General features: G+C 53.3%; 1 protein-coding gene across 1 annotated transcript; it reads right to left on the reverse strand.

The window, feature by feature from the left end:
- Positions 1-5930: 5930 nt before the first annotated feature.
- Positions 5931-52040, reverse strand: EXTL1 (exostosin like glycosyltransferase 1). Its single transcript, XM_054012072.1, has 11 exons — positions 49484-52040; positions 17960-18053; positions 17256-17363; positions 14815-14934; positions 11913-12045; positions 11707-11825; positions 10619-10714; positions 10210-10296; positions 8791-8951; positions 7667-7838; positions 5931-6442 (listed from the first exon to the last, which is right to left on the reverse strand). Exons 1-11 carry the CDS (start codon positions 50416-50418, stop codon positions 6254-6256), a joined length of 2214 nt encoding a protein of 737 aa, XP_053868047.1. The 5' UTR covers positions 50419-52040; the 3' UTR covers positions 5931-6253.
- Positions 52041-56572: the final 4532 nt, after the last annotated feature.

Consider the following 56572-nt stretch of genomic DNA (forward strand, 5'->3'; position numbering starts at 1 on the left):
TGCTGAGAGCAAAAGCCTTCCAGCCCCAGCCCTGCTGCTTCGCCCCAGCTGACAGATGTGCACGCAACCCCCTGCTCCACGTGAGCCGAGCGCATGTGACGCTGCTGCGGGCAGCTGTTGGCTTTCTGACCTTGCCGGGATCTCGAGCAGCCCCATTCCCCCGGAATGAGGAAGACCCCCTTGATTCACGAGCCTCTGCACCCTTCCCCGTTTTTTTGCACCCATCAGCCATTTGCACACGCTACTGGAGAGAGACTCCTAGGGGGCCTTATGCGGGATTGGCAGACTGCCGTGTTTCCTGCAAGAGTCGCTGCCCGGATAAGCAATGGCATCGGTATCCGAACGCTAAGGAAGTGAAACCTGCTGGATGGATGGGAAGTGATTATTATTCAAATGCTGGACACTCACAGACAGAAAAGTAAATTCCCGTTCTTAATAAAAGAAGGGGGAAAAACGTAATCGCATATGGGCTTGGGCTGGAACTCCAGCCCGAATGGCCACACTGCGATTTCTAGCCCCACAGTCCAAGTCAGTTGCCCTGGGCTCCAGGACTCCATGCCGTGGGGTTTTTATTGCCCTGAGTAGTGGGTGCTGCATTACCCCAATGGGCCCTGCAGGGGGCGCTAGACACACCCAGGGCTCTTCCATGGCACAGCTCCATCAGTCTCTTACCCAGAGTGCAGGGGTGAGGATGCTGGTGGTAACGGGCTGCTTTGGGATCAGATTTCATACGTACAACATGGCACTGTGGCATGGATTTGAAGGCCAGAAGGGAGCATTAGGTCATCTCATCTGGCCTCCTGTATATTGCTGGCTGTAGAATTCCACCCAGCTAGCCCCGTACTTAGCCCAGTAACTCCCGTGCCCAGCTGCAGTCGGGCTGGTGCGTTTGGGTCTCCACGCGGGTGAGGGGGCAGTTTCAGCACTGCCAACCGCAACGGTGCAAACCTCACGAGTCAGGCCCCATTCTGCCTTCCCTGGTGCTTATGCCAATTCCCTCCCCAGACAGTTTTTAACAGCGCACGCTTGTGGATGAAAATTGCCCGTGACCATGCAGAGCAGAAAGGAGGAGCGGGGGGACTGACTTTGGGATGATGGACGCTTTCAGCACCTCATCTCTACTACGCTGTTTTTGTTAGGCTGAAAACCGAACGTGACTCTGCTGCGAGCTTCCTCAGAGCAGTGCCGCATGAACGCCAGCAACAGCCAGTGAGGTGCATTGCAGCCAGTGGGAGGAAGGGCATGAACAGCACAGTGGGTTGGATGTCTCCGGTCAGGCGCTTGCAACAAGATCCATCAGGTCAGTTCCTTGCTGCCCAAGTGACAGATTGTTTTAGTGCAAGCAGGGCATTGACATTGTTGGAGTTATGGGTCCTCAGCACCTCCTAGAGGGAGCTAAGCCCCCATAGGGAGAGGGAGCCTGTGCCCATAGGCGTGTTTTATGGGCGCCGAGGCCTGCTCCCTGGCACGAATGATTGTCCCAAGATTATTTACTGTGCTGCTCGTTCGGGGTTATTTATGCAGCCACGGTGAAGGGATATTTATGACACAGAGGGTATGAGCCGCTCGGTTTATGAAATAATCGCTCCCAACGGGCTTGGCTTCCCGTTGTTTATAGACTCCTCGGAGCGTTTTTACGGCTCTCTCGGGCGACTGGTGGAGCTGTCATTTTTCAAAGCAGCGATGGCAAGGAGAGCCCTGGCCTTAATGACTCTGCTAGAGAAACCGCTTTCACCTCGTAGGGCCTGATCCTCAGCTGCAGGAAATCAGCAGAGGGCCTAGCTGGCGTAAATCACCCTAGCAGCCCTGCAGTCCGTGGCGCTCGATCTGTTTACACCTGCTGAAACTCTGGTCCTCTGGCTTTAGGAATCTCCATTCATGGCTTACGCTCAGGCTGACCTCAGAGGGTTTTAATATGTGGGTGAGTCAAATGGGTCAGTGTCAGATGTGGATTTTGAGCAGCCCTCCCCAGCTAAGAAGATTGGGCTTGGTTAGGAGATTTAAAAACAAGTGCACTTATACAGCAAATGACTAGATATGAACTAATTAATTGTCCCATACCAGTTATAATTATAGGAGATATCCTATCTCCTAGAACTGGAAGGGACCTTGAAAGGTCATTGAGTCTACCGCTGACCAAGTACTGATTTTGCCCCAGATCCCTAAATGGCCCCCTCAAGGATTGAACTCACAACTCTGGGTTTAGTAGGCCAATGCTCCAACCACTGAGCTATCCCTCCCACCTCTTATGGGTGAGCTATTACTATCCCCATTTTACAGCTGGAGAAACTGAGGCACAGCAAGGTAACATGACTTCCCAAGATCACCCAGTAGCTGTCCTGGGACTAGAACCTAGGTATCATTGGTCCTAGACCTGTGCTATATCCACTAGGCAACACTGTCTTTGTAGGTAGCCAGCCTCCCTGACCATTCATAGCTATTTACACAGTCCTGGACCGGGACCCTCTTCTACAAGAGTTACAGGATGTTAACTTCCATGCCCTGGCTAAATTCCACTTTGGGCATCTGCCTCCCTAAAAGCTTGCCAACAATTTCAGCCAGAAGTGGTAGTCTTCAGTTCCCTCTGCAAAAGTGTGTGTGTGTGTGTGTGTGCTTGTCAGTCAATTACTGCTGCATGCCACCCCAGAGGAGGCTGCATTTCAGTGGTGGGTGAGGCAATTCCTGTTTGTGGAACCTGGCAGAGGAGAGGGATAAAGGCGAGATATTTGTATCATGGGGAAGCAATTAAAGGCTCAATGATCAGAAATAAGCCGTGGGAGCCCTGTAGCTTTCTCCGCATGATCAGCTCTTTCCTTCAGATCACCCCAGCTGAAATTCCTGTGGGAAATCCACCGCCGGGATTTATTTATGACTTCGTTGTCTCCTTCCAGCCTTGCTCCAGCTTTATTTATAAGCATCATTTTTCTGAGCCCATAAACACGAGAACCTTAAACCAAATCACTTCTGGAGACCCCGGCAGCAACCTAACTGCCTGCTCGGCAGATTGCGTCAAAAGCAGCTGCCATGTCTCATTTATCTTCTTGTTTGAGGCTGGTCCAAATCCATGTTTATAGCTGTTTAATTAGGAGCTAATGACTTCCGTTTGGCCTTCTTGCTTTCTCTGCCATTGACAGGTTCTGCTCAGCAAGCGCTCAGGTTCTCGGGCTCATCGCTAATAATGCTGCCCTCGTTCAGCTCAGAAACTGAACAATAGGACTCTGCTGCGAGCTTCCCCGCAGCAGTGCCACAAGAATTCTGGCAACCGCTGCTGCGGTGCTTTAACAGCGTGAATTTCTGCACAACGGTGCCCTGTCTTGTTGAGTCCACGGTCCCGCATGGGTTCTTTATATGCCAACGTGTAGCAGGGCAGAAACCCTGCTCCTGCCCTGAAGGGCTTAAAACAGCCCTGGGAGAGGGCCGTGGTAGGGGAAAACCTGGGCTGATGGGGAAGTAGCCACAGCTGGGCCATGTCCCAATCAGGCTGCAGCTGGCCCTTATAAGAGGGCAGTGGACTGGGGAGCAGACAGTCTCTCTCTGCTTTCAGAGAGAGAGGGGCCTGGCTGCTGGGAAGCTCAGGGTACCTAGAGTAAGGCAAGGCTGGGGAAAGGCCAGAGGGGCTGGGGAGCTCCAGGCTGGTAACTCCCCAGGCTGCAGGGCCTTGTCTAAGACCCCATAGAGGTACTGGATTGCAGGGAAAGGCAACAGGTCCAAAACCCCCTTGCCTGTGATGAGTGGCTTATACTGCAGTCTGCCCCAGGGAGTGGGAGCTAGTTGGTGACGGACAGTAGCCTATGACTGAGGCAAGGTGGGGTTAGGGGGTGGTGGTTCCCTGGGGAGGGGAGACCCTAAGAGTGAGGGGTTACTGCCAGAGGCAGCACCCCAGATAACGGAGCACCGGACTCCAGGGAGGGACGTGGGGGCCCAGCGGCAGCGGGACACCAGCCTGCAGAGGGCACTCCAAGGCTGGAAAATAAGCTAATTCCCAGGACACTAGCAGGAGGCGCCACAGGGGTGAGTCCTTGTGTTTGTGTAACACCGACAGACCCTGTTTGTCGGCAGGCGGGATCGAACCGGGGACCTCTGGAACTTAGTGCATAAGCCTCTACTGCATGAGCTAAAAGCCAACTGGCTGTAGAGCAAACTCATTTAACTCTGTCTCTCTAAGTGGTCTCGGTGCCACTAGATGGGCCAGAACACCACACCAGAAGGTGTGTGGGTTACACTTGCTCCTTTGAGCCAAGGATTTCAAAGTGCTTTACAAACTTCAGGCCCCACAACACCGCTCTGAGGTAAGGAAGTCTAGCTAGGGCAGAGTAGCTGTTTTACTAATGGGAAACTGAGGCACGGGGCAGCCCAGGCCTACGTTCTCAAAAGCAACTGCTAACTGCGTGTCCATTTGCCAAGCACCCAACGTGTAACACGAGAGCAGCGGGCGCTGCAGCTCAGGCCCTACTTCAGTTCGACAGGATTTGGGGTGCTCGCCACAAGGTGAGAATCCGGCCCGAGGAGTCTCAAGCGGAGCCCCCATAATTAGTGAGCCCTCTTAATCACCGAGGCCAAAGCCGCAAAGGTATGTGGGGTACCTGAATGCTGCGAGGAGCTGGGCCAAAGTGAATCCGAGAACCCAGGCGTTCTGCTGCTCCGTTCCCTGCTCTGGCTACGCAACAGCTTTCCCTGCTCCATCTGGAAGTAGAACCCAGGTGTCCTGGTTCCCAGTGCACTGCTTGCAGTACTTCCATCCTTTGCTTAATACAGAACAATGCTATTAGGGTGACCAGCTGTCCCAATTTTATAGGGACAGTCCCGATTTTTGGGTCTATTTCTTATATAGGCTCCTATTACCCCTGCCCTGATTTTTCACACTTGCTGCCTGGTCACCCTAGATGCTATGAGACGTTTTAGGGGAACACGTAGAAACGATACAGGCTTGGAGGTAATTGCTTTGCCCCGCCAAGAGCCTGAGCTAGGTTTCCATCGGGAAGAACAATAACGTCCCTCTTGAGTGCACGATTGCTGTGCAGGGTGAGTTAACCCCACGAGCCTAACGCTAGTGACACTGTGTTGAGTAGAACATGCCTGGTAGCCATTCTTGCCAACCCTGGCGAGTTTAATCAGAAATCACATGATGTTTGTCTTAAAGCCCCAGCTCCTGGAGTCAGGTGATTATGTGAGACTCTTGGCTTTCACTGGGAATAAAACAGTAAGTTTTTAGCTCTCCTGGTTGCAGCGAAAAGCTGGAAAAATGTGACCCCGAAATGTTCCATCATCCCAAGGCAAAGAAAAAAAAATGCACCATTTACTACTTTTTACATCTCGTGATTTTTAAGCCTATCTTGTAATTTTGGGGGCCTGACTCATGATTTTTGACCTCGTGGGTTGGCAAGAACAGGTAGACAAGACTAGTCGCAGACACAGGGATTTTCTAGACATCTCCCTGGCCCTTTGGTGGCACATTCTGAGTTGTTCTGAGGCACAGCAGACTCGACCCGCCGTTATTTTTATCTGAGGACAATAAACAGTTCTATCTGCTGATGGGAGGATGACTGGGTTTCATTCTCGTCTGAGCCGTTCAATGCATGGGTGTAAAACAGACCCTTGATGCCTTTTCCAGATTAAATGAGTTTGGATTCACGGAAGATCAAACTCCTACCAGGGGAGCAAACATTACAGTAACTCCCCAGTGTGAAACTCCCCAGTGTGAGTATCCCAGACAGGTGCTGACCCCTAGTGGCAGCAGAGGGAGGGACGATCCCTGGATTGTGTTCCCGCACCTCCACAAGAACCTATTTCTGCTCCTGCATCTCTGGTGGGTTGAAGTTGGGATTGTGGCTGCGACCAGGACAATCCGTGGAATATACATTCAAAACCAGCCTCTTTTGCTTAAGGCAGACAGGCTGAGACTCCAAAGGCAGAAATGGAAGAGCCCATCATTCCTTCAAACCTTTATTTGTACTGGTAAAACCCAATAAAGACCAAAATTCCTTCCAGTATCTCGCCAGCTACTGTGAACGTGAGTGTATCCCGCTCAGAGCCCAGCATTAGGGAGCTCTAAGCAAGGAATGTTGCCCCAGGCCGCACCGGGATTCCAGTTCGCGTGGCTGTAACGAAGGCTAGATCAGTAACGTTAAAGTCTGTAGCACTGGAATTCCAGCTCAGTCCGGTATCCTAGGAGCATGGGAATAAAACGTCCCACACAGCGGCTGCCTCCTCTCCAGCTCTGCTTCTCAAGGGCTCCGCGGTGGTCTCCCCGGCGCTAGGGTTTCTCTAAGTGCCGGTACTTCTTGCGCAGCACGGACACCTGGTCCTTGAACAGCACGGGGTCCAGGCGGAGCTGCGAATGCACCAGCGGCATGTATCCAAACCAGGCTGCGAACTGGTTGAGGCAGTCCTGGCGCTGGGAGAAGTGCAGGTTCCCGCTGGAGACGGCCGCGCTCTTGGACATCTACGGAGTGCAAGGGGAGAAGAGAGCGCTCAGGGCGATTGCACAGGCTTAGGGACTTGTCCCGCTCCCAAGAAAACGGTGGTTTTACCATTGATTTCCACAGGATCAGGAGCAGACCCTAAATTAGAGGCATTTGACCTAACAGCTCATTTGTAAGCCCCAAAGGAGGGAGAGGAGAAGCCAACAAAACTACAGACGGAGGTAGCACAGGAGAAGTGGGGGTACAGGAGCTAAGGGACTGATAGATCAGAGGGAGAGCTGAGAGGTGGGGGTTTGCACAGCTCTCCCTTCTCCACCGAAATCATAGGTTGGCCTTGAACAAACCGGAGAACCAGGCACTCCCCAGCTCTCTGAGAGATCCCACCCCGAGCAATGAACCCCCTGTGGGAGCCGTGTTGCAACAGCTACTGTTGTTCGTTGTAGGGGATGTGGCCTAAGACCAGGCCCCGGAGGAAAGTAGAAGCAGTGGCCTGTGGGGTCGCCCACTGATAGGAGCCTTTCCCAGAATGCCTTTCCTGAAGCTGGCCCTTTAAATCAGGGAGAGACAAGTTGCTGCCGCTCTAGGGAGAACATTTTGCACCTAACAGTTACAATCTGCGCCTCCCGCCCATCTGGTAAGTATCTGTCTTTTATTTTGCTGTCTTGTCCTGAGGGGACTGCCCGTCTCCGGTTCCTTCCCCCTCCCTCTGCCCTACACGGCACAGCAGTCTCTGAGCTGAGCTGGGATACACACAGCCTGCCTGCCGCCAGCCCTGTGCTCTGCCCCCACGTGGCTGCAGCCCGGGGGGCCGGAGCGATGCTGCCCAGAATAGGGGTCTGAAGGGAGTTGGCTAGGAGGCAGGGTGGGAAGCAGACGGAGCTCTCTGCGGGTGCTGGGACGGGGTAAGCCCTGAGGATGTAAAGGAAATATTTAGGGTGGCCCCTGGGCATATAGCTCTGAGCAGCAAGAGGTTAATAGGTAAGGCCTGGGTGTTTTAGGCTATTGGGGAAACATTGCCTCGTGGTGAGATCTACCAGGGTGCGGGACGGCTTCCCTCGGGGACAGGGCAGCTCCGTTGCTTAAGTCATGAAGGACTGAATAGGGCAGGGCACCGGGGCCCAGGCAGCAGGACCCATCCGCATTGTCCAAGGGGGCCCAAGAGGACCCTAACTTCGAGGAGTCTATACTCCTCCCCCCGCCCCCTGTGCCTGGTATGCTCGTGTCTCAGTCTCTCAACTCCCTACCTGCTGGGGGGCCGCCTCCTGGTGCTGCTTCTTCTGGGTCACTTTGATGGGAGGTAGCTTGGTGACGGCAGACACGAGGAAGTTCATCAGGATGTCTTCACAGTTGGAGAGGTGATCAATCAGGCTCCTCAGGCCGGCAGGCAGGGAATTGGTGAAGAGACTGTGATAATACCTGGGGGGGTGGGGGAAGCAAGGCAGAGACTGTGATAATATCTGCGGCAGGGGGGTCTCAAAGAGCATGAGCCACTGAGGGACCATCCCGTTCCCCAGGGCTGGGGGTGGCCAGAGCATATCCCATGGGCCAAAGGCTTCCTACAGCCCCAATGCAACTCACAACGGCCCTCTCCTTCCACGGGGCGGCACAGGCGGGGGAGGAGACAGGCCCTGTCCTCGCTCTGTGTCCCTCACCTCTCCTCTATTCCAGAGGCCTGCCACGGCCAGGATTTTCCCTAGCCACAGATGCTCAGGCTAATGTACCAGCCGCCTGGCTCAGCAGCTCCATCCGTGGCACAGATGAAGCTGGTCTTTGTGAGCCGAAGGCAGGAGACCTGCGATCTCCTCCCGCCCTCAACACTCAGGCCGCGACTTTCTAAAATGGGCGCCAGTCGTAGCGCTGCTGGATGCACGGCGCTGGGTGCTCGGCATTCCTTGCACCCCAGCCACTTATGTAGGTCCCTGCATATGGATTTAGGGAGCTACCTTTAGCCTCCTCTTTTTCAAAAGCTTGGCCGAGGTCTCCCTGAGCTTCACTGTCCTTGTCTTCAAAAGGAGGTTAGCTCTAGTGAGCTCCTTCCCAGGGCATGGGGTTCGATTACATTGCAGGACCACGTCCAGCACATGGCCAGGCTGGGTCCCATTGTCCTGGACACTGCACAGATACAGCAAATGGCAGCCACCATCCCAGTCCGGGGTAAGTGCTTTGAGATCCTCGGCTGAAAGGTGCTATCTAACTCCAGGCCTGTTATGACCGAAGCCTCCATGTCTGGGCTATCGACTGTTCCTATCACTGGGTGGCTTCGAGTTAATTCATCTTCCAGTGGAGCTTTTGGGTGGAAGAACAGAGCCCTCCAGCGTTCACTCTGCCTGGGACCCTCAGGACGGAAGTTCTGGAGAAGGTGCTTTACCTGTGATAGAACGCAGCTGCGGTGAGAACCATGGAGAACTCGTTGGTCCACTTGGAGGTGTAGCCCCACTGGCTCTGGCTGGAATCCCAGAAGTGACTCCGCATGGGGAACCCAACAATGCGGTCGGGGAAACTCCTCCACACCACAAAGGCAAAGTCAACCTGGGGAGCCAGACAGGGAGAGTTCACCACCAGGGCAGGGCCAATAAGTAGCAGATCCAGAATCAAATGCCTCCATCATTTGGAGGAGAACACTGCGGAGAGCAGAGCTACCTGGGTCTGGATTTGACCCACTAGGTCTTTACCATCACTGCTATTCTCTGCGAAGATCAGACACCTCTTCAAAATGCCCTCTGTACCTCTCCAAGTCTCGACGCCTTGCGCCAAGCAACCTGCACCTCCCCACTCCTTTTGAGAACATGGCTCCTCTACCTCAAGCCACACCCCAACCAGCTAAGAGCAGAAACGCAATGCCTCAGTCCTTGGCGTGCAGGCCAGGCTTCCTGCTGCCACGTGAGCCTGCCGCATCGCACGCGGTAAGCGCCCTTGGGCTGGGCGCGTACTTGGGCGAAGGGCCTGCCGGGCCCAGCCAGGTGTCTCAACGAGAGGCGTGGGCGATTCAGGAGGTGGCATGCTGCCATCTGGGTTTTTCCTGGAGGTCTCTTATTCAAGTACTCTCCCAGCCCAGCCCTGGTTAGCCCGAGAGATCTGGTGCCCTAGTGTGGGAAGTGCCAATGACCTGGCATGGGGTGCTATGCTGGGGAGATGCTGGCTGCTCAGGGCCGGGGGCACTTTTTGTAAGAGGTGAGTATTAACCCCAACGTCCTGGCCAAATTCTAGCTTGATTATTATTACAGGGTCTATCTCAATTCCCACCATAGTTTATTTGCCCCTCCTGCCCTCAACTGGGGCCTGATCCTGCGATGGTGAGCCTGCTTTAGAAGGCCCTGGGAGTTGAGGGCACTCGGCACATCACATGATCTGTAGAGTTGCTGCGCCCTGTTAAACAGCTGCCACGTTCCACCCGAGAGGTGGCTGCACATTCCATGGTGCTCTGTGTGCAGAGGCGGATTATAGTTTTGGGGGGCCCTGGGCCAGGACAAGTGGGGGCCCCTTTCCCCCATTCCACCTGCAGTCCCCCCACCCCTGTCCTGCGCTCCTGCCGGAGAGTGAGGTCGGAGCACTGGGTGGGCTGGCAGAGTTGGGCAGGGCAGGAACACCGGGGGGGCAGAGTGGGTCAGGGCACGGGGGTGCCCATTTTTCCAGGGCCCCCCAATTGGCCGGAGCCCCTAGGGATCGGCCCTGTTGGCCCAGTGGCTAATCCGTGGACAGCTTGTGAAGCCCCTTGATCTCCTGCTCTCCCATGTGGCGTCTTTATCTAGTTCGCTGCGTCCCACCAGCCCCCCGCCCATCCCCTCACCTCGCTGGTCGACAGGCTGGTGTGTTCATCCAGGCTCAGCACTGCATCTGTCCCGATGGCCGAGTACGGGAAGAAACGGTCGCTTACCTTGAGCGAGAGGGAACAACAGGGTCAGGGAGAGGGCCAGAGCCCCTCCGTCCCTTCCCCATACCCTGGAGACCGCAGGCTAGTGCAGAGCAGCGGGCACCTGCCGCTGAGTCCTGGCTGGGCCACCGCTGAGCCACTCCCTGACGCACAAATCCGCGCTGCGGTTCTTCGGCCGCACTTTCCCCTGGCCCTGGGGAGGGCCAGGCTGCCCCAGAGCGGCCAGCGGCAGCCCCACCGTGCACTGGGGGTGCACAGCCCGTTCACAGCCCTCCCTGTCCCGCCAACGGAGGCCCACAAACAAACCGACCCGGTGCCCGCTTACTTTCCGCCGGCCGTGAATGACTGTCAAAGGCACTGCTGTCTGGGGCCATCTCCCCCTCGGCGGGGGCGGCTTCTCGCAGCTCCACAGGACTAGGATCTAAAACCAAACCCGAGGGCGCCTCGGTCAGCGCACGGAGGTGGCTCTGTGTGTCTGGGAGGGTAGAGGGTGTGCCCCAAACCCACAGTCTTCCAGTCCTCTCACCCAGCTGGAAAGTTCGAGCCTGGCACCGAGCCCCCATCCGCGCTTTAATCAAACAAACCTGGGCGTCGCTAGGGGCCCAACCGCTCACCTGTGGCTGCTTTTAACTTCTATTTGCTATGTAAATAGCTTCTAATTGGGGCCTGGAAGCGCTCTCCCAGCTCGAAATTAAAAATCATCCTGCCAAGGCTGACGCGCCTGCCCGGGGCTGCGGGCGTGGGACGAGGTCTAGTTAAAGAGGGTGGCTGATTGAGGTACATAAAACTCTCCCCTCTCCCATCCCTTTGCCCCAAATAAACCCTCTGGATCTGATTTTCAGAGGTGCTGAACATCTGCAAATCCCACTGGGCCAGCTCCACGGCTGGTGTCACTCCATCGGAGTCAATGGGCCCAAAGCCCCCAGCTGGCATAAATCAGGGTCACGCCATAGGTGTGAGTGGGTCAGATCCCCACATGGGGTGATTCAGCATCGCTCCATTCAAATCAGTGGGGCCAGATCCTCAGTGGGTGTAAATTAGCATTGCTCCATCAGGGCGAATGGAGCGGCTGTGGGCTGACTTTCTGGTGGAAGTTTTCGGGGGCGGGGCTCAGCACCTCCACTGACCAACCAGGGCCTTTCCAGGTCTCTATCTGCCAGTGTCAGAGGTGGGGCTAAAGCACCAAGGCCCCAGACCCAATGCCTGCTGGAGTCAGTGGGGACCTTTCCAGTCATTTCAATGGGAGACGGGTTCAGATCCCACCCAAATGTTCCCAAAGCCCAGGGGTATCTGGTTCGGGCCTGTCTCTAGGTCTAACAGGAAGAACAAAACAGTAGGGGCCCTCGCCTTCTCTTCCTCAGCGCTAGAACCTGGGAGCCCGGGGTGGGGGGGGAGTTAACCTTTGTCCCTGACCTGGGCGCAGTGCTGGGATCTGGAGACGGCCTGGATGAGTTTGAGGATGGGCTGGGAGAGGGAGACCACGGGGGAGACGGCCCGGATGAAAGCTGTGAACTTGCCGGAGGGGCTGGACCCTGCAAAGGGAGAGAGCGGATCAGTCAGGGGTTCCTGAGGGACGCGCCAGGGCACGCCCAGGGGTGGGTGGGGGGAGCGGTTCCTACCGTGCTGCAGGTGGTAGAAAGGGAAGTCGCCGAGGTGGGTGGAATACTCCGGCAGAGCCAGCAGCCCCCCAGGCAGCGTGTTCCACACGAACTTGGGGCGGGATTCTCGATGAAACAGCCGATCCTTTATTATCTGCGGGGAGATAGAGATGGCTTTCGTCACCCTAGCAAGCAGGCTCATCAATCCAGCAGTGCTGCGCAGAGGAGACGACATCCAATTGCAAACGTGGGGCTGGGACAATGCAAGCCAGGCCCCCCCGCCTCCCCCAAACAAAGAGTGTGCTGCGCTCTGCTGAGCCCCGCACGGCACGGCAGGACCTGGCAGTGGTGCAGAGTTGGGGGGCCGGGAGGCTGATTTGGAGAGGGAGGGATCATCCCCCTGAGTTTTTGCTCTGAGGTTCAAATCAGCATGAAACCGATTCAAATCCACCACGTTTTGCCCCACTTGGTCACTGAATTTTGCATGGCTTCCATCCGAAACCATCCCTCAGCCCTGAAAGTTGGGGGGAGGTGTGGGGGGGTGGCTCCTGCTTCTACTGTACGGCGGTCAATGCATAACTTCCTGATTCCCTTGCCACACCAGCTTTACCCCAGGGTAACCGCACTGACTTCAGTGGCGTTCCTCCTGATTTACACCAGTGAGTGGAAGCAGAATCCAGGCCCAAACACGTAACCAGGAGAGGGGCTGAAACCAAGTCCCCAGCTCTAGAACTGGCCAGCTATCCTGAGATGAACCAGCCCCCCAGAAGCTCAGGGCACTTTGGATCCAGACACCGAGCACTTTGCTCATGCTGGCACCTCCCCACGGGTACAAAATCTGGCCCGGGAGCTCGCTCCCTATTTATACCACTGAGCAAACCTCAGAAGGTCGAGGCATTTGGTTTGGATGAGCGGCCAACCGTGCTGCTTTGAACGATCGCAGCCTTGCTGATCTGCAACAACAGGGCTGGAAACGGCACAAACCAGACTTCCTGGCACGTCCTTCTTCCGACCCAACTGGAATAACAGGGAGAAGCGGCCTCCCTGCGGCCCAGGCTGGCAGGTCGTCCAGAAATGACGTTGGCGGATAGATATCAAACTCTGTTCTGTTTATCGGCGGGGGGTGAGCCCTGGATCGTGACACGATCCCGCAGCTCTCCTTTCCAATGGGAGGCTTTGTGTTAAAGATATCGATGAGTCCCAGATCTTGCTCCCAAAGGGGAAATGCCATTCGAAAGACTCGCAGCCTGACAGCTTTGCTGTGTGTGAAGTTAACACTTGGCAGAGGGGCGGCATAGATGGCCCTGGGGCTTGAAGGCCTCTGTTAGTTATTATTGTTACTATGATTATGATATTTATGTATTGTGCTGTGGTCGCACCCAGGAGCCCCAGGACCCTGGTGTGCTAGGCGCTGTACAAACAGAACGAAAAATATCCCCTGCCCCAAAGAGCTCACAGTAAGATCAGAGACAACAGGTGGAGAAAGACGGAGATGAGGGAGCTCAGCACAGTTCAAGGAAACAATAAGATGATGTTGGCCAGTGGTCTCAGCCCACCAGTTGCCTCACCACAGGGCAGAGGCAGGCCAAGCTTCCCCCGCCCTGCCCTGCCCTGCCAGTGTGTCAGAGGCTTGTTGTGATAGATAAGTGAGCACCAGGATTCCAAATTCATCCATGGTGCAACATCGTGGATTGCAGTGGAGTTACACGGAGGATGACTTTGGTCCTGGGTCTGCTCGAGCTCCTGGCCTTGCTGAGGTCATCAGTTTTGGGGATGGTCTCTCTGGTGTGGAAACCTGTCCACTGGGAGCTGTGCTGAGAACCCCCCCCCCCCATGCTCACGTCACTTGTGCCACTGAAGAGCCATCCGATGGTAAATGTTGGTCATAACGGAGCGGGGTGGGATTTGAACCTGTGGTCTCCAGGGGAGGAGAACAGGGTAAAGGCAGAGAGGTAGCTTGGTACAGAATGAGCTAGAGAACCTATTTCTTTACTGGCTTATCCACTGCCACCCAGTGATGCCTTAAAGGAGGAGAGTGGTGTATAAAACACAAATGCTCATGTTCTACTCCAGGGAGAAACTGGGTTAGAAGCCAAACACGGGGCAGAGTTGGGAAGCCCCCGCTAGATGCTATGCGGCAGCTGGCTTCCTGTAGTCAAGGCATCCTGCTTATCGCTTCCAGTTAAAGTCTTTTCTTTCCATTGAGCTACTCAGGAACATGTGAGTTCGAGTGCCCAGAGTGGCGACAGTAGGGATTTGAATTGCCCTGAAGCCAGAAAGCAACAGGTCCGTGGGCAACATCTGTTATTGTCCCCTTCCACTTAGCTGAACAAATTCATCTTCCTCTCCGATCCCAGCTGCTAACACACGGACCAGAGCTCTGAGCCTTTCCCAGCCCTGTGCAGAAAAGTCCACAAAAATATTGCCCAGTGAGGCTGACACAGGCACCTTGCATACGCTCCTCTTGCATAGCTAGGCAAGCCCATCAGCCAGCACCCCATTCCCTACAGCGCCCCCTGCTGGGAGACGCTGGGACTGGAGTAGCTGTGAGTTCCCGCACAGCCACTGCTCCTGCCCCATTCCCTACAGCGCCCCCTGCTGGGAGACGCTGGGACTGGAGTAGCTAGGCAGCCCCCCACAACCAGCACTCCTGCCCCATCCCCTACAGTGCCCCCTAGTGGCTGGCACTGCAGTAGCTATCCATTTCCCATCAGTCTACTCACTGAGCCGGTACCAGTCCCTCTCCCTTGATCAGCCTTCACCCCCTACAGGATGGCGACAGGGTGGGATTTTCCACCACCCGGCTCTTGTGGGTCCCAGCTGTTGTTGCTGCTGCAAGCAGCCTGTTTCAAAACAACCAAACTACGTGGAAAGGTCACTGAGGGAGCTGCTGTGGGAGAGATACCAGAAGTTTGTGGCTCACCTCAAGGGTGGTTTGCACTATTTTCTCCACGGAGGAGAAATATGCTTCCCACAGGAACTGGGTTTGCTGCTGGAACGCCAGGATCTTGTCACTGTGGATACAGCGAACGGTGGAAGGAATCTGAGCAGGACAAAAACCACGGAAAGGGGGAGACAGAGAGAGGGGACAGGGTTAGTAAGGTTTATGCGGCCAGGCAGTGTCTACTCCCTCTGATTGGGGAGCCGGGCCCTAACCCTGGCCAGAGCACTGTAGGGTTAAAAACATTTTAAGCAAAAACAGGCCTCGATCCGGCCACTTTTCTTAGCCTGATGTGCAAATCCTTAAAAGGACCCTCGCCCCATATCAAAGAGACCCCTACAAGGGTTCTTTTGTTGGTGTTTTTTAACAGCTGGGCCTTGGGAGTCTTCAGTTCTATTTTCAGCTCTGCCACTGACTTTCTCTGTGGCCTTGGCAATGTCACATAACTACCCCGTGCCTCGGTTTCCCCCTCTCTAAAAGGGGTGCCGTTTTCCCTACCTAGTATGGGGATTGTCTGCCTGCCTCTGTTATGTATCGAGCCCCCATTCCTGGGGCACCTGAGTACCTCACAATTTTTATTTATCTTCCCCTGTGAGGCAGGGCACTGCTAGTGTCCCCATTGTACAGATGGGGAACTGCAGCGTAGAGAGACAAAGTGACTGTCCCAAGGCCACCCAAGATGTCTGTGGCAGAGCAGGGCATTGAATCTAAGTTTCAGGCTAATGCCTTAACCACTGGGCCATCTCTCCTAAATTGAGACAGAGGGATTCTGGGCTAGATTGTGACTAGGACTGTCTGCCCATTGTGACACGCACATTCTGGGGTGCAACCCAACCCAGGGAAGAGCTGTGGCACCTCTCACCCCATAACCCCGACTGCCTCTCGATGTCTTCCCAATGTGGCTCTCTGCCTGGGACACCACAGTCTGCCACAGTCAGCAACAAGCAGCTCTCTGTGTATCGGGCAGCCCTGGTGGAACCTGGAGCCTGCCTGCAATACCACTGGCCTCCCCCAGCCTGGATCAGCCGCTGGGAAGGTGACTTCACACTCACCCCAGAAAGGTGTGTTTGGAAACGTCCAGCCTGGCCTGGAACAATCAGAGGAATGTGAAGTTCCGTTGCCCATTTAAAGGAGTCAATATTCAACAGTTAACGTGACACCCCTGCAGGGCACTAAGGGCGAGTCAGACCTCCTTCGTCTGCCAGCCCTGTGATGGCTCTTTGGACCTTGGGTTTGGGTGCATAGCGCCGGCTCACCCCACCCACCCCAGGGGAGCAGGTGTGGGGGAGTGGGCAGGTGGATCTTTGGCTTCCCCCTTCAACGTGCCAGCATTGGCACAGCTGAGCTGTCCTGGGGCTCACTGGAACTTGCTGTGGATATAGGCCAGTAGCAAATTATTACACACTCAGAGCAAGGGGGAAGGGGTTTGTTCCTCACACGGCTACTCCGGGGGTGGGGAAAGGGGGCAGCTTAAATGCCAGCCCTTGTTCAGGGCTGAGCCTAAAGCTACAATCTAGCCTTTAATGTTCCTTGCAGAGGTGCACCACAGGCTTGTTTATATAGGGCCTACAAGGGGCAGCTCTAGCTTTTTTGCTGCCCCAAGCATGGCAGGCAGGCTGCCTTTGGCAGCGAGCCTGCGGGAGGTCCCCGGTCCCGCGGATTCGGCAGCATGCCTGCGGGACGTCCGCCGTTCCTGTGGATTTGGCGTACCCGCCACCAAATTGCCACCGAATCCGCGTTACCAGCGGACCTCCCGCAGGCATGCTGCCAAAGGCTGCTTGACTGCCGCCCTCGCAGGAACCGGCAGGACGCCCCCCGCGGCTTGCCACCCCAGGCACGCGCTTGGCACGCTGGTGCCTGGAGCCGCCGCTGGGGCCTACACAAATCCATCATTTTGCACTGACAAGGGCACAGGCCAGACACCATTTTCAATTACCTGCAGGCAATGCATTTTGCAGCAATGAGCGAGTTTCTCTGGTGTCCCCTCAGGCCTTTGATTAACGCCTCTCTAGCACTCTCCCTTAAGCCGTCCCTGCGGGGTGTTAATGATCCTTCCAATCCTGCCTGCCCGCCCCCGAAGTCAATAGCAAAGCTCACCCTGACTTCAGTGGGAGCAGCCGGGCTCTAAACTAGCTGTGGGAGGGTGAGGCAGGACACATCTGCCATGGGAGACGGGAAAAGGGTTGGGAGAGGGATCGACTGGTTGGCCAATTTCTGATTGCTGGCTGCCCCGGCTGGCTCTGTTGCAGCAGTCAGCTAACGAATGATCCACCCATCCATCCCAGAGCCAGGCTGTCAGAACAGGGTGATCCGATGTCCAGCGCTGTGAGCGAAAGGCACTTCACACGATGGCACTGCATGGTGCCCCACCGCGCTGTGCCATCCCAGGCCAGGCTCTCATAGGCAGCATGGCTCTGCGTTACCTGCAGGAGGAGCCTCTCGTCCCCGACAATGGCCGATTTACTCCAGTCGATCACTTCGGAGAACGGCAGCTCCCAGCCGTTACTGAGCAGCACGGGGATGCAAGCAGCCTAGATGGATGAGAAACAGCAGACAACGGCGCTCGTGAGACCCAGGCCGTTGAGCCTTGTAGCCACCAGCTCAGGGACCGACAGCCCAGCCACTGGGCCTGATGGGGGTGGGGGAAACACCAGGCCGAGGGAGGCGCACAACAGCTGGCTAGTGGTATTGGAAGCCCAAGTACTTTCTAAAGAGCCCCCTTTCAAAGCCCACTTTCGTCCAAGACCTGGGAGCATTAACCCTTCTCACGGCCAGCCCGAGGCAGGCATGATTTCCTCAGGGACCCTCCTGATGGCTGCCTTTCTACCAAGGGAATGGAGAGGAAGGGCTAGCAGCGAGTGGAGGGTGGCAGGGAAGGGGATGGAAGTGGGAGAAGAGAAGATGGGTAGAAGGAGCGAAGAGGAAGGGGGCTGGGGAAGGGAGACAGATCTCTGAGGAGCAGGATCGGAGAAGTTGAGATAAGTGTGTGGGGAAGGGGGAAGGTGCAGGGTCTTGCTCTGCTTCTCTCTCTCCACTCTCAGAGGCTCCTGTGCCCTGGGACTGGGGTGAGGAGGGAAATTCACGGACTGACTACAGACATTTCCCGCTGTCTTGCCCGCTGTGGTACCTGCAGCGCTTCCAGGAAGCGGAAGGAGCCCAGCCGCCTGCCGCGAGGGATGATGCAGAAGGTGGAGTTGTGGAGCAACTCCTGATAGTCAAACCTGGGAACAAAATGCAGCTCTGGTTAGAAACCTCTGGTTAGAGCTCTCTTTTCCTTCCATGTGACACAAAGCTTCCCCACCCTCCTTGTCGACTTAAGTGTCCTCAGCACTGTTGTTGTATTTCAGTGGCAAGACCTTGAGGATTTATATACATCAGTCCTAGAACAGAGATGGTCACAAATAGCATGCAGGCATCCTTTCTGTCAAGAATCTGAGCCCAAATACCAAAGCCCTGTTGCCAGGGAGCATCTCAGCCTCCAGAATTGACTCCAGTTGGAGAGACTAAGGCAGGGAGCATCCTCCCCACTGCTTGCAACAGCTCCCCCAGAAAGAAATATCATCACAAAACACAATACAGCAGTTTCTTCCAAGACTGAACACTTGCTTGCCTGCCAAAAAAAGAAACTTGTAAGACTACATGTAACAGCACCATGCGTTGACCACTGCCATAGCAATATGAAGGGGCACTAATGAGATGGTTACATTTACTTAGGATGAAAATTGGTCTTTTGGACACTGTTGAACAGGAAGCAGTTGATAATGTGCCATTTCTCAGCCGGGTGTCACATAGCAGAGAAGCTTTGGGGCCACGAAGATCTTTTCTAGAGGCGTGCCAGCCAACATCACATGCAGTCGGTTCACTGGCCGGAGCCGATGACCTCAGTGTGGTGACAGCACAAATGCTGTAAATAAATACTCAGAAACCAAAGCCAAGAAAGGCAAGGCGAAGCATTACATTATTATGATTGTATTACCATAGCTCCTGGGTGCCCCAGTGATGAGCCAGGACCCCAGTGTGCTAGGTGCTGGACAAACAGACAGTCCCTGCCTCAAAGCTCACAACCTAAATTCCATTCTTATCCCCAGAGGGGGCTGTCTCGGGAAGCTTAATATGCCTTAGTGTTTGTCAGACTTGAGCTAACCCTCAGAATTCCCCCCTCCAGATACCCACGCACAAAGCCACTCTCATCGTCCCCAGTTGACAAAGGGGGAAGCTGAACCAGAGGTAGAACTAAGTGACTTGTCCAAGGCCAAAGAGGGGGTCAGTGTCTGAGCTGGGATTAGAACCCAGGTGTTCCTGGTTCTCCGTGTGTTTAGATCCTCCGGCAAGGCAGCCTGTGATCCTCCGGGCATATGACCTCAGCATGTTGGAGAGGAGATGGTCGTGTGGAAAAAGCATTGGCGTGAAACTCAGAGGAGCTTGATTTAGTGGCTGGCTCTACCACTGACTCACGAGTGACTGCAGGCGGGTCTGTGCCTGTTTCCCATCTGTGAAATGAGGCTAATGAAACTGACCAGGGGTGTTGCAAGGTTAAATGCATCAGTGCTTGTGAAGTGCTCAGACACTATGGTGTCGGGGGCTGTGATAAATGAAGGGAACTCCCTTTTATGAACACCCAGCCGGCCCTGTTAGTAGCTGTTCTCTACTTGCTTTACCTGTAAAGGGTTAAAAAAGTCCCTAGGTAAAAGAAAGGGAGTGGGCACCTGACCAAAAGAGCCAATGGGAAGGCTAGAACTTTTTAAAATTGGGGGGAAACTTCCCCTTTGTGTCTGTTGTTGTTCTCCGAGGAAGAGGGGAACTGTGAGAAGCTTGGGCCAGGTATGAAACCATCAGAATCATACCTAGAAACTGCTTATTCGAAAACCCAGCTATGTAAGTAGCTCAGGAAATATTTAGGAAGACGCGATTAGGTTTATTTCTTATGGCTAGTGGACTCCTCTGTGCTAACCTCAGATGCTTTTGTTTGCTTGTAACCTTTAAGCTGAACTCCCAAGAAAGCTATTTTGGGTGCTTAATTTTTGGAATTGTTCTTTTAAAATCTAGCAATAGCCTGAGTTTTCAAATGGATTTCTTTCTTATTGTTATTAATAAAATTTACCTTTTTTAAGAACAGGATTTGAATTTTTGTGTCTTAAGAGGTTTGTGCACATGTTTTTTTAATTAGCTTGTGGTAACAGCTGATTTCCTTTGTTTTCTTTCTCAGCTCTTCCCTGGATGGAGCGGGGGTGGGGGGTGGGGGTGGTGAAAGGGCTTGAGGGTACCCTACAGGAAGGAATTCCCAAGTGCGCCTTTCTGGGTCCTAAAAGGGGTCTTTTGCACGTGGGTGGTGGCAGCATCTACCCATCCAAGGTCAGAGAAAAGCTGTAACCTTGGGAGTTTAATACAAGCCTGGAGTGGCCAGTATTCATTTTTAGAATCCTTGCGGGCCCCACCTTCTGCACTCGATGTGCCAGAGTGAGGAATCCGCCTTGACAGGGCTGTGCCTATCTCAGCTCTTTCGGTGTATGTTGCTTTAGACAGGGACTGCAGAGCCCCATTTAAAGTGGCAGGGAGCACAGATTTTCCCCGGCAGCCTGACCTGCCCTGGCCCATGAGCCCCTACTCCCACCCCCTCTACATCTGAATGAGTGGCATTGCCACCTGGGACACAGGGTCAGTGTCACTCTGGTTTGGCCCAGCCAAAAAGTGCCCTCCCCCACCCCAGCCCTGCAGCCTATGGCATGGGTTCTCCACCTGGGGGCTGTCCACCCTCCCTTCCTTTTAGCTAGATTTAAGAGGGAGGTCCTGAAACTTCATTCTGCTGTAACACAGGGTCACAGTCTGGAAAGCTTTGAGAACCCAGCCCTCAAAGGACCACCTGCCAACGGAGTGCCCCCTGCAGCAAGGGCTGCAGAAAGGATGGCATCGAAGCCACTTACGCTGGCTATGTGCACTCTAGGGAATGCCCACCCCTCCATGCCCGGAGAATCCCTAGCAGAGGGGAGAGTCCAGAACTCTCCTCAGACCTCAGCGTCACTTGGGCCGCGTTTTAAGAACCGGTTTGTAGTTGTTTGATTTTGTGTGGTGAACTGAGTGTCGATCGAAGGTCAGCCCTGGAGACAGAAGTACTTTATGTTTCCACAGAACAAGCACAATATGAGCTGTATCAGGCCAGTTTCCCCTCATGCTGCATTTCTCCCCCTGCTACCCGCATGCCTCAGCTCTGAGCTGGAAACAGACCACCCTCTGGGGATCAGATCAGTCCTCAGCATCACCCCGAGCCTGCCCACCAGAGGGGGGCAATTAGTGCCAAATGCCAGGGTGGTTTCTGTGGGGTTGAGGTTGTGGTGAGTTTTTACACTGGAGCGTTTGACTCGGATCACGTCGCCGCCAGCAATGAGCAAACGCATGCAGAAAGCCAACCCGGCAGCAGCCGCCCATTTGTGTATCCATTAGGTGCTGCTGATTAAAACCCAACTAGTCTTGGTTGTACCGTTGTCACCATTACACAAACAATGGCCTGGCCTATTGGAGCCCAGAGTTTGTTTGTAAAGCCTAATATTAATGCAAATGTTTTCACGAAGTTTGATTTTTTTTTTTTTAAATGCCAATGAAAACAAGATTTTGTCTGAGCTAAACATTCCTCTGCTGTGTTGGCAACCCAGCCAGCCCTGCAGCCTTGTGCTACTGAAAGTGCAATTGACTTAAACAGGAGTGAAATTGACCAGGCTGTTTTCACAGCCCAAGCTGAGTAAAATGCAAACAGTAAAGAATTGGAATCGATTGGGCAAAGTAAATCCGATTAGTACAAATTCTCTCAATTTCCGTAATCTCTGGTGTCACGGAGAGCACAAGTGACTGTATTCGCATTTCTTAAACCCCTCTAAGTTACTCTTGGAGCCCAAAATACTGGGCCAGGTTTTCTGCTGTGCTGTTTCCACTCAGTGCAGTGGGTGGTATGGTTGATTACTGTAATCAACGCCGAGTCCGGTGGCACCTTAAAGACTAACAAATTTAGTCTTTGGGTAAAAAAACCTCACTTCTTCAGATGCACTTCTTCTTGCATCTGAAGAAGTGAGGTTTTTTACCCACAAAAGCTTATGCCCAAATAAATCTGTCTTTAAGGTGCCACCGGACTCCTTGTTGTTTCTGTGGATACAGACTAACACGGCTACCCCGATACTTGTAATCAACTCCCTGATTTTCCGTTAGGCCCTGTGAACTGTCATAGGTTAGAGCAGCCTGGGGGCTGCTCCAATTTGCACCATCTGGCAACAGTCCTCAGGGGCCCCTAGGACTGCATGGTATTGGAGCCAACTAGGCTGGCTCTTTGCCCACTAGGGAGTTCCTGCCCCCTATGCCAGGAGAATCCCAAGCAGGATCCCCAGCCAAATGCTGTCTTCTGTGTCACCATGGAGTAGCTGCAGTTCATCTCGCCCTCTATCTCTTGTGATTTTCTTTTTTTTTTTAATAAAACCATGCTCAGGGCCCGATCCTGCAAGGTGAATATCTAGTACAGGCCACTGGGGTTGAGGCCACTCAGTCCTTCTCAGGAGACGCTCGGCAACTTCCAACCCTTAAGGAAACTTCCAAGTCCCGCCCTATTTAAACCAGACTCCTCTCATCTTTCCTAACTCTCTCCTCGCTGCCCTGGCCAGAGTTTCTCTCCTTCCCAGCTCTGTTCCCACAGAGAGGCCTCAGATCTGGACTGTGATATCCCAGACCTCAGAGCAAAGTGAGCCCTTTTCCTTCCATGTGACACTGGAGCCTGGGAAGCTGCTCGGCCAACAGGAGGGGGCTGCTTGGGCGCACGCCAACAAGCTGAGTCACAAGGCGTGTTACGTGAGGAAACGATAACAGACATTTGTCAAGCAGGAGGGGATCATTTATCGGAGATTAAATATTTGTCTCCCGGCAGCGCCCTGTAATGGGCGGGACCCTGATCTCTGAGCCACTGGAGAGTGTTGATTCTCAGCGTGATGTCCAGCTCCTTGCAAAGTGCGATCCTGGTCCATGATTGGAGGGGGAGGGGCTATCACAGTATAAAATATAAAAACGCTGTGTAGAAAGGGAGCTGTTGCCTGCACTCAGAGGGGACAGAGGCACCAGGGACAGCATCACACAGCTGTCCTGTTGACTGCTATTGATAAAAGTTCAGACTGTAACTGGCCCTGCCTGTATGCACAGAGTGGGGGGACCCAAGGGTCCCTCTTTGCCCCACTGTGCCAGCTGCAATACGGCACCTGTGGGACAAGGACATGGGGAGTCTATGTTGCAAGTGGCTCCAGACCACCCCTTCCCAGTCAGCTGGGGGTCAGAAGCAGGCATGGCTGCAGGGCACAGAAGTCTAGTCTGCCCCCTCCAGAACCCTGTTGCAGTGACCGCTCGGGAGCTGCCCCCACGATGGCCCCGGGCGGGGCAGTGGAAGGGACGAGCTCCACAGTAAAGGGGAGCGTGTTTGACTTTTCCACATTCTGAAGGGGAAGGGGATGGAAGGGGCCGGGACGGCTCTCCTGCTGCTTCCTGGAGGGCAGCCGTGTTTGTACAATGTAAATCCGAGGTGGCGTTTTTTTACCTGAGGGATGCTGGGAATCCCAACCCTTGTTTTCTGGCTGGAGGACTGCAGCAACCGCCCCGAAAGGCAGACGGGATGCGAGCTCGCTGCGGGCCAACGTGCTCGGTCACACCCATCGCCTTGAATAATACAATGAGAACAGCGCCGAGAGGCCCGGGCTGAAATCACGGGGGAAAGCAAGAGCACCACCCCAGAATAGCTACGTGGTCAGGGCAGTCGCCTGGCATGTGGGAAACCCAGATTACTTGTACCTCGACCTTCTGCATCCCGGGAGTGCCCTAACCTCCAGGCGACTGGCTATTCCGGGGTGGCGCTCACTCGCTCTCATTAATTTTGCCTCGTTTTCCCTCTGCCGCAGAACGAAAACAAAGCTCAAAACCTCAAATTTTGTTGCGAAACAGAATGTCTTGTTGCCGACCCGCCTTGCTTATCAGCCCATGTTCCAGGGGGGAAACTGAGGCCCAGGAAGACTCAACAACCAGCCCAACGTGCAGGGCCAGCTTTAGGCCGATTCCCCCGCTTCCAGGAGTCTGTAGCAAAGCCAGGGAATTGACTCCAGATCTCCCAAGTGCCAGTCCACAGGACGGCCCTTCCGCTCAGAGGGGAACGTCACGGGAGTGACTCTGGATTACAGCAGTGTAAAGCGGCGAGATCAGAATGAGGCCCGTTATACACCTCGCAGCCTCACACCACTTAACCCTCGCAGACAGAGCTGGGCGGGACACGTTGTTAAGCAGATGCAGCCAGGCAGAGATCTCAGCACAGTCCTGGTCACAGAGCCGTGCGCTCCCCTCCCAGAGCCCCGTGCATGGGGGCACAGTGCAGCTTTCTGCTGGGTGGGCCCTGGGAGCGTTCCTGACAGGACAACCCCAGAAAGCAAGGTGGTTTCTCCGCCCCCCGCAGGTGGAGACGCCTAGATCGAGAATGAACGAGCGTTCGAGCTGAGTTTTCTGCAAGCTGAGCACATGCTCCTGACTCTGTCCCCACCCCGAGCGCTCAGACTCGGAGCCAGGAGTGGGACCCAGGACAGGGGTCCCTGGCTCGGTGGGAGGTGCAGCGTGGCGTGGGGAGGAATGGGGGTCTGTCAGCTGCCTGCTGGGGTGGGTGGGGCTGCCTGACTGGGCAGGGAGATCTAAGGCGCAGCGTGGAAGATGAGTTGATTCTGGGGGGTGGCAGAGTGTCTGGGGAGGCGGCTTTGGAGTGAGAGCGTTTCTGGAGAGGCCAGGAGGAAGGAGGCCAGAATTCGGGCTGGTCCAGGCCCCACTTACCCTGACAACGTTTCTTTACACGGCACAGCCTGCCTGGAACAAAACTACCCCAGGGGCTCCCTCCTCCCACCCCGATCCCTAGGTTAAATACCCCCCTCCCTGCACACACACCTTCCAGTGCTCCCCCACTTCTCTGCTCCCCATTCCTTACACTCACCCCCCATCCCCATCCATCGGCCGAGCTGGACTCTGCCCACTTATCGCGGTGTGAATCGGGAGGAACCGCCTGACTTCAGCGGAGTTACCTTCTGGGTGACTTGTACCCGACCTAACCCCAAGCAGAAGCTGCCCCTTGTGAGACCTGGCAATGCAGCAGGGGGAGGGGAGGAGAGATTCTGGCTGAGGATACTGGGGAAAAAAATCCCTTTAAATTATTGTCCCACGATATTTAATGTCCACGCGAGGGTGGAGGCAGAATTGCGGGTTTCCTGCTCCTACCAAGCCAAAGGCAAAACCCTCCTTGCTTTTGATGAATGCAGCAGGCCTCTGCTCAGACTCCCATCTCATGTAAAAGACCCCTCCTCCACCCTCGAGCAAGCTCTTGTTTATGTGCCTCTGAAGGCGGAGGGGGCCAAGCCAGCCCTTCTGGGAGCGGACTGTGGGTGAGCCAAGGCGTCTAGGTATTTCCAGTCTGCTGCTTCCGTCTCCCAAGCCTTGCCCCCGGTCGCTGTTTCTCTTGGATCCTCATGTACAAGTCCCAGGCATCGACAGCGGCCTCTTGTCCGCTAAAGCACTTCCCCAGTATGATCCAACCCACCCCACACCGGCTAATTCCTTGGACGCCAAACGCCAGTGCCTCCTCCAGGCGACTCCCCCTTCCCTAATGTGCCTGAAGTGCCGTGGGTTGAGGGCGACTGCTTCCCCTTCAGGGTTTCGTTCTCCAAAGCACGGCACCGTGCTATGAAAGAGGTTTCTGTGCAGCTGGCCTGTGAGAGGCACATTCATGGCTGGGTCCCTGCAACCGCACAGGAAAATCCAATATTTATGTTCCTTTTGGACAGACCCACCTTCTGTTTCTTCTCTAAGCTCCACCAACAAGGAGGGAAGGGGCAGAAAGAACAAGGAGCCACTATTTCCCGGGCTGGGCTGAGCTCGGCTCCTGGTAGCTTGGGAAGAGGGGGAATAGACCTCTTGCATGTAACATCCAGGGTTCTATGGGACCTGCTCTAGCCTAGCCAGAAAAGGGCTGGGCTCCTGCTTAGGGGATCAGAAAGCCATCGCACCCACAGTGATGACATCACACCCACACCAGCACTGCATAGAATGATGCCACACCCGGCTGAGCATTCCAAAGTGATGACATCACACCCACACCAGCACTGCACAGAATGACATCACACCCAGCTGAGCATTCCACAGTGATGACATCACACCCACACCAGCACTGCACAGATTGACATCACGCCCAGCTGAGCATTCCATAGGGATGACAGCAATGATGTCGCACCCATCTGAACGTTCCACGGGGATGACATCACACACACACCCTAGCACTGAATAACAATGATGTCACACCCATCAAGAATTCCATGGTGACATCATGCCTGCCCTAGCATTGCCCAGCAATGACGTTGCAACCACCCAAGCATCGTGGGCTCTACCCTCAGAATTGGATGACAGTGATGTCATGCTACTAACTGAAGCATGTCATGTGATATGACACCTGATGATGTCATAGTGGCCTGTGCAATAGGGAGTGATGACAGTACGCTGGCCTCAAAATCATGTATCCCTGTCCCATCCCAGCAAGAACAAACAAGTCAATGCTCTTTCTTTCTCTCTCACTCACTCACTCACACACACACGCAATCAGACCTTTTTCTGTGTTATCCCGGGTCTCACTGCAGGAGCTGAGCACATCACACACCAAGGTGGCTTGTTCCACCGCTCCTGTTACACTTGCACCGGTGACCCCCATCACCTTCAATCTCCCGTGTCCCTGGAAATCCCCACCCTCTTTCCCTGTCCCCTTCCTAGGAACCCATTCTTCCCATTCAGGCCCCAGATTCTCACGTTGTGAGCAGGCTATTTTGAGCCCTCTACGCTCCCCATGCTATTGATCCAAAGGGTGGATTGAGGCTCCAGCAGCTCCCTCAGCTCGCAAACAGCACTGCTGTCTGCATTCACTGACAACCCCGTCCAAGCACGCTGTCCAGAAACCCGCATTATCTCTGCCATGCTCACAAGAAGCAGGGCTGAGAGATTCCCCATCCCTCCCCAAGTCCCGCTGGGGCCGCCCCTTTGCCCGGGAGCACTGGACAGGCACAAAGACATTGCCCTGACTTTGCAGCAGCTTGGCGATTTGGTGAACACCCCGTGGCTGGTTTTTGCTGCCTTCGCCCCAGCAGACTGCATGAGAAAGGGCTCCAGGCTGGAGGGTCTCCAGCTCCTACAGTGGCGGCCAGTGCTCTGCCCCACACCCGGTGTTCTCATGCCGCTCGCGTTGAACAGTCCCAGCGCTGGCAAGCCCAGCAGTCTGCTTCTCTTGGCCTGGCTTGCGGGTTTGGCTGGAGCCTCGCTCATGGAGGTTTTCCAACCCTGATAAACGGTTTGCTTTCTTTAAATCCATATGGCCCTGGGCTGCCTTTTGGATTGCAGCCAAGGGAAAGTCACCGGGTCCTGTCGAGGCTCCTGTCTCGGTGACGCACAGAGCCCTGGATGGATCCAGCACCTCTGATGGCTGAAGGAGTTTGGAGCCACCTCCCAACGTTGGGTCTGGCTGTGCGGCAATCGCAGGCTGCGACGGCAGCGTGAGTAGATGGACCCGAACTAGCTTCAATCTAGCCAGCCCGGGTACCAGAGCATGAGGCCGCAGCAGCCTCTGCTTCACCCCGGGCTACCCCGCGAGCAATCACCCGGGGCTCTGGGCACCTGCACCGAAGCACACTCGGCCATGACTTCACCACTCTGGGACTCTAACTGGCTACATTAAAGCTAGCTCCGGAATGTCAGCTCAAGCTGTCATTACACCCCGTGATGGCAGTACAGACCATAGGCAGTGACTTTTATTTGTGTTCAACCCCACTCTGCCATGAGGTCCCATCCCCACTCCGCCCTTTCCCCCAAGGCCCTGCCCTCACTCCACCTCTTCCTGCCCCTGGCCTGCACGCAGCTTCTCCGCCCTCCCCCAAGCACCTCCCACCAGCCGCAAAACAGCTGATCAGCGGCCCCACGGAACAGCTGTGGCTGGTGGGTGTTTTTTTTTCAGGGGGTGCTTGAGCCCCGGAGCACCCGCAGAGTCGGCACCTCCGGTATAGACATACCTTGTGTTGCTAGCCCTTATGGGTGATGTCACCAGGGTGACTGGCCCCTTTAAGGGGAGATGGGGCCTGCCACACCTGTGTCATAATTATTTAGCTGCTTCCCAGCCTGAAGGGGTGGGATGAAGGAGGGTCAGGTGATAGTTTAATGGACAGCTGGGCCTTATAAAAGGACTGAGAGCGCAGAGTCTGGGAGTTAGCACCACAGAAGGCCCTGAGCTAGGGTCTGTAGGCGGCTGGCTACACCCAGAGCAGCGCTAACCCCAGGAGGTAAGCAGGCCATGGTCTGAGAACACCGGTACGCCAGGGAAACCAGGCTTGGGGGCTGAGTGCTCTATCCCAGAGCAGGGGAAAGACTCAAAGAATAGGGGCTGGTCCCAGGGCCGAAGACCCAGATGGACCTTTTTGTTTGTCGGGACTGTTTTTCAGTTGGCTCTTTGCTCCCCTGGAGGAAGTTTGGTGTGTTTGTGACTTGGCTGGAGGGCTAAGCCCCAGCTCCGAGCCGTGTGTGGAGAGCCCCGAAAACCCACCTTGGGGAAGGAAGTTGAGGCAGGGAGCACTGGCAGGACCATATTTGCCCAGCAGGGGTGATACAGGGCAGTGAGCTTTTCAAAGTCACTGAAGTGACTTAGGTGTACAAGTCCCCCTGAAAGCCACACTGGTGCATCTGAAAATCCCCCCCCCCCCCCCCCCCCCCGCCTATATAACAGGTCTGAGCTCCGCTCCAGATACCCTGTAACTTGGAGGTCAAAGCCCCCATGGGAATTTGGCAGCCTGGTTGTTGTGCACTTTTCCCTGGGGGATGCAATAGGGCTGTGGGTGTTCTCTGCACACCCCGTCCAGCCAGGCAGGCTTTCACAGCCCCAGAACGGCCCCACCCCATCACAGCGGAGGGGCACTTCCCTCTGACAGCCCAATCCATTTCACTCATTTAAAGCCGCATCCGCCTAAACCTTCCCCGCTGATGGCTCCTGTCAGCGGGTCCCAAGCACATTCTGCAGGCATCTGGCTGGATTTGGTAAATTAGCCCCAGCTGGGAGTTGATGTATTGACAGCATAAAGTTTATGAACAAAAACCACCTCCAGGGAATTCAGCCAGACTCCTCGGAGAGAGGCTGAAAACCCTATTGGTTCATTTCATCTCATTAACATCCCTGTTCTTACTTGAGCTACCTGCAGAGATGGGGGGTAACTTAAAATAGGCTCGCAACAAAAATCCCATTCCCATGAAATTTCATTAGCAAAGGCCTCAGTTGGTGCTTTCTCTGCTGATTGCCCCCCTCTGTTCTGCTGCAGCTCCCAAGCCAGGGCGAACGACAGCTACAGCCTGGGGAGTGAGACAGTCTCTTAAACCCCTGGATGCATTTCTGTTACTTGCAGCTATTTTCCCTCATTGAATGCTGGGACTGGCTATGTTGCTTCCTGGGCCGGTTGCACCAGTGTCATTCTGGAGCTGTTCCATTGAAATGATCCCGGTGTAACTAAGAGCAGAATCCATCCGGCTCCCCAGTTCTGATCTTTTGTGTTAGAAGAAATGTCAGGGAAGCCGCGCTCTCACCAGCGTGCTGCCCTTACACCCCGGCGTGGGTGACAATTTCGTTACTGGGCTAGCAGGAGAGCTCAAGTTCCAGTAAATACTGATGTGTCCAGTGACGTCTGCCCAATTCCCTGAAAACACCAGGCAGGATTTTTGAGCCCCTGTTTTAATTAGCTTGGGCCAAATGCTCCACTGACTGGTCAACCAAGTCCCGAGGAATCTCGGGGGGATGTCTGCATGGCCATCGAGCTGTGGCAGGCCCGGGTCAGCTGGCTCTGGTTCGTAGCACTAGAAAGTTGCAGCGTAGATGTTTGCAAAGCCGCGATCGACGGCAGCAGGTCCTTTGCTCCTAGAGGGAGTGAGGGACCTGCTGCCCCCGAATTGCCGCACACGCCACCCCTCTCCCTTGGCCGCCCCAAGCACCTGCTTGTTAAGCTGGTGCCTGGAGCCGGCCCTGGATGGTTTGGGGATCTGGCTGGAGCCCACAAGGGGGGAGAGTCTCAGAGCCCAAGCTCAGCGCAAGCCCAGATGTCTTCACTGCTGTGTTTAGGCTCGGACTACAGGGCTGAGACAGCTGCTCCAGGCTCTAAGACTCGGTGCTGTGGTGTTTTATCACGGTATAGACACACCCTAGGGAAGCACGTAGGGGCAGCCACCTCGGAGGCAGAGGGAGCCGTATCCCCTTCACAGAGGGTTTGGCATCCCGTTGATGCCCCTTTCAAGACAGCAGCAGAAGTTGCGTTTCGTGTATTCTCGCTCCAGCCCCCGCCCAACGATTCTGCACCTCAGCTCAGCACAGAATCTGTCCCCTGGTGTCAATGTTACACCATCTCCCCCTTGGCAGGATGCCCATCTCCATGATCCCTGTGTAAATCAGAGTGACCCCACTACAGTCACTTACCAAAGCAGAGCTGAGGCCAGGAACTGGCTATTTAAAAAGAGATGCTAACGCCAGGCTGGGGAAAGCTGCTGGCGTGTAACAGCCCTCGAGATCTCCTGCTTCTCCTCAGAGCAGCAGCGGGAGGTCTGTACCCGGCTGACGTGCCTCGGCTCAACTGTGGGGCTGAGCGGGGAGTTTGGTTTCCATGGCGCTCTCTGCCTGTTGACCCCAATGCTTGGACTGCCAACAACACAGCCCCTTAGCCCCCCTTGTGCTGGCGGGGGCTTTGGGATGACGTTTGTTCATATGGAACTTGCACCATGTTCTGTTCCCATAGGCCACTCAACAGCTATCCGAGGGCAATGACTCTGGGTTTCTGCGGAGGGGGACAGGATTTGAACCGGCGAGCTGGGAGCGAAGGTTGTGTAGGAGGAAGGATGATCTTGGGATTAAGGCTCTCAGGTGGGGATTATCAGGCCTGGGTTCCAATCCCAGTTCAGCCCCAGACTCCCCCATGAGGGGCAAGTCACTGCCTCAGTTCCCCACCTGTGAAGCAGGACTAATATGACCCCAAGATAAATCACCCCCGTTTGTCAGGTGCCCACACACTGGTGAATGGGCCCCTGGATGGAGACTGCCATTCCTTCTCGGACCCGGCAGGCTGCCCTGCCACCTGTACCCAGGAATCCATCTAGGCCAGTAGCAGTGGCTAATACCCGCTGCTTCAAGCGGAAGGTTCTGTGTAGGTGCCGGCTATTACATTTCAGACGGTGCCTATCACGGAACTTGTTTACAAGGCTACAAAAGTGAAACTCTTTCCCCCCCTCCCCAAAATGATTGAAGCTTAAATGCCAGCTGCAGTCTGTTCAGGCAGGGCCGCTTCTCCGTCTCTCAACTCCGCTGCTGGCGCCTCCGGGGGAAAATCCTAATTAGCTGGTAAATAAAACCAATCAAAGAGCTGACCCTGGAACTTGTTCATCTTTCAGATCCTAAAACAAGCTGGCAATGTTCATTTCACTGACAATCTGAACTCTGTGGAATAAAAATTTTGAATGAAGTGGAAAAAAAGTTTTTCTCCTTCGTTCAAAGTTTTTCATAGAAAATCCTTCCAGCCCTATTATTCGCCTAGTAGTGCCTCCATCAAAGCCAAGGCCTCACCGTGCTAGGTGCAGTACAAATACACCGTAAGAGACAGTCACACCCTCCCCTGACGAGTTTGCAATCTAAATGGATACAACGGACAATGGCACGAAGGGCATAGAGCAAGTGTGTAGCAGAATCAGGATTAGAACACAGCTGTCCTGTCCCCTAGGCCATTGTGCTAGCCATCAGACCAGTGGTTTTCAACCTTTTTTCATTTGCAGATTCCTAAAACATTTTGAATGACGGTGCAGACCCCTTTGGAAATCTTAGACATAGTCTGCGGACCACAGGTCGAAAACCACTGCATTCGGCCATACCCTTTCCTACGGTGACTTTAAAACCTTCAGAGGAGGAGACCTCAAGTTTGCAATTCTAGCGATTGCAGGGTGTTTCTCAGCTGAAAAGGAATGACCCCAACCAAGGTGACATTTCAGCTCGAGGAGGAAAGGGCGCCGGGCATGAAACAGCTGTTGCTATAAACATGCAAGAGCCAGAGCGATTTCTGTCAGGCTTGGCGTCCAAACCAAATGTTCTGCCACTGGCCGCTGCTGAATTTTAACCGAAGCCGGCCTGAAAGGAACCCGGATTCTTTCTCTGCACTCACAGAGCCCCAGGAGACTGCAGCCTGTGGTTTACATAGCCAGATTAAGAAGTGAAAACATTCCCCCTTCCAGAAACATGCTGCTAACTTCAGGCCCCGGCTCCAGCAAAGCGGCAGGGACGAGGGGTTTAAGTTTCACTTGGAAGCGCCAGGTAGGAAAGTGGCGACTCAGGAGTTGGCTGTTTCCCAGCAGGATGGGAATGAGGGTATTTATACCATAGAGAGAAGGGGAGATCTCATTCTCCCACGGGGCCAGAGAAAAAGGGGTATTTGTACCCAGAGAGCGAGCGGGAAAGGGGGCATTTTCCAGGGTTGTCGGAGGTCAGCTTTATCAGCCAGGGAAATGAGGAAGTGGCAGCTGACGCCGGCAGGGCTGAGAAGGCCAAAGATTCCTTATGGAAACACTTTGCTATTGACGTTCTGTGGCTTACGAGCAATAATATACTCAGTGCTTCCCTGTTTTCGTACAACCCAAGGGACGTAAACTCTCTGATCTCTGTTCATCCGCTCCTGTCATTCAGAAGCAAAACAGCAGGTCTGGGATGAGGGTCCGGGAGGTGACGACGGTGGGTTTCCTTAATTGGCTTGAGAAGCGCTTTTCCAATAAGCATCGGTTTTTACGAGCATTTTCCTGCAGCAGAACACAGATGCTACACGACGCTCTTTATCAGGGCCCAGAACCTGTTTGTGCAGACAATTCCCTGCGGCAGAGGGGCGCCGGAGCTGCTTGCAAGCCCTTCCTCTGCTTGGAGCGTAATCCTGAAGGAGGCAGGTTACATGATACATGCAGTAACATGCATGCGTTTCATGCAGTTGGAAAGTTAGAGCCCCGGCCCCAGGTTACCCCTGCTAGCAACGGAGCAGGCACTTATCTACTCTCGCTTCGCTTGCAGGGTGAAAAGGAAAATACTCCAGGCCTCTAGGGTAGGAGACTGTTTGAATCACTGAATCAGCAACGGGTCCGTCCTAAGCAAGTGAGGGCCTGGTACTGCCCCTGGGAGCATGAGGACTGGGCCCGAGTTGTAGAATTCTGAGCCAGACTCGTCACATTTTGGGAGTTGGGTGGGGTGTCCTTGATTTCACTAAAAGAAAGCCAGATGGTAGGGACTGAGGATTACTGACTAGCACCCCGGACTGAGAGTCAGCTGACCTGCATACTGGCAGACTGCCTGACCGGGGGGAACTCACTTCATCTCCACGTCCCCTCCCACCTAGTCAGACGGTAAGCTCTCCAGGTCAGGGACTATCTCTGCACAGCACCTAGCACAATGGGGCGCCGAGCTCGGTTCGGGTTTCTAGGCCCTCCTATAATGGTGAGGTTCTGCTTTCGATCTCAGCCTCCTCAAAGATTTGGGGGTGTTTAGATGGCGTTCTGGCTTGGGTGCATCTTTACCATTTACACGTTCCATACTCTATCTAGGCACTATTCACCCACCCAGAAGAGATCTCTTCTCCCCCCTCCCACCCCGGACTTGAGGAAAGTCAATATTCCTCTCATCTTACTGATGGGGAAACTGAGGCAGAGCGCAGGTTAGTGGCTTGTCTGCGATTACATCAGTGCCGCAGCTGAGCAAAGGACCCAGATCTCCTTGTGCCTTTAAGACCATTGAGGGATCCGTGGTTGCCATGAAATGTGCTAGGATAGCTAATGAGAACAACAGAACTACGGACTGAAGAAGTGCCTTGCAGCCCAAGAGCTGGGAGCACTTTACAAAGGTGGGTGGCCAGGTACCATTATCCTCGCTTTTCAGATGGGGAAAATGAGACCCAGCGAGGGTCCTCATCACTTATTAGTCCAGGAGCATCCAAAATGCGCCAGGCGCTGTACAGAGATCTAGGATGGCCTGGCCTGGCCTGTGCCCTGGAACCATCCAGCCAAGTCTGTGACAGAGGCGAGTGTTCGGCGTGGTGGTTGGGCTGCTTGCCTAGGACATGGGCAGCTTGGGTTCAAGTCCCTTTGCCATAGCTTTGCTGCGTGACCTTGGGCAAGTCACTTTGCTCTGTTATATCGTCCCCGTTGTACACTGTCCTAGCTCACAGGGGTGTTGCAAGGAGAAATCCATTAAAGACGGTGAGGTACCCAGACACCATGGGAATACGGAGGCCAGATGAGTACATGAGCTAGAGCAGAAGCTAGGTGTTAGCCCAGGCTGGCTGTCTCCGCATTCGTGTTACTTTCATCCTACCTGAACAATTACTGGGGGCACATTTCTGGCCCCAAAGGCTGCTCGGGGGTGGGGAGGGTTGAGGGTCTCCAAATGTTCTCTGAGCGGCTGCTGAGATCACGACAGAGCACTCCAAGTGTTTTCTGGGAATCGCGCTAACAGGAGCGCTCTACTTGTTTCTATGCTCTGGGCTCGCAGCTTTGGGAAGGGAGACTGCCCTCACATAAACCCATCCCCACGCAGCTCGGGCGCCCCCCCCCCCACCACCAGGCAAGTGGGCTTTGTTGGGCTTAATCACGTCTCCAGTGGCTTGACAGCCCCATGGCACCAGCCGCAGAATGGTTCTTGTTGGGGTTTTGCGCGACAGCATCTAATTGCTGCGGAAAAGGAGAGGAGAGGGTTTGCATAGAGGTGAGGTGTCACCTAGCTCTGTAGGCAATGGAGCCTTGAGTTGCTAATTCTTCCCATTCACTCCCTGCCTCCCAGCTCTCCTGCAGGTGAAACCATCAGCTTCTTTAGCTCCTCCTTTCCCCTTTGCTGTGCTCCTGCTCCACAGACAGGAGCATTACACCGGCCCGGAGTTTGACCTTTCGACAGCACCTCGAGAACACCCTCAATAAGGTCAGGTCTTGTGTCGTGCTTATCAGAAAATTGGCCGGAACATCATTGGGCTCCAGTCCACGGACCTTACAAACCACAACAATTGCCTTGGTATATCCTGCAGCTGAATATTGTGCGCCGGTATGGTCTCACAGTAGTCACGCTAAACTCCTGGGCACTCAACTCAAGAATGTCATGCGCATAGTGTCAGGGATGCTCAGATCGACTCCAGTCGACGGGCTCCCAGTCCTATCGCACACCCAACCTCCACAGATTAGAAGAGCTGCTCAGACAGCTCGCTTTCTCAACTAGGCCACTGCAAACGCGAGGGCCCCGCTGCACGATGACCTGCAGAATCCACCAAAGACGAGATTAAAATCCCGCAACCCTCTATGGAACCGTATCAAGACCCTTATGCCCAACTTCGCCGCTGAGACTCGCTGGAGAGTCACACGGAGCATTTCGACCGCTCAAAACAAACCGCTCGTCGTTGATTCTGCTGAGGGACCACCGGGTTTTGATTTGTGCAGATTGAATCGCATCAGGACGTCTCATGGGAGATATGGACAAACCCTCTTTAAATGGAAAATGAGGCAAACATCTGTATGTGGCGGTGGTCACCAGGCACCAACAATGGAGCACGTCATATCTGAGTGTCCCCTTCGTTCTTTTGCTGGGGGCCTGCAGGACGTTCACCAGCTCACTGCTGCGGTAATGTGCCGACTATCAAACGTAGGTATAAATGTGTAGCTGTTGCTACCTATCCAAGCCATACGAAAGAAGAACCGGATAAATGCTTTCTTTGTAGCTGATGGACGAACCCCTGCAATTTTATTATGGCGGGGTAAGTGTCTGTAACGAGGACCACACGTACATTTCTAAGACGTAAAACCTGAAACAATTCTCGGTAAACCACAGGCCTGCAAGCTGCTCAAGGAAGAGCTCCCTAACCCCGGCACCACACAATTCCAGGCCCAAGGTTTACCGTCATGCTGGGAGGTGTTCAGACGAGGGGTAAGAGGAACCTAAGGCGCGGTCTTCTCTTAAAAATTACATCAACGTCACTACATCGCTCGGTAGGGTGACCAGACAGCAAGTATGAAAAACCGGGACGGCGATGGGGTGTAATAGGCACCTATATAACACAAAGCCCCAAATATTGGGACTGTCCCTATAAAATCGGGACATCTGGTCACCCTATCGCTCAGGGCTGGGAAAGATTTTGCACCCTGAGCGCCGTAGCTAGGTTGTCCTGACCCCCTGGTGTAGACACAGCTAGGTGGGCGGAAGGATTCTTCTACTGACCTAACTAATGGCCAGATTTTCAAAGATTTTATATAGGGATTTTCAAAAGCACCTAGGCACCTAACTTCCATTGATTTCAATGAGGGGCATCTGAAAATTCCACAAAAATCCCACCTTTAAGTGTCTCTGAACCTTTAAAAATCCAGCCCTAAGGGCCCAGATCACTTGTGAAAATGGGACTTGGGTTTCTAAGTCACCCTAGAGCAGGGGTGGGCAGCTGAGGCGGGCCGCATCCAGCCCACTAGAGCATTTTATTTGGCCCGCCAACCAGACGAGGCAGAGGGGAGAAGAGAACGGTGAGAGGCGTCTCTTCCCGCTGCCTGGGAGTGGAGAGGGGGCAGGTTCCCAGTCTCACTCGGGATGGCACCTCCGGGAGTTACCGAATGGCAGAGGGGGTCACTGGTGGCAGGGGACCATGGCAGGGGGCACAGACTCATCTGCCTTCCCGGGGATTATGGGCGGGCAGATGGACGTGACGTGGCACAGTGGGTCAGTGCAGGACTCGCTGCTCTGGCAAGTGCTCTCACAGCAGCAGTAGCCGTCAGGGCAAGCTGCCCCAGGACAGCAAGGGCTGCTTCTTCCTTGACCACCAAAGGGTTCTGTGGATTTTGTGGCCCTCTGCTACCTTAAAGCTGCCCATCCCTGGTTGATTATCCCCCATACAAAACTTCATTCAAATTAGGGGGACCAGATATTCCAGTTTTATAGGGACAGTCCTGATATTTGGGGCTTTTTCTTATATAGGCGCCTCTTACTCCCCCACCCCCTGTCCTGATTTTCACACTTGCTATCTGGTCACCCTCATTCAAATGGCTAAGTAAGGGCCTGAGCCTCCTTTGCGCATCTCTGGGAGCCTAAGGATGCCTTTCAGTGTGTGCAAATGACACTTGATGACTCCTTTACGCTGCTGGAGAGGTGTAAAGGGGCCTTAGCATGACTCAGAATCTGGCCCTGTGGGTTTTGGATAAAACCTTCAGAATCAAAAGAGACACTGACACGAGTGGAAAATCTGAGATCTTGTCGCTGGTTGGTGTAGCCAGTTGAGGTCAACCCTATATACCTCCCACCTGGGCTTTACCTTGACTGGCTACATTGAGGTAAAATACAGTGCCTGGTCTCCACTGGGCTTTTACACCAATTTCACTGTCTCACTGTAACAGAAATGCATCTGAGACCACTTGCCCTTACAGACCAAACCTACATTCCCATAGCCATTTCCTGCGGAGGCAGCCGGGGTGTTTGCCCCTCCCTCGTCCCGATCAGTGCGTTGTAAGAGCCAGACTGAGAGTAATTTCTGCGATGCTTGCAGAGGTGGGAATGAATTTCACACATGTCTGGGTGCCAGTCAGCTGCAGATAAAGGACCTTAGTGCCGCCGGGAGCTGACAATCAGAGCCAATTATAACCCGACTGATCTGCCGTGACATTAAAATGCCCAGCAGAGCTCATCTGGTCTGGGCAGGATGGTGATTTTGGACGGCTATGAGTGGCTGATGTGGAAAGATCACTGTTTTACAGCTCTGGAGGTGACAATCTGTTGGCCCTAACAGTCAAACTAGCAGTTGCCCAAATTAACCCTTATTACCCGATTCGACTGTATTTTCATGTACAAACTACAAAAGGAATAACACATCTCCCATTGAGAGTCTGTGGACAGTAAATTCGAATAGGTTCAATAACTGGAAAGTGTTTTTTTTTCTCCCGTATCTCCCCTTTGCCTCGTTTTTCTGACCACATTATATTTTCTTCTCATTAAAGGCCATGAGTCACAGATTCTAGGTCATCCGCTCGCAAGCACCAGGTTAATGAAGCTATTATACGCCGATGGTCTGGGGCAATAAACTAAAATAGGTTAAGGACCCAGTGGTGCCTTGGTGAGTTAAGATTTGTTTGCAGAAATATTGGTGCTGATACCCGGAGAAAATTGAACCGAAACTGCCATGGATGGACCCATTCTTGTGGGAGAGTTTCAGCCTGGTCCCCCTGACAGCAGTGGGAGTTTGGCGGCTGATTTCAGTGAGATCAGGACTGAGGGCTGAGAGTTCATGGATGGACCACAGGGCGCTCTATGACCACGTTTGGAAAGTCCTGCTGAAAACGACAGGCCGAAACGTCAACTGTCTGCGAGTGCCAAGAGACCAATCGTGCTCTAGCCCTGCCTGCAGAGGGAGGGAGCCCAATAGAAGATTTCCAGGCAGCTATGGGGCATCCACAAGAGACGTGACGGTTTCTGTGGCTGTCACGTCACGTGGCCACTGTCCTGGTGGAAGTCCATGCAGAGCCCACCAGGCCCCCGCCCTGGATATAGACTGCTATGAGTGTCACCAGACCCAGCCTCCTCTCCCCCAGAGACTGCGTGTGCTGGGGCCAAAGTACCCCCCGTCTCTACTAGCTCAGACCTCACGAGCCCTGGATCGGGACTCAAGCCCTCATCTTAGGAAGAGCTATCATAGGCCATCAGGTCAGCCCTTGCTCTTGCTTTTAATCAGCGTTTTCTTCCCGTAGCTGGAGATTACCAGCTCCTGCCTCCTCGTGCAGCGCAGCCGGGCCAGCGCGTGTCCTGCCTAGATCTAATGGACGTGATATTTTCATTGAGCGCCATATGGCGACTGTGACTGATATCCTGGTTGCTGCAGGTGGCTGGGCAGAAGGTGCGGAAATCTGGTACATTTCTCTTTTCCAAGGGGCCAGCTGCCAGGGAAGCGTGATCAAGCTTTGTGTGTAGGACAGGGTGATAGTAATGAGATGCGTTTTACCTTCACTGAGTCCTTAACTACCCACTAGCAACCCTCCAGCACCCAGTGATCCCAGACCCCCCCGATACCACCCAATTACCCCCAGATACAGCCAGCAATGATCATGCTCATATGTCCAGGCATTCATGTGAGCAGTAGCCTTAGAGTTTATGGGGCACCAAGCGGATGAGGGGCAGGGAGGAATAGGGCTTTTGAGGACCGGCTCTTGGCTTCCCTGCACCTCCAGCCCTACAACTAGGTAGGACACTGTACAACCACCCCTGGGGGATGGAGAGGGACCCTGGACAAGCTGATTGCTGACCGCCAGGATTCTAGGGTTACTATCTACTATCTATTTTGTGGGGAAACTGAGGCAGGGAGCCATCAAGTGATTTGCCCAAGGTCACAGAGGAGCGTGTCAGAGCCACGATTAGGATTCGGGAGTTCCTGGCTCCCACGTCAGCATGCAGCCTGCTCGATCATGACTCTCTCCCCATTCTTCCTCGCAAGCCAGGCTCGGGATCGATGTTTCACTTTGAATATTAGAACTCCAAAGTGTTTTTTAGGGATAGCTCAGTGGTTTGAGCATTGGCCTGCTAAACCCAGGGTTGTGAGTTCAATCTTTGAGGGGGCCATTTAAGGATCTGGGGCAAAATCAGTACTTGGTCCTGCTAGTGAAGGCAGGGGGCTGGACTTGATGACCTTTCAGAGTCCGTTCCAGCTCTAGGAGATAGGTATAGCTCCATATATTATATTATAAACCAGGGCTCACAAGGTGTGTACTGACGTTACGTCAGCAAAAGGGGCAGCCCGGCGCTTTCCAGCACTCATGTGCAAGGAAAGGCCCATTTTTCTTCTTGACGCCGATGATCTGTGGGTGTTTAATGACATACGACTCTGTGCTACAGACAGTGTCTCTTTTCAGAGTACAGCATCCCTGCATTCCCAGCTCAGACAAGACAATCGCTCATCTTCCCTTCGTAATGGTTCTGGCCTCATCTCAGCTGCTCATGCAAAGATGCCCTGGTATGAAAAATGCATTGTCAGGCGCTTTTATGTGTAATGTGCGGGGAGGGGGGGAGGGGTTGTATCAGGCTAAGGATGTTTTCATTAAGCAATTTTGTTAACATTGCTATAGGAGCACCGCAAAATTCCACTGGCATCGACTTGCCTGTTCCCACCCGTCACCGCACGGGCAAGGATGTTTTTAACAAGGTGAGTGCAATAGAACTGACTACTGGGAAGCAAGGATTGTCTTGCAGCTAGTCAAAGAAAAGGGGACTGGGAATGTATTGCCTGCTCTGGGCAAGCAAACATGGGTTCAAAGGCCACATAAGCGTGCGTGTGGATGGTGGTTGGGGAGGTTGGGCCAAACCATGTGTAAGAACACGTGGTAAGCATGCAGCACAGACATGCCCTGTTTTACCTTGGACTCCTCCGACTAAAGTCTGTGGTTGTGATTGACTGAGCCCTACATTTTCAAAGCAGTGGGTCAACAGAGGTGCTGCCACAATCTCTTTTTAAATGGCCACCCAACCTCAGGCACCTGGGACCCGACTTTAAGAATCACTGAACCCTCCTCCCATCCCGGGCCCACTGGAGTCCATGTGAGCTGCGGGGGCCCAGCACCTTTGAAAATCAGGCCCAAGGGGTGTCAAGTTGGACACCCAGAACTGAGGCTGCCAGATGAGGCCCCTTTGGCCGGTGTAACCCTTGACCTCTCTGTGCCTCAGTTAATCCGCTGTATCCACATATTCCAGGCAGGCATTAATTCATTGATCACGGAAATGGAGCACTGGAAGAGACCTCCAAAGGTCATGGAGATCCATTCACCCGCCCTGAAGCAGGATCAAGTACATCTAGATCATCCCTGACAGGTGTTTAACCTGTTCTTAAAACCCCCCACCAGCTAGAGGGCAAAGACTTTTTTTTTAAAGAGATGAGTGAAGTAATTCTCATGAAGTGCTCTGAGATCCTCCGGGGGAAGGCGCTAGAGAAATACAACGTGCTAGGGGAACCTGATTCTCCTTTCCAACGGGTGTCAGTTACACTGAGGTCCACTTCAAGACCCCTTTACCCTGGCAGAGTGGCATAAAGGGGCTTTGGTGTAAAAGAAATCAGGCCTATAACGTTTTCATCTCCCTCTTTTGCCTGGGCTAATTGGCTGCCACAATGATTTTGCAAGGCGGTGGCCAGAGAGTTGGCAACGTGCCATGAGAGCCTCTGGGATGAAAGCGCTGCATCAATGCAAATTATTATTGTTAACAGAAATACTTAAACCTGCAGGTCCAAGATCATCCTGCCGAGACAGCAGCAACTTGTGAACACGTTTGTGTTGTCACCAGCTTTCAATGAGGATAATAAAGGCTAGGGTAGGATTACCTAGATACAGCTGTGATTGAAATAGGCCCTCCCAGGGCCTTCTCCCATGGTGCGTGTTTAGTTCAGGAGGCTACAAGAGGTTTGTCTTTCTTTAGGTAGGTTGTTTTTCCCAGGTGTTTGGTTTTTGAAAGGATCTGGTGTGGGTTAAATTGGGCTTGATCCTGCAACGCGCGGAGCTGCTCCTAAAAGGTGCTGCGCCCCCACCGCTCCTAATGCAAGTTGGTGGCGGATGCTCAGGATCGGGCCCTACATTTTCACATCACGAAGGTCCAGAACGGTGCTGCCACAATGAGCCCTCGCCCAGTGGGCTGGCGAATCTGTGGGCAATCCCCCGTGTGGCACTGGCACCGATAGCGTTTCCAGCTGTTCCCCTTGTGCTGCCTTTGAAAAATCTGGACCTCCGTATCAATGTGAAGATTTCACTTGCTTTGCATTGCAAGTGCCCGGGCATGATCGCATGGGCACTTGCAATTCACATAGGGCCTGCTGCGGCAGTTGAAATGAATAGAAGTCCAGCCCCGTAGGAGTGCAGGGTCGAGCCCAGAACTCAGCACAGTCCTAGGATGGCTGGTGGATAACCCTGTTAAAGAATGTAACTCTTAGACATTCCTCACGCTCGGCCCTTCATCCTTCCAGCATTCGGTTCCAGGCAGCTTACTGGGTGCAGATCTTTCGGATGAAACCTTTACAAACCAAGCTCCCATTTGCTCTACGTGGACTTTAAAGATCCCAGGGCACTTTTCATAAGAGCAGGGGGGTTGCCTCAGCTTCCTTAGTCAAAATCGCCCCTTTTCCTCACATTGTATCACTAGGTGACCCTTGCGGTCCCCTCTAACTACTATGACCCTATGATTTCTTCTGGATTGACACCAGCGTAGCGGAGATCGGAACCTGGCCCACTGTTGGGGAGAACTCAGGGAGGACGGTTGCAGTACGAATGTCCATTCTTAACCTTGCCAGTTCTTAAAAGTGTGCAGCACAGCAAGGGTGACTGTTGGTTAGGGAAATAGGAAATGTATCAAAATTTTCTACCTTCTAGCCATTCTCAAAGCCCTTTGTCACTTTGATCCTAGCTACAGAGTGAACCCTTCCACTCCATCCCATAGGTCAGTCTGCCAGTCGGGCAGGTGCTCCCCATGTATCATGAGTCTAATTCCATCCTCAGTTCAATGTAAATCTTCTTGTGCTTGCAAACCATTGTACTGGGTTACTTGAGTCTGAGGAGGGAAAGGCATTTCACTTTCCAAAGCTCCTTCTGGTGAAGATTTGAGCTTGGTCCTGTCCAAACGGCGATTTTTCTCTTTCTGTACTAACCCTGGCACTTCTGTGATGCCTTTCATCTGAGGAGCTCAACGTGCGCTGCTCAAACTAATGAATTAAGCCCCTAGGAAACAGGGAAATACGACCCACATTTTATAGGGAGGTGCTTATGGAGGCCTGACTTTCAGCCACGCTATGCGTTTAGGTATCCTAGTTTGACAAGCTTGGCCTAAAAGAACTGCCTCAGATCGGTGGTCGTCGTAAACAGAACCCAGGAGTCCTGGATCACGCTTTTTAAAAAGCAGATGCCGACAGCCAACTTCCTAAGTCCACATTTAGATGCATAAATAAGTGGCCTGTTTGTTTTTTCCCCCAAAAGGACTGAAAACAGCTGGGGCTGTTGGCTCAGTGCTTGGGGAAATTAGATGCCTCATCCAGGTGCCTAAATATGGACTAACCTTAGGCACCCAGGCCCAGATCCTCACAGGTATTTAGGTGCCTAAAGCCCACTGAAATCAATGGCAGTTGGCATCTAAACATCTTTGGGAATCTGGGCCCCCAGTCTGTAAATGGGGGCCTGCGTGACTTGCCCAGTGTGTTAGGAACACAACCCAGGAGTCCTAGCTTACTGTTCTCAGGAAGGAACCAGAAACAACTCCCTTCCTTCACTGGGCCATTCACGTCAATGCCGTATTACTCTTTTGGCCCGCGTCCCAGCTTCCTGTGGTCTCTGCACAAACGCTCGGTCTCAAGCATCTCCCCAAACCAACGCACATTCGCTGCTACCCACACGCACGCTCTCCTTGTTGTACGAGGACGCTTCCTGCCGGGCTGGCATTTTAATTCCTGGGGAACTGTTCCCTTTGTGATGGATGAGACACGAAGCGCGCCTGGCATCTGACAGGAGGTGAAATCCAGCAGGTGGCCGGGTAGTTAAACTAATACACCATTTATTTTAATTCTCGGGATAGCAATTACTGAGCTAGAGGCACATTTAGCGCTCCAGGGCAAGGGGCGTTTTAATTATGCACAAGGCAGAGCTCTCCAGGCTGACAATGCCTCTGTCATGTGCACATGAAATAAAGCCTCACTTTGTCTCTTTAATGAATTCCTGGGAGTACGAGGGAGCCTGAAATAGTTGCAGAGAGAGACGCTCCCTGGAGGTGGAGGTCACAGACACACGCTCCGAGAGGGTGAGGACCCAAACCTGCTGTGAGCTTAGGGAACGTCCGCACTTGGAGCTGCGGGTCTGATTCCCAGCTCGAGGCGACCCAGCCAAGCAGCAGGAGGGGCTAGCCACCCCAGGCTGTGCCTGTCCGAGACCACAGGGATCCTCACAGGCATCCCGACCCCAGGCCCCTGGAAGACAGCTCAGGAAACGCACATCAGGGGGTGACCTGTCCTGGTTCTCCCTAAGCTCCCCTGACACAAACACCCAGGGCCCAATTCTGATCTCACGTGCACTGGTGCAATGAGGTTCTCGGGAGTTCTGTCTGTGTTCAGAGGGGGAAGAACCATTCCTTCCTTCTGATTCTCAACAGGGCTCGGCAGTGGGTCCAGGCTGCTCCCCTTCCCTTCTGAATGGGAGGCTTAGCCAGTCATTTCTGGACCCCGGGCCGAATCCTGGCCCGGGCTGAGCTGCTGCGAGGCCCCAGTGCACGCCCTCAGGGAGTGTTATTGCTCCCGTTTTACAGAGGGGAAAAATGAGGCAGAGAGCTGGTAAGTGACTTGCCCAAGCTCTCGCAGTGAGACTGTGGCAGAGGCAGGAACGGGGAGACCCAGCCTTGTGTCCAGTCGCAGCACCCCCTTTCCCATGGGCACCCCTTCATGGCAACTCTCCATACCCGCTTGCAAGCTCTCAGGGCCTTGGTCAGGCTTTACTCCATTGTAGTGGGTTCTCCTTTTCTGGGCCCCTTTCCCTTCTAGTCTCTTCCATGCAAGAACCCTGATCAGGGCTGCCCTGTGCTCCATGGTCCTGTTTCTCAGCGAGGGCTGCTTTCCTCTTTCCCTCTGCCATTGGCCCTGTGCAGCCACGCCAAGCTGCAGGACCCGGTAGCCTCCCAGGGTGCACTGCTCCGGGTACCTGACATAGCAGCTCCAGCCACCCGCTGGGCGGGCAGGATCTGACGGAGCCCCAGACAGCGCACGTCTCTGCCGTTCTGACCCATCCAGGATCTCCTCTCGCTGGGTTCACAATCCACCCGAAACCGGGAGACTGGGCTTCTGCTTGCTTTCCAGTTAACAGATCGGCCCTTCGAGCCGCACAGGGAAACGCCACCAGCAGCAAAGCCGCTGGGGAGGGCTTCGGTGAGGCTTTCACAGCGTTAATGCTGCAGCCGCCGTGTCCTGCGAGGCAGGCGAGACTGCCAGGGGCCTTTGGAATTCTGATCTTTTCTCACTTCCCCGACTCCTCGGAGTCTCCCTGCAGCCCCTGATAATCCGCTCCACCTGATGACACACACAGCCCACATATTAACCTCCCGCTACCTCCTAATGCTAGCGGCCGACGATGGCTTTAATGCTGCTGTCCTGAGAGGCCTTTCCTGTTGATCTGATCTCCCTGCGAGATGGAGATATTCCGAATCTATTATGGGGCTGCCGCAGGGCATCTGTCGCTGAGCAGAGAAGGGCAAGGACAGAAAGCCTTGGCGGGCTCCGCAGAGAGCCACCCTCTCTGCCCATTTTGGTGCCAGACTTCATGATCCCAGTGAGTGCTGCCATCCACCCATCCACAAAACAGCTAGAGCACCAGCAGGTGCCCACTTCCCAGGCTCGCTGCCTTCACCCTGATCTGGACAAGACCCACCTTTCAGCCTGGGAGGTAGCTCAGTGCCTTAAGATCTGTTCCAGCCTTGGCATCTTCTGAGACTGCCAACAAAGGGGGCTCTGATGTGGAGACTTGGCCATTAGGGAGAGCCTGGCAGCGATTAAGGTGCCAGCCTGGGACTCACAAGGCCTGGGTGTAATTCCCAGCTCTGCCACAGACTCCCTGGGTGACCTTGGGCAAGTCGCTTCCTCCCTCTCTGCCTCAGTTTCCCATCTGTACAATGGGGATAACGGCCCTGCCCTGCCTCACAGGGTTGTATGAAGATAAACACGTGACAGATCAGGAGCTGCTCGGCCATGGCAGTGTTGGGAGCCATGTGAGTACCACCGCCAGGAAGCGCACCAGCCGTCGGACGGTTATGGGCTTTGTCACTACCAACCAGTGATCTAGAGGCAAAGGAAGGCGCTGTATCCAGTGCCCAGGGCAGCCGACCCCCAGAATCGTTGTTCTGAACCCAGTCACTACTACAGTGCGAGATCCTCAGGGTCTGAAAGGGCCAGTAGCCTTATTAAACCTTAGCTAGAGTTGACTCGAGGAACGAATGATCTTTGGTTAATGAAGAGACCTTTAAAAAAATACCAACATATATTTCCTCCCCAGGGCTTCACAGCCAAAGTGTGGCCCCCTGGGAGCTGCCACTACCAAGACTCCTATGATCTGACAAGCACCAACTGTCCCCTCCCCTTGGGGAAGAGAGAGGAGATTGAATGGGGACCCCCCCCAAAACTCTTCCCAGTGCTGCACCACAGGATATAATTGCTGCTGACGGGCGGAGCCATCCCTGGGACGTGCAAACCGAACACCAGTCTAGTGACGCGGTTATGGTCCATAATGACAGCCCAGCCCCGGCTGGAGGGGCGAGCCCAATAGGCGACGCGGGCAGTTTGGAATGGCAATACTCCCGGGATGCACAGCTTCAAACCCTACCCAGGCCGTCTCAGCCCTTCCGCCTTGGGAGGTAGCTATCCCGAGTCCCATGCACCTGACTGTGTGAGGGTCTTTCAGAGGAACCTTGAGACCTGAGCTCCTCCTGGCTGGCGGTCAAAGGTCCCCAGGCTATTTCTGAGAGGTGGGGGGTCTTTAACCAGTGTTTTCCCTCCCTCCCCCAGCACTGCATGGCACACTGGGTGCTGCCCCCCGCCTCATCCTGCTCCCCACTGGCTTCAATGAGAGCAGGGGCCGACCAACGCAACTTCAACCTAGGTGGCTTCAAGGGTCTGAGTTTGGCATTCGTTTCGATTGTGTGGAAGGTGCGGGGCAGGATTTCAGGGCAAGGAAGGGGAGAGGGAAGGAAATGAAAGTACAGAGGGGCCCCAACCGTTAGGACTCTGGGCAGAGCCCTGGGACCTCCACTAGGTGCTGCTCAGAGTGGCATTGAGATACTCCAGAGGAAGCCATCTCAGGTGCCCCAGCAAGGGCATGGAGAGGAGGCATCATGGAGAGCAGGGTGAGGGTTTAGAGAAGCAGAGATTGAGGCAAAGCAAAAGGGTGTGGGGAGGCGAGCGAGAGCGTGGCAAGGGGACCACTGCAGTGATGCTACCAAGAGCCACTGGGAGTAGCATGATGTGGGGACACCCTGACGGACGGTGCATGGTGAGAACCCAGACCGGGAAGAGCAGTGCAGGGAACGTGGTCAGCGCAGATGTTTGTTGGGGACCCAGAGAGCCAGCTCGGTGGATGAGGTGAGCCCTGTCCATTCAGATTGCAAAGCTGGATCCCACCCCTGGGACAGGCAGGTCCTCTCAAACCCCTGGAGCTGATCTGGAGCTACCCACAGCTGGGGCAGGTGCATCCTGTGATCCATCGCACACTTTGATCTGCACTGCTGTAGTGAGCAGCCAGTGCCAGACGTCTGTTTCCTAAGTCCCTGGCTGCCTGGGGAGTATAAAATGCCCACTTGAATCTACTGGGCAGAATTTCATCCCTTTATATTTAAGCCTAGAGGCATCAGGACTTCTAACTGACCAACTCCCACTGGGATTCCTGGTGACAGAGTATAAAAGAAAGGGGACAAAACAGTCATTATCTTCCTCTCATTATTCCACTGTGTCTAATGATTCCCTCTCATCTTGCTAACGGATAGCAATGGGCTTGAACCGAAACCTTGGATCGGAATGCGCACACTGGGCGATAAGACATTGGCCGTCAGGGAAGTGACTCATTGTTGACAACCATCATCAATAACGGCTCCGAGGAAAACGCAGGAATTGCCAGACAGGAGCAGACCGGGGGTCCATCTCATTTGAAATCCTGTCTCCAACCGGGGCCAAGAAACTCCAAAGTGAACAATTACAGAATTACCTGCCCGCAGGGGGGGGTCGGCCTAACCACCATCGGTTTATGCCCTGGAGCCAATCTTGCCTCACCTGACTGTTCCTGCTGCTGGAATCCTTCGGTCAGTGATCATTTGCAGTCACAAGAATGCCCACTAGCACTGAGCTGAGCCTGACATCACAACGCAGCCCTGCTGGAAAATCCCACTTGAACTAGTGCGTCCCCAGCTCCGGAGAGATGCTAAGCGCTCTCATCATAGAGTAAAGTCAATGGGACCTGGAGCTGTTCAGCACCTCTCAGGATCAGACTCTATGGCTATGTCTACACTGCAAAAAAATTAAAAAAACACCCCAGAAACATGGCAACAAGTCTCAGAGCCCAGGGCTACAGACTCGAGCTCGCGCCATGGCATCTGTGGTGTAGATGTTTCCGTCTGGGGTAGACCCAGGCTCTGAGACCCACTTCCCTGGCTGGGTTTCAGAGCCCGGGCTCCAGCCTGAGAGGGAACAGCTACGCTGCTCTTTTTAGTACCGTCGCCGCATGAACCCAAGTCTGTAGACCCGGGCTCGGAGACTTACTTAGGGTGACCAGATGGCAAGTGTGAAAAATCGGGACAGGGGGTCAGGGGTAATAGGTGCCTATTGTAAGAAAAAGCCCCAAAGATCGGGACTGACCCTATAAAATCAGGACATCTGGTCACCCTAGAGTCACTGCTGCTAGGGGGGTGGGTAGTCAGAACAGTGATTCATATATGGGGGAATCCAGGGGATTTTTTTTGGCAGTGTAGACGCACCCATGGGTACTCCAGCTACACTCAAGCTGAAGGTGAATTTCCAGCTGGGGTAGCCAGATGCACACTAGCTAGTGGGCTCACAATAGAAGAGGAGTCGCTGCGGAGGGGTAGGTGGCAGAACAGACCAGCCACTCGAGTAAGTCCCTAGCATCCCAGGCACAACTGTCCTTGGGGCAGCAGCTAGCCATCCTGCTGCCTTCTCCCCCATGGCTATGCTTCTGTATTTAGCCGCTAGGTCAGTTAAAGTTAGTGCACATATGTCTACCTGAGCTGGTAATAACACCTCCATCTCGAGTGTAGATGTGATCTTAGTGAGTAAAGACTCTAACAACCACTGCATTGCAACAGCTCAGCAGTAATCCCCGTCATGACCAAACTAAGAAGTTCTGCCTAGACTCAATATTCCGATAAAACAACCTCTCCACCAGCCAAGGCACTGCTATGGGCCAAGGGCCGAAAGCCTGGATCCAGATTTCAAGCACCACCACGTTAGGGGGTGTTCAGCTCTGGCGGTTTTGTTTGGGTTCAATGCCAATAAAAATATTTATGCTCGGGGCGGGGGCGAGGGGAGAAAGTATCATTCCTCTCTGCCGGAATTCTGGAAAAAAGCAAATCTCGTATTAGAGGGGCAGCTGGGCTGATCGCAGATAAGAGCAGCTCTCACTAGATTATTTGAACTTTAATACAGAACAGGCCAGCCCCGCCTTTCACTTCCCATCACGGAAATTAAGCAGTGATTTATACAGGGGGATGGGAAGAGGGAAGATGACTAGGGAAATTACCCGTCTGTTATGTGACTCTAAATCTTCGGGGCCAGATCTTCAGCTGATGTAAATCATCACAGCCAATGAAGCAATGGCCATTCACATCAGCGGAGGATCTGATTCTCAGCCAGGAAAGACATCTTTTCCTCTATGTCTTTGCATTTTCATTGGTTAACTACATTCCAGTGCACTATTTAACTTGGTCCAGAGCCTCGACACGTGTGGAGTTTCCTCCATCCCCTAGGGATTTCACCCATAAATCACCGGATTGGAGTATATCTCAACATCAGTAATGACTTACTTTTCATAGTCCGAGTTATCTTTGTCACAGCGCGTGTCCTTGTGTTTCTCCCAGTCTTTGCCATGTTTGCAGGTGGTCAGGGAGATGATATCCTTGCCATTATGGATATGATGTAATGCATTCCTGGTGTCAGAGCCAATGCCAGTCAGGTACCTTTTCCCTTTAAAAGCCAGCATGTACTTTTTCTTAGGAGGCACAGAGTTCTGGTACAGCCAGCCCCTCTCCCCACCCTTCTGAGGATGCTCCTTCGAAAACAAAGGAATGGAGATATCAAAGCCGGGCCTGAAGTTCTCAACATAAAAACTTGCCTTGGCCAGGATGGCCTGTCCAATGTCAAAGCCCAGATCCTCGGTGTAATTCGGCCAGGTGCCTGAGTAAAGATTAAATATCAGATGGTTCCGGCCGTCATTCCATAGAGGGAAACCTTGGATTTTATCGTTGATGTTGTGGACATACTGGATGGAGAGATGATCCCTATCCAAAGTATCAATATTTAGGATAAAGAGGCAGGCTTCTTCTGGGTTGGAGGTGTAGTATCGGGACTCCTCAATGGAGGTGATTATTTTGAGGTAACTTTCTGACACTGGGTCCTCTCTCTCCACGGGGTAGACAAAGACCTTGAAACCATGTTTCTCACACCTGGAAAAATCAAAGCAAGTTTCCATGCGGCACCTGCTGTGCTTATAGATGTTAATTCTCGACTCCCTTCTGGCTTTGGCGGATTGTTTGTGGTGGCCTCCATCGCTCTGAAGTTCTTCGGGATCTGCAAAGCTCTCGAGGAGGGACCTGTCCGTCCAGCGGGGCCAGTTCTTCAGCACTGCGGCTTTCTTTCTGGAGAGGAAGGCCAGCCGTTTTATTTGGTCTCCTCCAAAGTAGAAAAGCAGAAGCCAAGAGGCAAAGAAAGTTATGAAAATGTATTTCTTCCTGGTCTGCATATGTTCATCTGGAACCCTGACTCCTCATTTGAACCAGGAGGAGGTGAACTTAGTCAGCAGGTAGATTCAGAAAGGAAGATCATGCCGGTGGCAGAATGGAGGATCGCAATCCAAAGTCCACTACCCAATGCCAGCTTCCGAACTGGAGTAGGAGCAATTAGGAGCCTGTGTTTTGTATCCTGTCTGTTTCAGGACTTCGGAGCACTGTATTAACCCTGTAGGCTCTTCCAGCATTTCCAGCACCGCACGCGTCAAATTGGACTCTTCTTGCTTTTCTTATTTAAAATCTGTTCTCCCATGGAGTTTTAATAGCAAAACATTACATAGAAAAACAATCGTTTCTGTACCCTTCAATTTCTTGACGCCATACAAAATGTACAAACTGTCTGATTCTGTCTTCTACAATGCAATATTTATTTCAGCATGAAATTGTGTTAAGCAACAATCATTTTTCTACCACTGCTTGGCCTGGCTCTTAAACCCCTGGAGAGAAAAGTTACACCATACCTTTCTCTTGGGTTAATATTCGGTGTCATTTTAATCAGCTCCCGCACGCTTCGCTGTTTTAGTTCAGATGTAGGATTTTTTTCCCCCAGCCCCTTCAGACTTCAATATGTATCAAAAGTTTACACTTTCCTGCATGCAGTAGATAAACGTCTCTCCGAGTGGCTCACGCTAATGCTCTCATTTAGAAATCTTTTCCTTTCCACTTCTGCCAGCTTTTAATCTCAGCCTCCCTTTTACCTTCAATGGTCCATAGATAGAGATCACCGCTTCCTCTGCCATTGAAGAGCTTCAAGAGAGCAGCCGGGGCTCCAATCTCCTATCCTTCGATTGTTCTGTCTGTGAAGCTTTTGACTTCTAGCTTCTTGCTGGGTTTGGGGAGCATTTCCAGTTAAAGAGATCGCAGTGCTGAGAACATGTCCCCCTGCCCTTTCCACAGATGATCAAACCAGCTCTTGGTCACTAATTGATCAGAGTTATACTGACAGCCTCAGCCTCATTAGAGAGTCTTTGGAGGTCTTTTAAGAGTAAGCTCTCTGCTCTTTCTGCCTGTTATTAAGCTCTCTCTTTCTCTTTATCCCCTTTCTCTCTGAGTGGAGAGTTTATTTCTGTGTGTGTATGGGGTTTTTTATCTCCCACTTCTCTGGGTGTATGAAGAACTATGCTCTCTCGTCTTACCTTATGTAATTAGCCCCCTCTACCTCTGTGTGCATGTATGGCATGTACATATTTATACAGAATATGTCCTAGTTACTGTACACGGTCATCTTTCTCTCTGTTTCCGTGTCCCTCCTCTCTAATCCATGATTCATTTCTTCTTGCTCTCCACTCACCTCCTCTTCTGTCACTCTCTATTAAACCACATTTATCTCTTTTCTCCCCAACCCTCTATTTTTCTCTTGCTGACTACTTATGCTGATCCCTTTCTGGGTCTGGATCTGGCTTTATCGCCTTTCGTCTCTCAGTACTTCTGCCTATTTTGGTCTCTTTCCCTCTGGGTGTCTATCTTGCTCTCTCTCTCTCTCTTTCTCTATTTATTTTGATTCCCGTTTCTTTCTGATCCCTCTTGTGCTTATTTCTAGCCACCTATCTGGGTCTAGTCATCTATTTCCCTACTTGTTCTCTCTCACCCGCTGGCTGCCAAGCAGCAGCTGTTACACAGCGTTCTAATGCCACTTTCACAACATTCCATCCCGGCCCCGCCCACTCGGCTCTCATTCGCCCCCCAGCCCCTCAGAGGGCGGGGCTTCTACTTAACTCCTTCCTAACCGAGCCTCAAAAGAGGGGAGGGGCAGGGAAAGGGCCTGGGCTTGCGCTCCGATTGGCTGTTGGGCGGCTGCCCGCAAGAAGGGGCTCGGCGAGCCTGCGTGGGCAGCGGCGTCTTCCCTGCTCCTGTCTCATCCCGTCCGCATGGGGGTGCAGCTGCCCCCTCCAACAGGAGCCTGGGAGGGGGCCCTAAGCCTGAGAAATTGGTGGGGACTCGAGAGAGAGCCTATAAATCGCCCCCCACCACACACACACACACTGGATAATCGTAACAGTGATTCATATAGGGGGGAGTCCAGGGGATTCATTCCCCATCTGCACCCCTTACAGTGATGTGATTGGCTTAGGGAAGTGCCAGGGGGATCTTCTCTCCATCCCACCCTATCTGTATACACACATACAGAGAGCATAAACAGGTGGGAGTTGTCTTACCAACTCTGAGAGGCCAATTAATTAAGAGAAAAAAAAAAAACTTTTGAAGTGATAATCAAGCTAGCCGAGTACAGACAGTGTGATAAGAAGTGTGAGAGTACTTACAAGGGGAGATAGAGTCAACGTTTGTAACGGCTCAGCCATTCCCAGTCCTTATTCAAACCGGAGTTGATTGTGTCTAGTTTGCATATCAATTCTAGCTCAGCAGTCTCTCTTTGGAGTCTGTTTTTGAAGTTTTTCTGTTGTAATATAGCCACCCGCAGGTCTGTCACTGAATGACCAGACAGGTTAAAGTGTTCTCCCACTGGTTTTTGAGTATTTTGATTCCTGATGTCAGATTTGTGTCCATTAATTCTTTTGCGTAGAGACTGTCCGGTTTGGCCAATGTACATGGCAGAGGGGCATTGCTGGCACATGATGGCATATATCACATTGGTAGATGTGCAGGTGAACGAGCCCCTGATGGTATGGCTGATGTGATTAGGTCCTATGATGATGTCACTTGAATAGATATGTGGACAGAGTTGGCATCGGGGTTTGTTACAAGGATAGGTTCCTGGGTTAGTGGTTTTGTTCAGTGATGTGTGGTTGCTGGTGAGTATTTGCTTTAGGTTGGGGGGTTGTCTGTAAGCGAGGACAGGTCTGTCTCCCAAGATCTGTGAGAGTAAAGGATCATCTTTCAGGATAGGTTGTAGATCTCTGATGATGCGCTGGAGAGGTTTTAGTTGGGGGCTGAAGGTGACAGCTAGTGGTGTTCTGTTATTTTCTTTGTTGGGCCTGTCTTGTAGGAGGTGACTTCTGGGTACTCGTCTGGCTCTGTCAATCTGTTTTTTCACTTCAGCAGGTGGGTATTGTAGTTTTAAGAATGCTTGATAGAGATCTTGTAGGTGCTTGTCTCTATCCGAGGGATTGGAGCAAATGCGGTTATATCTTAGAGCTTGGCTGTAGACAATGGATCGTGTGGTGTGTCCTGGATGGAAGCTGGAGGCATGTAGGTAAGTGTAGCGGTATTCCTAGAATAGGATGAGCAGGAAAAATTCACACACCCTGCTGCATCTTAGCCGGTCGTTGTGGGCAAGAAGATGGAAAATATCCCACGTGGCCTCTGAGTATTCAGAGCAGAGATCTGGTTTTAGGGGAAGCAGGGAAGTGTCCCCATAAGATGTCTTTTATCAGGGAGGGAGAATGCCAGGAAATCCAACCCTCTCCCCCCCCCTGCCCCCACCACACAGACACTCCTGTAGCCTTATCAGCAATTTCTTTGTGTTCCCCTCAGCCAGCCACTGTGCCAGCAATTCAGGTTCCCTTTTGGAGCCTGATGCTGATTACAAAGCTCTGGGCACTGCAGGAGGGAGGAAGAATCAGCTCTCAAACTTTCTGGAACACAACTATTTAGAGCTATAAGAGCCCTGAAAGCACTGGGCCTAGGGAACTCCATTGAATTCAGTGCACCTCATTCTCCTAGCTGACCAAGGTGATGTCATTGACCTCAATGGAGTTGATCCAGACTTGCCCTGGTATAAGTGAGAGGAGACGCAGGCCCGGGGCCGTGTTTAACACCCTAAATTCTCAGTCGATCAACTCATAATAATGTTTCTTTGGTTCAATGTTGTCATTTGGATTCCCACTAAATCCCGCTGGGCCAGAGGGAACTATTCTGGTTTACACTGGCTGGGGAGCTGCCTTCCTGACTGGAAATGAATTTGATGAGGGGGTTTCTTGTTTGCTATGTGGGAGCACCAGTGCTCCTCGCTGACTTGAACTGGGAACAAGCGGACTCTAGTAGTTAGAGTCAGCAAGTGAGCGTCAGGACCCCTGGGCTATTTTCCCAATTGTGCCACTGACACTTTAACCTTTAGCCCACCTTAACCTCAGTTTCCATTACATATATATTTAATACCCATGGTAGCCGCCTGCCTCACAGGGCTGTTGTGAAAATTAATATTTGTAAACAGGGGCGGCTCCAGGCACCAGCGCAGCAAGTGCGTGCCTGGGGCAGCAAGCCGCGTGGGGCTGCCTGCCGGTCGCTGTGCGGGCGGCAGTCAGGCAGCCTTTGGCGGCGTTTCTGCAGGAGGTCCGCTGGTCCCGCGGTTTCGGCGGCAATTCGACGGTGAGTACGCCGAAGGTGCGGGACCGGCAGACCTCCCGCAGAACCGCCGCCGAATCCACGTGACCGGGTGGACCTCCCGCAGAACCGCCGCCAAATCCACGTGAGCGGGGCGGACCTCCCGCAGAACCGCCGCTGAAGGCTGCCTGACTGCCATGCTTGGAGTGGCAAACAAACATAGAGTGCAAAGTGCCTTAAGAGTGTAGCCTACAGGTAGAGGTATTTACAAGAGTGTAAATTAAGGCAGTAATGGAATAAGCCTACTAGACCTTAGCTAAACAAAGCATAAGGCGCAAAACCCTTAGCATAAGCAGCTAACCAGGAGTAACCCTAGCTCATAAGATATCACAAGATGCTAGTTTATACCAGCCTGGGATATTTTCCATTAGGAACATGAGCAGATGCCTGACCACAAGCGTGCCGTGGTAACTAACTGAGGTATGTGCTGAAAAGCTTGAGTGAAAAGGAACGACAAATCAGGGGAAAGGGCTGAACCCCCCACTGAATGTGCCTTAGGCAGAATGGCATCAGCGTAACACATTGTAAAAGTTGTGTCCCGGCCTGTGTGCCTTGGGAGGTGTAACTCTTGGGAGATGCCAGGATGACGACCACCGGTGCGGTGATGATGATGTTCAGGATGATGATGACTGATACTTCGGGTCCTTTTGCAAGGGATGGTGGGATGATGTGGATGCTCAGACGCACGTGCTGTTTGATTTCTATCTGCCTTGCTGGGTTTGGCACTTTATCAATTGTGTGAATAAGACAATTGCAGATTCAGAAGGTTTTTCCTAAGTGTAAGTGGGGCAACCGTGCGGGACAGCAAGGTTCCCAACTAACCTGTAATTCTAATAATGCTGGGCCTGATCTTGGGACAAAGATCTACCAAACCTCTATGTCTTAACTGGGAATTCTTAGGCAATACACAGTCAATAGGCCAGGGAACAAGGTCCTGAGATGAAAGAGAATCTCCTCCCATCTCTTTCCTGGGCCCTGATGATCACAGTCTTCCATGCCCTTCTGTCCTTTTTACTGCTTCCCTTCTCCCCTCTTCCCAGCCTTCCAGCTCCTTGCAAAGCATCACAGGATTTGGAATTCAATCCGCCGGTGTCTTTGCAGGCTGTAGGCTAGTTTCCTGGATGTTAGTTTCCCAGGTCCAGATTCTGCTGTCTGCTATGTCTGTGAAGTCAATGGGATTACCTCGCTATGGGGGGGGAGGGCAGAATTTGGCCCGTGGCCTATAGGGAAAGTGTGAGGGCAGGGACTGTGCAGGTATCCCAAACACCAATATACTGAATGATGATGGCCTGGTTTTCAAAGGTCCTGAGCACCTGCAGCTTCCGTTGACTTCAGTGAGGCTTCAAAAGCTCAGTACTTCCAAAAGACTGTGGAGTGTCTCTGCAATCCCAGTGTCGCGACATCTCCTGGTTTCTAGCCCCAGGTCCCTGCCATCCATGCTGGGTCCCTGGCTCTACTCCCTCCCTCTCCTGTCCTCTGTCCCTCCTTATCCTTTCAACCAGTGACCGTCCCATGCCCCTTGCCCCTTCCCCGGTGCTAATTCAATCAAATCTTTGCCATCCAACTCCCTAGCTGCCCCCACTCTGAGTGGGCTCCCGCTCCCATTCCCTGCTCCTGGCTCTCTCATCAGACTGTTTCCATGTCATTAATCCCCACTTTTTGTTCCTATTTGCCTTCTTAATCCTCCTTATTCTCATTTTCTTCTCAAGCCTCCCTGCCTTGCAAGTTCCCTTATGAATGGCTGCTAGGGTCAGGCCGGTCAAGGTGGGGATTTTCCCTTGTAAGGGAGACAGGCTGATACCAAGATGATTCAAGGATCACGCCACC

Source organism: Malaclemys terrapin, chromosome 22 (assembly GCF_027887155.1).
Source record: "Malaclemys terrapin pileata isolate rMalTer1 chromosome 22, rMalTer1.hap1, whole genome shotgun sequence".
NCBI lineage: Eukaryota > Metazoa > Chordata > Testudines > Emydidae > Malaclemys > Malaclemys terrapin.

Excerpts from the sequence above, each read along its gene's own strand:
- EXTL1 (XM_054012072.1), bottom strand. The coding sequence starts at position 50,418 with ATGCAGACCAGGAAGAAATACATTTTCATAACTTTCTTTGCCTCTTGG. Across the intron at positions 18,054-49,483 it reads GATAACTCGGACTATGAAAA|GTTTGACTATCAGGAGTTGC; the intron begins GTAAGTCATTAC and ends TTTTGTTCCCAG. Across the intron at positions 17,364-17,959 it reads GCTTCCTGGAAGCGCTGCAG|GCTGCTTGCATCCCCGTGCT; the intron begins GTACCACAGCGG and ends TCATCCATCTAG.